The sequence below is a fragment of the Anomaloglossus baeobatrachus genome, chromosome 9 (assembly GCF_048569485.1).
Source record: "Anomaloglossus baeobatrachus isolate aAnoBae1 chromosome 9, aAnoBae1.hap1, whole genome shotgun sequence".
Lineage (NCBI taxonomy): Eukaryota > Metazoa > Chordata > Amphibia > Anura > Aromobatidae > Anomaloglossus > Anomaloglossus baeobatrachus.
The window spans coordinates 111,174,999-111,247,087 of record NC_134361.1 but is presented as its reverse complement, the minus strand read 5'-3'; positions in this window follow the sequence as shown (position 1 = coordinate 111,247,087).

Here is a 72,089-nt window from a genome sequence, read left to right as displayed (position 1 = left end):
TGGTTGGAATTTGTAGTGCAGGTGTTAGTGACACTGTTGATGGGAACCTGGAACCATGGGGGGTAGGCCCTGCACCCTGGGGTACAGGATGCAGTTCCCTCTAGCACCCTGATGTAGTCAGGGGCGCTACAACTCCTCCGACTACTACTCTCAACTCTCCTTACTCCACTACTTCTCTCTTCACTGACTCAAACTTGACTAAACACTTCCTTCCGCCAACTTCCCAACTGACCACTGGCCCTTCCCCCTTGCTGCGTCTCTCCCTACAGATTGGGTGGCGACCACCCAATCAGTCCCCATCCCTTTTACCTGTTACTAGACAGTCTCCCAGTCTAGTGTTGGGCTTGTGTATGTGGCCTGAGGGTGCTGGTGTGTTGACAGGCACGGGGTTTGGGTTTCCACATTCACACTTTGCGGCACCTGGTACCGCAGGGGTGCTACAATTGCAGGCTGTAAGCTTTCTTGAAGAGATGTGTTATGTTACATTTAAAAGTTTTAAATGTTGGAGACAATCGCACATGTTGGGGCACAGAATTCCAGAGGATGGGGGACACACAGAGAAGGCTTAGAGGATATTGAGTGAGGAATGAACAAATTTGAAGCAGAAAATGAGGTCTTAGAAGGACCAGAGATTATGTTTAGGAGGATATTAGGAGATTGTCTTGGAGATATATAGGGGAGACAGATTATGGACATTTTTGTAGGTCAATGTCACTAGTTTGAACTGGATACATTGGTGACTTGGAAGCCAATGAAGGGATTTGCAGATGAGTGAAATAGAAGAGTAGCGAGGAGAGAAGTGGATTAGTCAGGAGAGAAGCCCAGATAGAGCAGACCGGCAGCCCAACGCGGGGGACAGGGTGTCCGCCAAGAACCCATTGAAGTCCCACGGGTCAGCGTCTGCGGGAAACGGCTCCCTCTGCGTCCAAAACTGCAGGGGAGCGGATTTCTCCTGTTTCACGCGTGGTTAATCCATACACCACAAAACACGAGTGCAGGAGGAAGGGCCCCTACACTGCCAACTCGTGTGCGGGACCAGCACACCCCTCCAGAGGCAACCGGCATCCGGCCTTGGTTTACAATACAGACTTGGTGTGATTTCTTCCTCATTGTGAGTACACCGGTGTCATCTGGTCCAACCTGCCGACAGTGCCCCAGCCCTGCTCCTTACCTACCCCTGGGCCCCGGGACCACACCTTTCCCCCACCTGTAGAGGGGATACCACCTTGCTGCCCTCACGTCATCGGTCCCGGACGCCGACCCCGAGAGGCAGCGGCGGTGCCACCATCCCATCACCGCAACTCACGGGTGGCGTCACAGACAATCTCCACTGTAAATACCTCCCTTTTTCACTGTGTGCGAGGACGGGTGGTTGCACGAGCCCCGGGTCCGGCCACCACTCGAGCCCAGGGCATGATCCCGGATCCGAGCGCCACTTGAGCAGCCCCGGTTGCCGCAGCGGAGGCGGCACACGTCCGCGACATTAAAATCATTGTAGTCAGCAGTAGATCATTCCAATGAACGTGCAGGGGACTAAATTCATGCTGTATGGGGACAGGACATTCATATTAATGAGCATTCAGTCTCCATATAGTTTGTACCACCCCTGTGTAAATGAGACATTAAACAAGTACCCATTGACTTATTTATAGCTGATGTGCACTGTTTATGGGCACTAATCCGGGCATTTGAATGAACCTTTGGGACAGATTTCCAGCTTCTAGTTACTGTTAACTAACGGAAAAAAGGAACCAGTAATGTTGCTTAGAGGAAATGTGAAGTCCAGTTTGTTTATTTCAAAAAGGAGGAACTGGTGACAAGCGTGTTTATGTAATTGCTAGCTATGTACCACAAGAGAGTTTATATCAAGTATGTATTTCTAAAGGAAATTACATTTTCTGAAAGTGCACCAATGGAAATACTTTTTGTTCACATCATCTTGTTGTAGCCTGCCCACTACTGGCGAACAAGGTTATTGCAAAAAACGATACATTTCATATCTACCTTAGGTATCCAAATACCTTACACATTTATATTAGATGATGCAAAATCTCTCACAGGGTGAATCCTATGCTTAGTGTTGCATTGGGAGTGTTAAAGGGAACCTGTCCATGTTGTACATACGAATAGAAAAAAGGAGAACAAGAAGGATTGAAACCAAGGATATAGTGAAAAAAGATTAAATTTTATTAAACATTTTAGTAAGCAAAACTTGTGATTGATACAAAATAGAATTAAAACTTGAAAGATCAGGTACAGAGACAATAGTGGCTAATATTTTGTGAAAACCTGCACTGAGTGGACAAAAACGAGAGTAGAGCCCCCTCTCCCAGCCAGCGTGACCTCTGACAAAGTGTGATTATTTATATGTAAATATATATCATAGAATGTAGTATTAAATATCAGAATGCCTTTATGTTATAAAAAAAGGGAGGAAACTTATATCTTCCGTTATGGGTTAACATCCAAGATGGATGGAAAAATATCACAGATATCATATCTCAAATATGGCTGTCTGAATCAGCATGTTAAATATAACTAAGGCTAGGTTCACACTTCCGTTAAATTGTATCAGTCACAATCCACTGCTCTGGTAAACAACGGAATCCGTTTGGCGGATTCCGTTGTTCCCATTGACTTGTATGAGCGGCAGATTGTGATTGATGATGCTGCGTTACACCCTCCGGCCGACTGATCAGTCGTGGAATGACTGACCGCGGGGCGGAAGGAACGCAGCCTGTAACGTTTTTTGAGCAGCGCAATCCGTAGGATTTTGCTGCGCATGCTCTCTCTGGCTCCCTGCACACGTAACCAGGATACACATTGGGTTACTAAGCAATGCGCTTTGGTTAGTTACCCAATATTTACACTGGTTACGTGTGCAGGGAGGCCGACACTTCCCCGCTTGGCTCCGCCCCCTCCCACACTCCGCATGTGTACACACACTCACTCACACACTTACACACTCACCTGTCCCCAGCCCTGCAGTCTCTGCGGCACTGACGTCCTCAGCGCCACGGCCCCGCTCGGCTCCGCCCCCCTCACGCTCCACACCTTCACGCTCCGCCCCCTCACACTCCGCCCCCGCACACAACGGAGTCCGACAATGAATTCTGTTCTTTGTCATCCATTGTACAACGCATCAGTCACATGCGTCAAGCAACGCATGTGACTGATGCAAAACAACGGAAATGTGAACCTAGCCTAAGGCCAAAAAATATTGAATGTATTTTGTTAACTATCAATAAATCAGTATATGTGTGCAGCGGTTAGAAAAACTATCAACATGCCTAATAAATGGCTATGCACTGTATACATAACAGTGGCATGGAGAAAGGCCAATAGTAAAGGATACTGCCCCTGGAAAAAGCAGTTTTGCGAAACGATCGTTAAGGATCCCCCCTCCCATCCACTGTGACCACTCATCACTGCAGGTATCACTATTGTCTAACTTTAACAAGTCTCTTTATTGTTTGCCCTTTCTTCTCACTAAAAGAGAATTGCATTTCCTCCCTTAAGGCCCCTTTCACACGTCAGTGATTCTGGGACGTTTGTGCTTTTTTTTAAACGTACCAGAATCACTGACATACGCAGACCCATTATAATGAATGGGTCTGCTCACACATCAGTGATTTGTCACTGCACGTGTCTCCGTGCAGCGTACCCGCGTGTCCGTGATTGCTGCACGGAGACATGTCAATTTATTTCTGGCATCACTGATGTCCCACGGACCACGCAGTAGTGTGGTCCGTGAAACACGTGCCAGAAAAAAACGTGCATTTAAAATAATAAACATTTTAACTCACCAGGCGTCCAGCGATGTCCTCTGCAGCCCGTTCTCCCTGCTCCTTCTGTGCCGGCTGATTACTGTCGCGCATATTCATTATGCACGACACAGCCGACCCGGAAGCAGCTGCTGCAGGGGTCAGAGCCGGCCGGATGCTGCGTCGCGGGAGCGATCAGCACCATGGACAGCGGGAGCGGGCGCAGGTGAGTTGGTTTCTAAGTGCAATCACAGGCCACGGATAACGGAGCCCGGATTGCACTTAGACAACCCACGTGTGCCGTGATTCACGGCACACGCAGGGACATGTGTGTGTTTTACACGCCAGTGAAAAACGTCACTGTTTTTCACTGACGTGTGAAACGGGCCTAAGGCTGTGTGCGCAAGTTGCGTTTTTTCATGCGTTTCCGCAGCGTTTTCAACTGCAGCATTTTAGTGCAAAAATGCATGCGTTTTAGTTGCAGAAAATTTCTCAATCTCTGCATTTAAAGAAGCAACATGTCAATTGTTTTTGCCATTTTGGCAGCGTTTTGCTAACATTAGAGTCAATGTGAACTTTCAAGATGCCACCTATATCAAAATCCTAGCGCTTTACATGCTTTTTTGACATTATATTGAGGTCATGATATGTCCCTTTACACACACACATAGTCCGACAATTAAATTAATGAAAATCAATAATTTAACGTTATTTGAAACATAACTATTAGATCACAGTTATCATTTTAATAAAATAAGCTATTTTGTGTATGATTTTAAACATGATTTTTGTTATAATTTTTTTCCTTTTTTTTGATAGTGTTTGAATGTTTAATCTTTATTTAATAGTGTATTTGTATTGAAAACGCATCTGACTTTAAGCAATGAAAAAGCATGTAAATCGCGGTAAAAACGCGTCCAAAACGCGGTAAAAACGTAAGCGTATTTTTAGCGTTTTTTTGGTCAAAACCAAATTTGACAAAGACAATTTCTGCCAGAGGATGCGTTTACAGCTGCAAGTAATTCAACGCAAAGTGCGCACATAGCCTTAAAAAAGGGAGGAAACTTATGGGTTAACTGATAGGCGAACATCAAATATGGATAGAAAAATGTCACGGATATCATATCTCAAACATGGCGGTCTGAATCAGCATGTTAAATATAACCAAGGCCAAAAAATATTGAATGTATTTTGTTAACTATCAATAAATCAGTATATGTGTGCAGCGGTTAGAAAAACTATCAACATGCCTAATAAATGGCTATGCACCGTATACATCACAATGGCGTGGAGGAAGGCCAATAGTTAAAGGATACTGCCCATGGAAAAAGCGGTTTTGCGAAACGATCGTTAGGGATCCCCCCTCCCATCCACCGTGACCACTCATCACTGCAGGTATCACTATTGTCTCACTTTAACAAGTCTATTTATTGTTTGCCCTTTCTTCTCACTAAAAGAGAATTGCATTTCCTCCCTAACATGGGTAAATCCTGCACCCAGTGATATCTCTGTATTACACTCTGTGAACTGTCGGTTTTCTTATATACTCTTCCATTCGTTAACTATTGGCCTTCCTCCACGCCATTGTGATGTATACGGTGCATAGCCATTTATTAGGCATGTTGATAGTTTTTCTAACCGTTGCACAAATATACTGATTTATTGATAGTTAACAAAATACATTCAATATTTTTTGGCCTTAAGGCCGCTTTACATACTGCTTTATCGGTACCGATATCGCCAGCGTGCGTACCCGCCCCCATCGGTTGTGCGACACGGGCAAATCTCTGCCCGTGTCGCACAACAAAGCCCAGACCCGTCACACTACTTACCTTCCCTGTGACGTCGCTGTGACCAGCGAACCGCCTCCTTTCTAAGGGGGCGGTTCATTCAGCGTCACAGCAGCGTTACTGAACCGCCGCCCAATAGAAGCGGAGGGGCGGAGATGAGCGAGACGAACATCCCGCCCACCTCCTTCCTTCCGCATTGTGGCCGGGACGCAGGTAAGGAGAGCTTCCTCGTTCCTGCGGTGTCACACGGAGCGATGTGTGCTGCCGCAGGAGCGAGGAACAACTTCGTTACTGCTGCAGTAACGATATTTGAGAATGGACCCCCATGTCACCGATGAGCGATTTTGCACGTTTTTGCAACGATGCAAAATTGTCACACGCAACGGCATCGCTAATGCGGCCGGATGTGCGTCACAAATTCCGTGACCCCAACGAGATCACTTGAGCGATGTCGTAGCGTGTAAAGCCCCCTTTAGTTACATTGACATCCTGATTCAGACAGCCATGTTTGAGATATGATATCCGTGATATTTTTCCATCCATCTTGGATGTTAACCCGTAACGGGAGATATAAGTTTCCTCCCTTTTTTTTTACAACAGAAAGGCATTCTGATATTCAATACTACATTCTATGAGATATATTTACACATAAATAATGTTCACATTTTTTCAGAGGTCACGCTGGCTGGGAGAGGGGGCTCTACTCTCGTTTCTGTCCACTCAGTGCAGGTGTTCACAAAATATTAGCCACCATTGTCTCTGTACCTGATCTTTCAAGTTTTAATTCTATTTTGTATCAATCACAATTTTTGTTTACTAAAATATTTAATAAAAATTAATCTTTTTTCACTATATCCTTGGTTTCCGTTCTTCTTGTTCTCCTTTTTTATATAATGTCTATTGAAGAACATACCCACTCGGGGGCCACTACGTAGCGGTACCCCGGTGTTTATTTCGCAGTATCATGGCCTTCCGTTGTATTTAATATTGTACATACAGTCTGATCTTGGACAGCTCGATATAGAGAAAGGGAAGCTGAGTGGACTGATAAGTGGGATTGTTGAAAAAGATTCAATATAACTTATATTTTCATTGAAATCCAGGTGGTTCACGTATATGAGTCCAGTGGGTGGTCCTACTAATGACTGACCGCTCTCTCTGCATGCATACTCATACTGGAAAGACTGTAAATCACTTATTAAGACCGCCCACTGGACTCATGCATACAAACACAGGGGATTTAATGAATAAAATGCAACATTTTTGCCCAAAATAAAGTATATAAATCAGATCACCTCCTCTGTGATACAATATCCTGCCTACAGATCAGGTGCCTTTCTCAACATGACCAGTTCAATGTAATTGTCTTTTCGGGAGAAATCTGCCGCAGAATTGTCTGTATCGGCTTCTAGCTCCTCCCTCTCCATAGAACCTTATGAGCACCAACTGTCATCTATCTCAATAATAGGAAAATATCTTCACTGATTACAGATCTTACAGCTTTTGCCAATAAATTGAGATTAAGAAATCAATCAAGGAAGAGAAAGAAATATATTTTTCTGATAAGAGAAATTACGAAGTTCTTCATTTTTACAAATACTACTGATATATAAAATATCAATTAATAGGACATTATTCTTTAAAGGGAATTTGTCACCAGGTTTTTTTCACCTATTCTGAGAGCAGCATAATGTAGAGACAGTGACCCTGATTCCAGGATGTGTCACTTACTGGGCTGCTTAGTGTAGTTTTGATATAATCACTAATTAATCAGCAGTAGATTATCATTAGAGGACTACTTGTCCTGCTGCCAGGTAGTCCAGCATATTCATGAGTTCTGTATAACTGCTAGATCTGCAGCAGAGAAAACAGTGATTTTATCAAAATGACAGTAAACAGCTCAGTAAGTGACACATTACTGGAATCATGGTTTCTGTCTCTATATTATGCTGCTCTCAGATGGGGGAGCAAAAACTGGTGACAGATTCCCTTTAAGTAAAATAGATTGCAAATGTAGAAATAACGTTTTACACATTCTGGATTTGAAGTTAGATGAATTTACCCTAATTATTTTTCTATTTTTGGTGGCTTTGCCAGGGTCGAAATCACAAAATGAAATGTACTCACTCTCCCCATCCTCATCGCTCCATTTCCACCGCTTCCCCTGTGCTTGTTGACTTAAGCCCGCTTTACATGCTGCGATCTCGCTACCGAGATCGCTAGCGTGCGTACCTGCCCCATCGTTTGTGCGTCACAGGCATATCGCTGCCCGTGGCGCATAACATCAGGCGAACACGTCACACATACTTACCTGCCTAGCAACATCGCTGTGACCGGCGAACCGCCTCCTTTCTAAGGGGGCGGTTCGTTCGGCGTCACAGCGACGTCACTAAGCTGCCGCCCAATCAAAGCGGAGGGGCTGAGATGAGCAGGACGAACATCCCGCCTACCTCTTTCCTTCCTCATTGCTGGCGGACGCAGGTAAGGAGGGGTTCCTCATTCCTGCGGTGTCACACATAGCGATGTGTGCTGCCGCAGGAACGACGAACAACATCGTACCTGCAGCAGCAACGACAATTGAGATTAGGGAGGCATGTCACCGATTAGCGATTTTGAACGTTTTTGCAACGATTCAAAATCGCTAATAGGTGTCACACGCAACGACATCGCTAACGCGGCCGGATGTGCATCACAAATTCCGTGACCCCAACGAGATCAGTTGAGCAATGTCGTAGCGTGTAAAGCCACCTTTAGTGATTGAACCTGTTCCTACCAGGTCCCCACAAGCTGAAACTCACCAGAGAATGGGCTGAATGACCCAGTCATTGCCTCTAATGAGCAGAGACAGCATTATAATCTATCCTAAAAGTGTCATGTTGAAATGTTATGTATATATGTGTTTTATATCATTGGGTCCATTCTGAATCGTTTTTGTTAGGTCTGATTCTGACTGTGCTTTGATAAAGTATTCATACCCCATGAACTTTTCCACATTTTTTTTCACATTACATTCACAAATTCAATGTATTTTGGGGAATTTTATGTTATATACCAACACAAATTAACAAGTATTTGTGAAGTGTAAAGGAAATGATACACAGTTTTCTAAATATTTACAAAATATAAATCTGAAAGTTGTGATGTGCATTTGTATTCGGCCCCCTTTGTATCACCTCCTTTCACTGCATTTACTACTGCAAGTCTTTTGGAGAATGTCTCTACCATATTTGCACATCCAGAGGATGAATTTATAGAGCATCCATTGTAGCTCTGGCAATGTGTTTAGGGTCGTTCTCCTGCTGGAATGTGGACCTACGCCCCAGTCTCATGTCTATAGCAGCCTCTATCAGGTTTTCCTCCATGATTGCCCTGTATTTAGCTCCATTTTCCTATCAACTCAACTTTCCTGGTCACATCTGGCTACTTCTGGGAACAGCTAATCAGTGGGGATGCCGGGTCCCACACTCCCCCCCCCGATCTAATATTGATGACCAATCCGAAGGATATTCTTCAAAATAAAAGTGGTGGACATCCCTTCTAATAACTCATATGTAAAGAGGTTTTACTCAATTGGATCAGCAGCAGTACTTTTAAAAAACTCTCCACTTTTTTACCAATCTTATTCTTTTTCCGTGCTGTCAGCTCTCCCGATGTCTGTGTCAGTAAATATTTGCATTTCCCATTTAATGAGAACTCTAGAGAACCTTTTCTTAGAATGTTGGCTTGTGCTGTTCTTCTATTATTCCTTCTGAATAAACTGACAACCGAATGTTACCATGTCTGTTGTCACTAGGGCACCCATTCTACATGGCATTCTGACAAAGTATAGGGGTAACGCCAATTATTTTTTATGTATACAATTCCAGATGTATAGCACAGGTTTCAATAAAATATGCTTTAAAAAATGTTCTTCAATGGAGGGTGCAAGTATATATATCGAAAACAGCATGTGTCATTAGCACACTGAGTTTCCTGTTAAGAATGTTCATAAAAAAGAGAGCAGGTATCACAAAACAAATGAATAATATAACAACTCAATATGTGTGTAACGGGGTGCCAGGGGCGCCTCTGGGATTGTAGTCGTGGCCCCTTCTGTCAGGCTTACCCCTGGCTCCGCCGTCACTATCGGGACGGGAGATGTCTTGGTGGGGCAGAGTGTGGTGGTGCAGATGTCGTCCGACGTATAAACACTCTCCAGGCATGGTTCGATGCAAATAAAAGACATTCTTTATTTCACAACTCTTTCCAAAAACCGGCAGTTACAGATGACTTCACGTTCTTTTCTTAGCTGGGGAAAGCCTGCCCTGATGTCTCCTCCAGTGGGGATGTGCCCGGCTACTCTACTTCACCTGGCTCCCACTTATGGCTACCCACAGCCCGGACCCACACCGGGACTGCTTCGCACTATGAGGTTCCGCCCGCTCCTTTTCTCTCCGGCTTCCCTGTTCTTCCAGCTCCCTTCTTTCTTTCTTTCTTTCTGCCCACTCAGCTCCACACTCTGCCCCTGGCTGTTTCTTCTCTCCCGTCCCGGACACAACTGCCTTCCACACACACACACTTCTCTCTCTAAGCTGCCGGCTCCTCCTCCCTCCTCTACAGTTTCTATGGGGACAGCATTAACCACTTCAGAGAAAACCTGTGCTTCCTTGTAAGGGGTCTGCCCACCCCTTACATACCTCCCCTCTTTAAGCCTAAGCCTCCCGGCAAGGCACAAATCTAAAATCACATTTTAAAACTAAACAAAGTCATTTTAATGAAACTGCGAACATGTTCACCTGAGGGCACCCGCAAGGGCACACCAGTCCAGCGCCCGGAGTTCCTCCTGGAAGCTCCCGGTCTTAGTCGTGCCCGGAGGCCGTCGGCAGGCACTCCCGGTCTTAGTGGAGTTTCTGCCTGGAGGCTTTTGCAGCACTCCCGGTCTTAGACGTTAGCTGGCAGGAACACAACTCGGCAAAAATCTTCTTAACGACGCGGAGGGAGCCCCTGGCTCAGTCCAGCATCAGGCTCTCTTCCGGGCTCAGCAACTTGAACGGTTACAAACAACACACCTTCTTCCGGCTCAAAACAACGCCGGTGTTGAACAAAAACAGGCCCGCCATCTTCCGGTCTTGAAAAGTCACTCCGGATGATATGCACGTTGCCATTCGGCTCGTTGGGCCTGCACGTACTCCGACAGGGACTGTCCGGGCAACCGGCGCAGCCTCAGGAAGGGCTCGTAGTTGGCGGGTTGCTCCAACGTCTCGGGTGGGAGAGTTCAGCTAGCACCGGTCTTTGCTGCGACCGCCGCCGGTATTGGCATTCCTCCCACTCGATTTCCTGTTGCCACTGTGCGGCCTCTTGTGTAGTGGGCCGCTCCGGTCCTCCTGGGAGCTCCATCTTGCTCGGAGTCAGCGTTTCTGGTAATGGCGTCGGGGTCAGTGGAGATGCTGGAGGAAGTGGAGGCGGGCTTACTTTTCCCGCTCTTGGGTATACTCCACCCCCAGTCTCACACATCAGGTCGACCCCTACGCGGCGGTTCTTCTTTTTCTCTGGAACACCGCCCACTTCACATATCTTCCTTCGTGCCCTGGGACCGGCACCTCCCCTCTTTGGGCGGAGTACTCCGAACTTCTTTTTCGGCACCGGCCAGCCCCAGGCTCTTCTTTTGGCGCCAATTCTGCGCGCGCTTTCTGTGTCTTCACAGACAACGGCCATCTTGCCGCCATCTTGTGCCCGGTCCAACACCTTAGGCACTTCTTCCTCTTCCCACCATGGGATCGGGACTCTTTTCCAATAATCTGGATCCAATGTCCTCGGCATCACTTGATCTCCTTCTTCTTGGAGCGGGACCCCTTGCATATGATCCGGATCCTGCCGACTACGCCAAATGTAACGAGGTGCCAGGGGCGCCTCTGGGATTGTAGTCGTGGCCCCTTCTGTCAGGCTTACCCCTGGCTCCGCCGTCACTATCGGGACGGGAGATGTCTTGGTGGGGCAGAGTGTGGTGGTGCAGATGTCGTCCGACGTATAAACACTCTCCAGGCATGGTTCGATGCAAATAAAAGACATTCTTTATTTCACAACTCTTTCCAAAAACCGGCAGTTACAGATGACTTCACGTTCTTTTCTTAGCTGGGGAAAGCCTGCCCTGATGTCTCCTCCAGTGGGGATGTGCCCGGCTACTCTACTTCACCTGGCTCCCACTTATGGCTACCCACAGCCCGGACCCACACCGGGACTGCTTCGCACTATGAGGTTCCGCCCGCTCCTTTTCTCTCCGGCTTCCCTGTTCTTCCAGCTCCCTTCTTTCTTTCTTTCTTTCTGCCCACTCAGCTCCACACTCTGCCCCTGGCTGTTTCTTCTCTCCCGTCCCGGACACAACTGCCTTCCACACACACACACTTCTCTCTCTAAGCTGCCGGCTCCTCCTCCCTCCTCTACAGTTTCTATGGGGACAGCATTAACCACTTCAGAGAAAACCTGTGCTTCCTTGTAAGGGGTCTGCCCACCCCTTACATACCTCCCCTCTTTAAGCCTAAGCCTCCCGGCAAGGCACAAATCTAAAATCACATTTTAAAACTAAACAAAGTCATTTTAATGAAACTGCGAACATGTTCACCTGAGGGCACCCGCAAGGGCACACCAGTCCAGCGCCCGGAGTTCCTCCTGGAAGCTCCCGGTCTTAGTCGTGCCCGGAGGCCGTCGGCAGGCACTCCCGGTCTTAGTGGAGTTTCTGCCTGGAGGCTTTTGCAGCACTCCCGGTCTTAGACGTTAGCTGGCAGGAACACAACTCGGCAAAAATCTTCTTAACGACGCGGAGGGAGCCCCTGGCTCAGTCCAGCATCAGGCTCTCTTCCGGGCTCAGCAACTTGAACGGTTACAAACAACACACCTTCTTCCGGCTCAAAACAACGCCGGTGTTGAACAAAAACAGGCCCGCCATCTTCCGGTCTTGAAAAGTCACTCCGGATGATATGCACGTTGCCATTCGGCTCGTTGGGCCTGCACGTACTCCGACAGGGACTGTCCGGGCAACCGGCGCAGCCTCAGGAAGGGCTCGTAGTTGGCGGGTTGCTCCAACGTCTCGGGTGGGAGAGTTCAGCTAGCACCGGTCTTTGCTGCGACCGCCGCCGGTATTGGCATTCCTCCCACTCGATTTCCTGTTGCCACTGTGCGGCCTCTTGTGTAGTGGGCCGCTCCGGTCCTCCTGGGAGCTCCATCTTGCTCGGAGTCAGCGTTTCTGGTAATGGCGTCGGGGTCAGTGGAGATGCTGGAGGAAGTGGAGGCGGGCTTACTTTTCCCGCTCTTGGGTATACTCCACCCCCAGTCTCACACATCAGGTCGACCCCTACGCGGCGGTTCTTCTTTTTCTCTGGAACACCGCCCACTTCACATATCTTCCTTCGTGCCCTGGGACCGGCACCTCCCCTCTTTGGGCGGAGTACTCCGAACTTCTTTTTCGGCACCGGCCAGCCCCAGGCTCTTCTTTTGGCGCCAATTCTGCGCGCGCTTTCTGTGTCTTCACAGACAACGGCCATCTTGCCGCCATCTTGTGCCCGGTCCAACACCTTAGGCACTTCTTCCTCTTCCCACCATGGGATCGGGACTCTTTTCCAATAATCTGGATCCAATGTCCTCGGCATCACTTGATCTCCTTCTTCTTGGAGCGGGACCCCTTGCATATGATCCGGATCCTGCCGACTACGCCAAATGTAACGAGGTGCCAGGGGCGCCTCTGGGATTGTAGTCGTGGCCCCTTCTGTCAGGCTTACCCCTGGCTCCGCCGTCACTATCGGGACGGGAGATGTCTTGGTGGGGCAGAGTGTGGTGGTGCAGATGTCGTCCGACGTATAAACACTCTCCAGGCATGGTTCGATGCAAATAAAAGACATTCTTTATTTCACAACTCTTTCCAAAAACCGGCAGTTACAGATGACTTCACGTTCTTTTCTTAGCTGGGGAAAGCCTGCCCTGATGTCTCCTCCAGTGGGGATGTGCCCGGCTACTCTACTTCACCTGGCTCCCACTTATGGCTACCCACAGCCCGGACCCACACCGGGACTGCTTCGCACTATGAGGTTCCGCCCGCTCCTTTTCTCTCCGGCTTCCCTGTTCTTCCAGCTCCCTTCTTTCTTTCTTTCTTTCTGCCCACTCAGCTCCACACTCTGCCCCTGGCTGTTTCTTCTCTCCCGTCCTGGACACAACTGCCTTCCACACACACACACTTCTCTCTCTAAGCTGCCGGCTCCTCCTCCCTCCTCTACAGTTTCTATGGGGACAGCATTAACCACTTCAGAGAAAACCTGTGCTTCCTTGTAAGGGGTCTGCCCACCCCTTACATGTGAATTGTGGAATAAACTGTAGTGCTGATCCTGCTCTTAAGCTATATATAGTTGATGAAACTACATTTAGCCACTAAGAGGTGCTCTAGATTAACTAAGCGTTTCAAAAATTTTTGTGACACAATTATAGTCTTGATTGTCGTGACCGGTCATTTTCATTTAGCATGCAAATCTCCTATGGCAAACAATAAAAGCTGATTTTTCTGCATCTGCAAATCTTTTGCTGAGAACCAAAAAGTATGCAGATGTGCCACCCCCGTGCCAGCAGCCGCTGCTGCTCGGATCCGGACCTCCTAAGGGGGGTGGCTCGAGGGTCTCCGGACTCGGGGTCTCGCGGACACGCCGAATAAATGGGGGGACGTAGATGTACGGGCTAGGCCGTATTAAGTTCGTGACGCCACCCACGGTGTGTGGTGAGTTGGGACACCACCGCTGCTGTTATGGGGCACCCGGGGGAGATGTAGTGGCAGCTGGATGTTAACCCCCTTCGTGGGTAGGGATGGTTGCCCCGGGACCCAGTGTCTCTGTGCAGGGTATAGCGACGGCAAGGGGATGCTTGATTACTCACAGTCAATAAATCACACAAGTCTCTGGTAAACCAAGGTGCTGGTGGCCCTGCCGCGGCCGGTTGCATTCGGGTCTCCCGCCCGGGCTGGTGGTCTCTATCCTTTTCCTCTGCACTGACTTTGTGTAGGTGGACTTCCTAGTCTCTGAAACTCAGGAGTCCGCTAACGGCTGGATGTGGCCTGAGGAGCCGTGCCCGCAGATGCTGGCCCGTGGGATCTATGGGCCCTGGCGGTGACCTCTTATCCCTATCGGTGGGCTGTTGTCTTCTATGAGGGACTTTGGGTGGGGCAGGACCTATAATCCTGGCCTCAATCGGTTAATTAGCCAGGCCGCTTGTTTCCGGTCCTGGCTTCAGGGTCCGAGTACCCCCCTTTGTGCTCCGGTTTTCGGGTCGGTTCCCCGTGTCGGTACCGGCGGGATACAACCCTGTCCCGGTCCACCTCAATTCTGCCGAGCCGTCTTCCCGTCTCCTGCTGACGGAGAACACCGTCTGCCACCTAGCCAAGGTACCAGGGCTCCTACCCTTGCACCGTTCAACTTGAACTTTCTCTGCTGGAGCTACACTTAGCTCCAGCCCACACTCCTCTCCAAACTGAACTCCAAACTTCACTCTGCCTTAGACTGCTTGTTTTCCCACCCCGGGCTGTCTAGACCCCTGGGTGGGCGTGTCCAACTGCCTGGTCCCGCCCACTGGTGTGTCTCTTTTTCCCTAAGGGGGGTGACTAGGGTTTCAGATCGGCTGTGTGTTTCCTAAGTGGGGGATGGTGTTGTGCAGGGGCCTATCTGTGACTACCTGGTTTTGCCAGGGCGTCACATTCCCCCTTGGTTTAATACAGACCGTCCGCGGGCTGTCCGACCACCAACATTTATTGAACTGAACTGAAAAAGATGAAAAGGGTAAAACAGATTACACGTATACTAACATATTTACATTCAAGCATATGTGGTTTCTTCCCTTACGGGAGGCATTTTTCTTAAAGTTGCACATTAAAACCGGGACGGGACGGACCGGGTCCTTCTCACCTCTCCCCCACCCAAAACAACCTGCCCCCTGGTGCCACCACTAAGCACTGGTGCGCACCCCTTGCCCAAGTCCAGGACAGGTCCGGGTGTTGCCCATACAGGCCGGGTAAAAAGTTCCTTACCCGGCAGTATTTTTCAAGGGCCCCACGTCCAGGGGACCCCTGACCCGGAAGGTAGTCACCACTTTCGCTGGTGACAGGGCCTTGGCTGACTCTACCGCAGGCCCTTCCTCCAATCAGCCTCTCCAGAGACTGCGGCAGGTGAGAAGGTTGGTCAGGGATTATTTACAAGACACAAAAGTTTATTGGTTGGCCTGCAAGTTCATGGCTATTGTCTTTTTAACTGCAAACGGGAACTGTAGACGGTCCCAACTGGGAACTTAAACTGAAGGTAGCCAGGAACCACTACCTAAACATCACAATCTGGTGAAGATGGCGGAGAGGGGCGGGTGTGAAGCTGGGCGCCCATCCTCACCTGCTTTTTCACATCGAGGGCAAACTACCCCCTCTCTCCGCAATGCCGGGTGTACGTCACCAGCTCCTCGGGCTCCAGGTCCCGGTCTGGGTGGCCAACAGGCAGATGATGGGAAAAGTCCCTCCGGGATACAAAGATTTCAGCCTCCAGGCCCGGCTCATATATAAAGCACCACCCCTTTTGGGGGTTAAAGTGCCGGACCTGACCTTGATACGTCGGGCCCCTCGCCCGGAAAGTGGCGTTCCTCAGATGGTCCTTCTCGCTGTAGGTCCGGGACAGGACCTCCACCTTCCTTTTCTCCTGGGCGGCAATCTCCTTGCCCAGCTGGTGCCGCTGCCGCTCCCAGTACAGAGCATCTGCTGGCTGCTCAGTTTCCACCTGCGCAGGGGCCGGGCCCACCCGGAGTCCCTCCGTGCCGGCTACGACCGGCACCTTTTGGCAATGGAGGGCCCCGCTGTGACATGGCCCACTTTGCTACCCCGCAGGTGCATCCCTGTTGCGCTTCAGCCGAGGTCGGTAGTTTGGGAGCGGTCAGTGTCTCTGGCGGTGCTAGCTTCCGGTCGGGTACTGTCTCCGCTGTGGCCGGGCGGATTGCCGGGGCCATTGTCATCGTGGGCGTTTCTTCTTCCAGGACTGGACGGGACATCTTTCGGGCTGTGCGCTGGCGTGGAGCTGGCACGGGTGCCGGGGCGGTGACGGGCTTGCTGTCGGCGGCTTCCGCTGGCAGGTCCTCGGAGGCAGACAGAACGGATACCGCTGCCGGTGTTGGTGGCAGCGGACCGAGCGGGGTGTCAGCAACAGGTGCGAGCAGCGAGGGAGGCAGCGTGGCGGGCAGGGGCATACCGGGCCCCTCAGCCTGGTCGGCCGATCCCTGGGGTCATAGGGGTGTGGGTCGCTTACCCGCTCCTCCGAGGCTGCCTCCACTTCACGGGCCCGAACGGCTGGAGCTAACTCCGCCACCTCGGCCATCCATCGTTTGAGCAGAAAGCTCGCCTGCGCCTGGATCCGGCGGCACATACGCTCCGTCTGGGCTTCTACCCAGTTGGCTATTCCGGGCGCGGGCTCCTTCACTGCGGGCTTTCCAGACGGGTTGGCCATGCTGCACTGCTAGTATCCAGGAACGAGAAGGGTGGCAGGATCCTGGAGTCCCTGCCCTTTATCTGCTCGGTCACATGTTGCAGAATCCTCCCCCGCCCCCCTTGCTCTTTTTCCGGCACTCTCTTTTTCGGCTTGTTAGTTTCGTTTTACGACCTCGGGGTTCACCTTTCGGCCGTGTTACCAGGGGGCGGGGCTTCGGTTTTCGCGCCCTTTTCTCGGGGAAGAAGACGTTGGGCTGCAGTTTTCACGCCCAAAGATGGCGGCAAAAATGGCGACTTCTGAAAATTTCTCAACGGATCACCGCTGACTGTCTAAGGCGCACTTCCACCAGGTAAGTGGATGGGTAAGTAATCTGCTGTGTGTTTCCTAAGTGGGGGATGGTGTTGTGCAAGGGCCTATCTGTGACTACCTGATTTTGCCAGGGTGTCACACAGATACTTCTATTTTCTGGACGCCCCTACGTATATTTAATAGGGTTGAATCATCTATGTCTGACCCACCAGTCTCTCTTCTGGTTAATATGATGAGCTAAGTTGAGTGTCTGTTGGCATCATCTGTGACGCAGAACATTAAGGGGAACCTGTTATCAGATTTGGAGTAAACCTGCAGCCACCACCAGTGCGCTCTTATATACAACATTCCAGAATACTGTATAAAAGAGCCCAGGCCGCGCTGTAAAACATAAAAAACACTTTTACAATACTCACCTGGGGGGGGGGCAGTCCAGTCCGGTCCAATAGTTGTCGCTGCTCTACGGTCTGGCGCCTCCTTTCTCCGTGGCGGCACCTCCTCTCTACTGCGATCTCCGTCCTCCTTCTACCCAGCCCAGTGTGGATGACGCGCCAACGTCATCCACATAGGCTGAGACTGCGGTCCTGCGCAGCAGCAATTTGATCTACCCTGCTGAGGGGAGATTAAAGTACTGCAATGCACAGGCACAAGGAAAGGTTAAAGACCGCCCACGCATGTGCACTAAAATACTTTGATCTGTTCTGAGCAGGACAGATCAAAGTGCACCTGCCAGGACCACAGTGCCGGCTTGTGTGGATGATATAGGATGTGTCATGCACACGGGCCTCAGAAGAAGGAGGACCGTGATCTCCACATAGAGAAGGCGCCGGACCGGAGACAGGAGGCTCTGGACTGGAGAACAGCGACACCCATCGGACCGGACCGCCCCCCGCTAGGTGATCATTATAAAAGTGTTTTTTATGTATTACACAGCGGCCTGGGCTCTTATATGCAGTATTCTGGAATGCTGTATATAAGAGCTCACTGGTGGTGGTGCCGCGGCTTATAGTCGCCAAATCTGGTGACAGGTTCCCTTTAAGTCTGTGCTAAGTTGAGGTCACAAACTGCCTAGTTATCCGATTATTTATTGCTCTTAGAAGCTATGAAAAGAAAACAGCTGGTATACCATTGCATAAGGTAAGAATTTCTGGAAGAGATTAAAAACTATTTTTAAAAAAAAAACAAAACTAATATTAAACAATATTATGTTGAGAAACTATGTTTCTCTCAAATACCTTATGTTGGCAATACTGCCTGTGAGAGGCGCTATTGCAGACCGCTGTTCCCCATCGCTTGATCCCCCGTGACCTCGGGGATCCGGTGATGTCACGTCAACTTCCTGATCACGTGACATTACTGAGGCCGGCCCCAGTCTTTTTGAGTCACTGGGCTGTGGGCGAAGTTTCCCCTCTTGTCACAGCCCAGTGTGTCTCCTGCTTGCAGCACTCTGCTGTGAGGGAGCTGGTGGGCTGTCACGCTAGGCTGTGATAAGCGGTGAAACACCGCACACAGCCAATCGCTCATTGAGATTGGGGCCGGCCGTGGTGATGTCAGGTCAGCAGGAAGTTGACGTAATATCACCGGATCCCCAAGGTCACGGAGCCCAGGGGTCAGGCGATGGGGAACAGCGGTCCGCAATAGCGCCACTCACAGGCACTATTGCCAACATAAGATAATTTGACAAAAACATTGTTTCTCAACATAATATCGATCTAGCAAATAATAATTATGGGTGAACCACCCCTTTAATTACAGTCCTAACTGTCTGACACCGCTCTTCCTCTAGTAAGTAGAGAGAGGACAATTCATACTGATTGACCATGGATCCGTTAGGCTAGCTACACTGGGTGCACAATTATCAGGCAAGAAAGTATTTGACCATTTCATCATTTTTATGCAGATTTTCTCATTTCAAATTGTAAAAACTTGAATGTTGGTTAGATGAAGCAGATCAGGTGATGAGTGTTTGTGTAATGAGGAAAGTGCGGCCCAAGGATACAAAACCCTTTATCAAGGTGTGCAGAATTCTTATTTTTGCACAGGCAGGATGGGCCGTAAAAGAGATTTAATTGACTCTCAAAAGACAAAAAATTATAAGCGTTATACAAATGGAAACAACACTCTTGAAATTGATAAGATATTTGGGCGCGATCACAGAACCATCAAGTTTTGTAGCAAATAGTCAACAAGGTCGCAAAAAAACATGTTGAGAAAAAAATAACACATATTAACTGCTAAAGATTTGAAAAGAATAAAATGTGAAGTGACCAGGAAACCATTGTGATGCCCTGGCGCTGCCAGATGGTCACACAGTAAAGGCCCCGCACAACACCTTCCCTCACAGGGTTACATACAGCCTACCTGAAACCCTAGTCACCTCCCTCAGGGTAGGACAGGCACACCAGTGGGTGGCACCAGGCGATGGAGAACACCCACCTAGGGGTCTAGAGAGCTCGTGGCGGGAAAACGGAGAGAGTAGTTTTGGAGTTCCAGTTGAGAGGAGGAGGAGAGCAGAGGCGCCGGGTTTGGAGCCCCGGTGCATTGGCTAGGTGGAAGACAGTGGTCCGTGTCTGACAGGAGACGGGAAGACAGCAACCGGAGATCCGAGGTGGACCGGGGCAGGGTTGGAGCCCGCCGGTACTGACACCGGAGAACCGGACCGGAAACCGTGCACAGAGGGGGTACTTGGACCCTGAAGCCAGAACCGGAACCAACGACCTAGCTAATTAACCAATTGAGGGCAGGATTATAGGTCCTGTCCCAACCAAAGTCCCAAAAGCAGACAACCACCCACAGAGAGGGATAGGGCATCCGCCAGGGCTCGGTAGATCCCACGGGTCAGCGTCAGTGGGCACGGCTCCCAACAGAAGTATCGGGAGCTGACTCCCGCGTTCCACACTGGGAAGTCCACCACATCACAACACAGTGCAGAGGAAAGTGACACAGACCACCAGCCCGGGTGGGGAACCAGAGTACACCCGGCCGCGGCAGCCGGCCACCACCACCTTTGTTAACCACTGGACTTGTCTGATTTATTTAACCGTGAGTAAGCTGAGACTCCCTGGTCTGACCAGGCGCGTCGGCCCCTGCCATCACCGTCCCCTGCACCGAGTCACCGGGCCCCGGGGCAACCATCCCTACCCATGGAGGGGTTAATAACCAGCTGCCATCCCATCGCCCCCGGGTGCCCCACAGCAGCAGCGGTGGGGCCACACTTCACCACACACCGTGGGTGGCATCACAGACTGATTACAGCAAATCCCGTACAAATACGTCCCCTTTTATTTGGAGTGTCCGCGTGACCCCCGGGTCCGGAGAATCCCTCGAGCCACACTGTGGATCCGGATCCGAGCAGCCCGGCTGCTACTGACGTGCGGGCGGCACACCATTATCCTCCAGTGTTGTCATATTCCAGAACTACAGCCTCTCTGGAGGCCCAGAAGTACAAGGTGTCCAGAGCTCAGAGACATGGCCAACGTGAGGAAGGCAGAAACCAGACCACTGCTGATCAAGACACAGAAGGGGAAACATCAAGACTGGGACAAGAAATATCTGAAGACAAAGGTTTTATAGACTGATGAGATGAGACTGACTCTTTGCGGACCAGATGGATGGGCTGGATCAGGGACAAGCACAGACCTCCACTTTTACTTTCTTAAAAACTCAGGTTTATTAACCTTTTGGATTGACCTACAGAACCGTCACAATGTTACTTTGGGAAAGCAAGGGACAGGGGGCTCCTACGCTCTCCCTTATGCTAGGGGACCCTAGGGTATCCCTCACCTCTGGATTACACCAGATAGTCTGGATCAACAGACCTCCCTAGAGCAACTAAGAAACTATAGCTGGTACTAATGGAAGTGTTTAGCCAGAATATACAGGAGAGCAGATGTGATTGGCTCCCTCACAACATGTTATTAAATATGACTCACAAGCAGACTAGCAGAGACTAACTTTTGCTAGCCTGCCTATGAACTATAAGTCTGTTGGTCGATGCCCGAGTCAGCCTGCTATTGTGACGCCCTGGGCAAGCCAGGGGTCACAGGTAAAGACACCACCACACCCTACACCCCGGATAGGTACACCAAAGCTACACCAGAAATCCTTGTTGCCTTCCTCCAGGGGCTGATGTCCACACCAGGGGGTGGGCCAGGTGGTTGGCTCCACCCACCGAGGAGTACACAGCCCTGGAGGCGGGAAAACCAAAAGCTACACCAGAAATCCTTGTTGCCTTCCTCCAGGGGCTGATGTCCACACCAGGGGGTGGGCCAGGCGGTTGGCTCCACCCACCGAGGAGTACACAGCCCTGGAGGCGGGAAAACCAGGCAGATTAGTGAGAGTTTGAAGTGAGAGGGAAGTGGTAGAGGAGCAAGTGAGAGGAATTGAAGTGAAGGGGAAAGTGACAGTTTGAAAGCCTGAAGTTGGTCCAGGTGTGTGCCCCGGACTGAGACAGCAAGGTTAGCAGACGGTGGTGACCGTCTGCAGGAGAGGCTGATCGGAGGTTGCCGAAAGGACCGTGGACGGGTGGTGGCCCGGCGGTACCGGACCGGTATACAAAGAGAAGCCAGCACCATTTGCAGGGGCCTTTCGGATCCCGGCAAGGCTAGGAGTCGCCGTGAATTTGCCAAATCAGTCAGTGAAGGGGACCTCCAGGTCTCCCAACAACTAAGTCCTGATTGAAGGCAACAGTCCAACCGTAGGAGAGAGACACCGCCACCGCCAAGGCACCAGTTTCTCAGGGCCAGCGCCTGCGGGCAAAGAGGGGCTCCTCCGGCCCATATCCAAGTCGGGGAGCGGGTTACCGGTGGGAACCCATCGCTACCAACATTACACTAGGTGCAGGGACAGAGACCGTCACCGCCAACTTCCGGGGAAAAGCAACAGCAGACGTCCGTGGGAACCGTCTTTCCAGCCGTGTGTTTTACCGAGAACTGTGTCAACGTCTCAGGCTGAGTGAGTACCACCGTGCCGTACGGCACAGCGCTGCCCCCGCGACCCTGCACCTCACCAGGCCCCGCACCCGGCCTGCCATCCATCCCTACCTCATCACCGGGCCCCGGGACAACCAACCCCATACCCACTGAGGGGAGGAATAACAACAAAGCTGTTCCCTGTCACCGCTCCCGGGATCTCTATACAGAGCAGCGGTGGTGTCCACACAATCACCACAACCGTGGGTGGCGTCACGGACAACAATAAATCCCCAAAACCAATCCCCTTTTCACTCACGGGCGAGGAGCACCGCTCGAGTCCCCGGGATCCGGCCCATCGCTCGAGCCACCGAGCAGCAGAGGCCGCAGCAGCAGCGGCAGACGGACCCGAGCAGAGGGAGAGCGCAGCGTCCCCTCCTCCGCCCGCGACACTATGATTACAGACCTCAGAGAAGTTATCAGGCGGAGTGTCAGAATCAGTAGTCTGAACAGATCCCTACGCTGCATGACAGTGGGTGAAGTTTGTGAAAATTGCCAAGCACTGCAGTTGTCCAATTATAAAATTGTCAAAAATTCAAGTTGCGTAATAATTGTGCACACCGTATTGCAGCTAAGCATGCTTTTCACATGATTTATATTGCAATGTACTGTGACATGTCCTTCTTTCTCTTCCCATAAAATATGTACGCAACATCCTTGTCCCTCATGTACATCAAATGATAAGATTGTGAAATACAAGAGATAAACAATAGAGGTCAATCCAGTCATGGGTACATGGTGATTTTCTGGCACAGTGCCCTGCTGGTGATGCTGTACACTTCTCTGTATTATTTTTACTGGCATTATTATTAGTTCCAAGGTATATGTTCCTAGCACCTGAAACACCAAAGCAATGGTTAACAGACACTTGATGCCTTTAAGGGACTTAAATGACTATAATTAACTAATAATATTACTTTCCAGTATGGCAACACCACCCTGGATTGTCTGCATGACACCATGACTAATCAATAGACCATATGAGGGGCTGTGGCACAGAATGCCTACGAGTAACTATCGTCGCCATGTCTCTTGAGTGCCTCAAGGATGTTTGATGAACTTTCCACTAACAGTTTGTGGAGCGTCACACAAGCTAGCAGCTACTTTTCCAACATAGCCTCCATCCTCTTTAGGCTACGCTCTCTAGTTGAGTGGGCTATATACCAGAGGCATCTCCTGAAGTAGCTCACTTGTTCCTCTCATGCCCAGTAAGAAGGGCACTTCAGAAGTGTATAGCACAAAGTGGTCAATGTGTCTTGCTTTCATTTCTCCAGTTTCTGGCTTGTTACCACAACTAACTTTGTGGCTAACAACATAAAAAATGTTGAGGACCCAGGACTCTGTGACCCAGAGATTCAATATACCGTAAATCAAGATCTGTTATTCAAGGAATAAGGGCATTGCATAGAGGAACTCTGAATGGCCTAAAAGTCTCCTTACGCTAGCTTGGAACTCTCCACAAGATGAATCATACTGTATACCCTTAAAGGGGTGGTTCACCCATATTTTTTATTGTCTAGATAGATATTATATTGAGAAACAATGTTTCTCTCAAATACCTTGTGTTGTCAATAGTGCCTGTGAGAGGCACTATTGCAGACCGCTGTTCCCCGTCCAGTGACGTACCCGTCCAATGCTGCCACGTCACATCCGTGCAGCCGGCTAGATTCTTCCAGACTCTGAGCTGTGAGCGGTGTTTCACTGCTGTCACAGCCCATTTGCTCCCTCCTCCCTCCTAGCACAGCACGGCGCGTCTCCTGCTCCCCCCTCCCTCCTCGCAGAACGCTGCAAGCAAGAGACGTGCTGTGAGGGAGGAGGAGCAGGGAGCAGATGGGCTCAGAATGTAGCCGGCTGCACGGATGTGACGAGGCAGCATTGGACGGGTACGTCACTGGACGGGGAGCAGCGGTCTGCAATAGCGCCTCTCACAGGCACTATTGACAACACAAGGTATTTGAGAGAAACATTGTTTCTCAATATAATATCGATCTAGACAATAAAAAATATGGGTGAACCACCCCTTTAAAGCTTTAAAGGAAATCTGTCAGGTGCAATATGCACCCAGAACCACAAGCAGTTCTGGGTGCATAATGCAAATCCCTGCCTAACCGTCCCTGTATACACTAGCATAAAGAGATCTTTAGAAAAAGTATTTCTAAAGATCCTTTATGCTATGCTAATGAACACAAGGACTAGTCACAAGGGCATTAGTTCCTGCGCTCATTCTGCCCTCTTAGCATGTTAGCAGGACTCTATGGCTGTGCTAACATGCTAATCAATGCCCATTGCCTCACGTCATCAGCGGCGACGCGTGTACCTGTGCCCGCTGCACCGCTTCAGAACACCAGGCATAGGGTCAGTGAGCATGATCAGAAGTCCTGGCACTTTGGGTCATGCACCCTAGACCTCTCTGAAGCCGGAACGCGTACACCTGGCTTCATAGTGCGCATGACCAGAAGTGTCGGGCATTCTGATCAACGGTGGCATTGGACACAGGTACGTAGATGACGCAAGGCAATGGGCATTGAATAGTGTTGGCAGCGGATTATCACCAATACTCTCCAACAGGTTATGGTCCCAGATCAGCCCAGGGCAACCCAGAGCAGCACACAGACAAGCCCCAGAGACAACCTAGAGTAACAGAGTAGAACAAGCCCAAAGCAAAGGCAGCTCAGAGCAACAGTGCGGAACAGCAAAGATATCCACTAGCAAACAATCTTGTCAAGTTCACAGTGCCAAGCCTGACTAACCAGAACTACCCATCCTGGAAATTCAAAGTGAAGATGCTGCTCATAAGAGAAGGTACATGGAAATATACTCAGGAACTTGTGCCTCATCCATTACCAGATTATTGGGTGGAGAAGGATCAGAAAGCGCAAAGTACTGTATCCCTCACTATAGACAATAATCAAATTGTGCATTTATGCAAATGTCCAACTGCAAAGGAAATGTGGGATGAATTACAGAAAGTGCATGTGTGGTGCCCCTGAGGCTTCAGTAGGTACTGCATCTCAGCCAGAGATGTGGTGCCCCATTCTGGGTAAGCAAGAGGTCATCCACCGGTATGCACACAAAACACTGACACTAACTCAGCAACACCTCATCAGACCATGGTAAGGGCTTAGTGACAGCCCGAAGCCGGGCTGGGTGGTGGAGTCTAGTTAGTGGGAGCAGCTGGTAGTATACAGTCGGAAGGAGCAGTAGAGGAGTGAAGACGTGTGGTTTGGAGCTGGTGCAGCTCGGCCCAGGCACAAGTGAGAAGGGGGTCCTAGAGCCCACAGGACGTGCGCCATACTCCCGTGGCCTCGTTCCACATACGACATATTGGAGTGGAGGGACTTGGCCACAGATGGGGATGCGGTCCCTAGACTAGAGGAAAAGAACCAATGTGCTCATCTAGTAAAACCGGAGGCTGAGGACACATCTAGTACCAAAGCCAACTCCGCACACGAATCCGCTGGAAGGTAAACACATAGGGCCAAAGGATAGAGCTTCAAGCTACCCGATGGGGTCCACGGACACCGGCTTGGGGCTCTGTGTGCATAGGCACAGGACAGGCAGGCGAGAAGTCAGCGCAGCAACACGACCAGGGATGGAACATTAGAAGGGTGCACTGGTCTTGACCTCCGAACTACCCGGAATCGACTGGAGCCTATCACAGTGGAACCCAGCACTCCAAAGACGTTCACTGACTAGTCGTGTTACCTTGTAACCTGCTACAGTGGGTAAAAAAAACCTTGAGACTGCATCCTTTGTCGCTCCGTTATTCGCCTGTGCTCCGGCCCTGCACAGCCGCCATCACTGACTACTACCCCCATCAGCCCTGGGGCCCAGCTCTACCTGTGGAGAGCTACAACAACCAAGCTGAATCACCATCTGCCCCAAAGGTCCCATCCCGCAGCGTCAGCTATCTCTGGCCAAGTACCACAGGTGGCGTTACGAACTATCATCTCCTGTAAATATCCCCATTTCTATTAAACGACACCGTCAGGGTCACAGAACCGCAGCATCCCAGAAACCGATCCGCAACCTGGTAATGAGTGCCCCACGGCCCCAGTGCGGGCGTGTCATTTTGGCGTCACGAACAGGATTTCGTGCCTGTTACGATGGGTACTGTGCGCCTTAAAGACTGTGGAAATAACGTTCACTGAAAACAACGACCGCCATTAACTGCGCGGCGTGGGAAGAAAGGGGGCATGCTATCGTGGACGGAACCCAGAAAAGGCGCAAAGGGAAGCACCACCGCTAGAGTGGCTAAGAGTTAACCCTCGAGTCCCAGAGAGACGCGGAGCCTGGCTGAGGTTCGCTAGGGAGGCAAAAAGATGTTGAATGCGGAGGAAAACCTGGCTGCTGCCGCAGTCGCAGTCATGGCGCCTGTAATACTGTTCTCAATGCCATATATCCCTAGAGCAGCATGGCTTCCGCAGTACTCGCTAAAGTCGCCCACCTTGGGCGACTTCACGGTGAGGTTGTATAGCTTGTTTAAGGTATACCCCCTGGTCGAGGGCCAAAAAGCGAGCATTCTAATCTCCCAGCTAACGGATGCGGCCCAGCGGGAGGTAAAATCCTGGGCGGAGGCTGACAAAAGGACTATGAGGCAAATCCCGACCAAGCTAAAAGCCACCTTCGACACCCGCATGGCAGCTGAGATAAAGATGAGGTATTTTGGATGCAAACAGAGGGAACAGGACAATGTACGGGATTATGCTCTGAACCTTCAAGAGGCAATGTGGGCCATTAAGCAGGTAGATCCCGATGGTGTGCACGATGAGGACCGACTGCTAACCGAGCAATTTATCGAGGGGCTCCTGTCTGACACCCACTGGACACAGCTGCGCATAATGGCCCTACAAAACCCTGATCTCAACTTTGCACAATTCAAGGATTGGGCCATCCGGGTGTTGCGAGAACCAACTCTAAGGGGCACTTTGCACACAATGACATCGCAAGCCGATGCTTGCGATGCCGAGCATGATAGTCCCCGCCCCGTCGCAGCAGCGATATCTAGTGATAGCTGCCGTAGCGAACATTATCGCTACGGCAGCTTCACATGCACTCACCTGCCCTGCGACGTCGCTCTGGCTGGCGAACCGCCTCCTTATTAAGGGGGCGGGTCATGCGGCGTCACTGCGACGTCACACGGCAGGCGCAAATAGCAGCGGAGGGGCGGAGCAGAGCGGGACTTAAACATCCCGCCCACCTCCTTCCTTCCGCATAGCCGACGGGAGCAGCGGTGATGCAGGTAGGAGATGTTCCTCGCTCCTGCGACTTCACACACAGCGATGTGTGCTGCCACAGGAGCGAGGAACAACATCGTACCGTCGCAGCAGCGGCATTATGGAATTCCGAGACACTACACCGATGATACGATTACAGCGATTTTGCGCTCGTTAATCGTATCATCTAGGATTTACACACTACAATGTTGAGAGCGACGCAGGAAGTGCGTCACTTTCGACATGACCCCACCGACATCGCACCTGCGATGTCGTAGTGTGCAAAGTGCCCCTAAGAAACGCTGCACCCACTCGACAGAGCACGTGGCAAACAGAGCACGGGGCATACAGAGCACGGAGCAAACAGAGCACGGGGCAAACAGAGCACGGGGAAAACATGGAGAGCACGGGGCATACAGAGCTCGGGGCAAACATGGCTGCAAAGATGGAGAGAAACGTGCAAAGATGGAGGAAACGTGCAAAGAGGGAGAGAAACGTGCAAAGATGGGGGAAACATGGCTGCAAGGATGGGGGAAACATGGCTGCAAGGATGGGGGTAAACATGACTGCAAGGATGGGGGAAACATGACTGCAAGGATGGGGGAAACATGCAAGGATGGGGGAAAACATGCCAGGATGGGGTACATTTAGCAGGAAGGGAAAAATGCCAGGAAGGGGTACATTTACCAGTATGGGGGATAAATTTACCAGAATGGGGGGAAACATGAAAGGATGGGGGGGAAACATGCCAGGATGGGGGTACATGAACATGCCAGGATGAGGAAAAATGCCAGGATGGGGAACATTCAGCAGGAAGGGTGACATTTATCAGGATGGGGTACATTTACCAGAAAAGGGGACGTTTACCAGGATAAGGGAACATGCCTGGATGAGGTACATTTACCAGGATGGGGTCATTTAACAGCATGGGGGAACATGCCAGGATGGGATACATTTACAATGATGGGGTACATTTACCAGGATGGGGTACATTTACCAGGAATGGGGTACATTTACCAGGATGGGGAATATGCTGGGATGGGGTACATTTACCAGGATGGGGTACATTTACCAGAGTGGAGGACATTTACCAGGAATGGGGTACATTTACCAGGATGGGGCCATGATGTGGACAAATATACCAGAATGTAGGAAATATATATCAGAATGGGGTACATGTTTACCAGGAAGTGGCCCAGGAAGGGGGACAGATCTACACAATGAAAGGGGAAGGGAGCAACTCGTACGTCTTTATGGGATTTCAGGATGTTCAGACTTTGAAATGTAGATGTGGATTACATTGTGACATCTGATTGCATTCCATGCTAAAATCTCTGTCTAATATGCTGCAATTTTTTCCAGAAAGATCAATCCAACTGCTGTGTCTGGAAAGGGCTCAGCTTCAATGTGTGGTGAGCATGCATGAGCGTGATGCAACCTGCTGAAGAGAAGAGAAGACTGCAAAGGTAAGGTTACAATCAATGATTTACATAATAGTATTGGTTGGCACTTCGGGAAAAAAAAATGGGTTTAGGGCTACAGTTTGGGCACTCGGCCTGTAAAAGGTTCGCCATGACTGCCCTAGAGATTGTGGAGCGTCTCAGGGGTATTGGAGAGGAAATTAAATATTTTCATGTTGCTACACTTCTACTAAGTGGCCTTCCAGAAAGTTATGAAACACTTGTCACTGCCCTAGATGCTTGGACAGATGAGGAGCTCATACTAGATTATGTCAAAGGCAAACTTGTAGATGAGAACAAGAGAAAAACAAACAATATAAGCAGCAGTAATGTATCCAGAGCACAAGCAGCATTAAAGACACAGGATTTCTCTAAAAATAAGAGTAATGTAAGAGAAACTCGTGAATGTTTTGTCTGTAAAAAGCCCGGTCACCTTAAGGGTATGTGCACACGTTGTTTTTTTTTCCGCGCGGAAAAAAACGCACCCTCTGACAGAGGGGAGAATTGTAAACAATGCTTTTTGAGAAACAACGCATCGAAAACGCATGCGTTTTTCATGCATTTTTCATGCGTTTTTCATGCGTTTTTTTAGGTGCGTTTTTTAAGACTTGTCAGTGTTAATAAAGTTGGTTGAACACAGACCTTTGGAAAAAAAAACCTGTGATGTCATTTCCTTCTTCACATTCTCTTTGGATAAATGGGAGGGCTTGGAATGGAAGGAGCACCATTTGAATTTTGGAAAAGTTGAAATAAACTTCGCGCACCAAGCCCCTTAGGTACCTATACGTCAGAAAACCCCCACAAGTGACCCCATTTTGGAATCTGCACCCATCAAGGATTTTATTCAGGAGTATATTAAGCATTTTGAATCCACAGCTACTTCACCCAAAATGTTGCTGTAGCAACAATATTCTCACTTTTAGGCCCGTTTCACACGTCAGTGAAAAACACTGACGTTTTTCACTGGCGTGTAAAACACGCACATGTCCCTCCGTGTGCCGTGAATCACGGCACACATGGGTTGTCTAAGTGCAATCCGGGCTCCGTTCTCCGTGGCCCGTGATTGCACTTAGAGATTAACTCACCTGCACCCACTCCCGCTCTCCATGGTGCTGATCGCTCCCGCGGTGCAGCATCCGGCCGGCGCTGACCCCCGCAGCAGCTGCTTCCGGGTCGGCTGTGTCGTGCATCATGAATATGCGCGACAATAATGAGCCGGCTCAGAAGCAGCAAGCTGCACGGGCTGCAGAGGACATCGCTGGACGCCGGGTGAGTTAAAATGATTTTTATTTTAAAAGCACGTTTTTTTCTGGCACGTGTTTCACGGATCACACCACTGCGTGGTCCGTGGAACATCAGTGATGCCAGAAAAAAATGGACATGTCTCCGTGCGGCAATCACGCACACGCGGGTACGCCGCATGGAGACACGTGCAGTGAAAAATCACTGATATGTGAGCAGACCCATTCATTATAATGGGTCTGCGTATGTCAGTGATCCTGGTACGTTTAAAAAAAAGCACAAACGTACCAGAATCACTGACGGGTGAAAGGGGCCTAAGGCTATGTGGCCATGATCCAGCGACACGGCGTCTAGTACACAGTGTCAGCCTTCCTGCAGCTGCCCATGCCCACGATTTGGGTTCAGGCTGCTGTGGAGCTCTATGCTACCTGCAGAGAACACTCTCGTCTCCGCAGCATAAATTGACATGCTGAGGCTCGGGAAGCCACGCTACCGGTCAGTTTATGCTGCGGAGAAAAGAAGCACAGTGGGCATGGGATCTCCAAAAATCCTTCCACTGTGCTTCTACTGCACAACGCAGCGTTATGGACGCAGGGAAAACACTCAGCGCCCATAACGCTGCAAACCCTGATTGTGGACACACAGCCTAAAAGCGTCAATGGATGAAGGGATGTCAAATATATAGAACGTCCCACCCCCGCCTGCATATTCTAAGCTGGCACCTTTAGTACCTTTCATGTGGCACTAAAGGGTGCCTAGCTTAGTATTTATCCAATAAAAAAAAAAATAAAAAAATGAAAAAAATGGCGTGGGGTCCCCCCTATTTTTGATAGCCAGTCAGGGTAAAGCAGACAGCTGTAGCCTGCAAACCACAGCTGGCAGCTTCATCTTGGCTGGTGATCAATTTGGAGGGCTCCCCAGGATTTTTTTTTTTATTTATAAATAAAGAATAAAAAAAAAATAACGTGGGGTCCCCCCAAATTAGATCACCAGCCAAGGTGAAGCTGACAGCTGGGGTCTGGTATTCTCAGGGTGGGAAGAGCCATGGTTATTGGACTCTTCCCAGCCTAAAAATAGCAGGCCGCAGCCGCCCCAGAAGTGGCGCATCCATTAGATGCGCCAATCCTGGCGCTTCGCCCCAACTCATCCCGCACCCTGGTGCGTTGGCAAACGGGGTAATAAATGGGGTTGATACCAGATGTGTAATGTCACCTGGCATCAAGCCCAGCAATTAGTGATGTCACGGCGTCTATTAGATACCCGACATAACTAATTGACAGTAAACAAAAGCAAAAAAAAGACAAAATTTTTTATTAGAAAAAACACTCCCCAAATCATTCCCTTGTTCTCCAATTTAATCAAAAAATTTGAAAAAAATGGGTCCGCAGAAATCCATATGGATGTCCCACGTCGCCTCTGGACCTTCTAGAATATGGGGGCACGTTCAGGGAACGTATCCCCCATTTTCTAGGAGGGCAGACCCTCCATTTGAGGAGAGTGGGTGCCAAAAATCTGCACCCACTCTCCCCGGGTCACAGCTGCAGAGTGCGAGCAGCCAGCACAGCTCTCTGAACACAGTGCTGGCTGTCAGCTGCTCTGCTCATGTGACCGGCCAGCGTGCACTGTGAAGGAGGAGGGGGCCGCGGGGGATCAGCGCTGCGACCGGACAGGTGAGGGAATACCGGGGGAATAGGGGGTGACCGGGCAGGGCCTGGGGGGCATTTTTCTGTCGCATGTCTCAAGGCACATGCGACAGAAATCATAGGAGCAGGGCGGCCGGTGCGCTACTGTGCGCGCGGCCATGTTGGATTTTCGGGAGGGGGGGGGGGGGGGTCGGGGGTCGGGGCGGGCACTTTGGTGACACCGGGGGCTTTCCTGGACTTTGCCAGGAAGTGAGGTCAACAGGAAGCCTCTTGACCTCACTTCCAGGTAAATGCCTGCGTTCTGGCATGCCGACAAAGGCCGCGGACCGCAACAAAAAAGCAGCTCCATGCGGTGTGGCTGCGTTCTGACCCACATCATTGATTCAATGGGGGAGAGAACGCAGCCACAACGCACAAAAGAAGTGACATGCTGCTTTTCTTTCCGCACCGATTTTTGGCATCCAAAACGCTGCGTTTAGAAACGCAGCATGTGCACTGATTTTTCAGCTTTCCCATACACTTTGCTGGGAAAGCTGAACGCATGCAATTTGCCACTGAAACGCTGCGGTTCTAAACGCAGCGTTTCCGCGGTAAAAAACGCAACGTGTGCACACAGCCTAAGGGTATGTGCACACGTTGCTTTTTTTCCCGCGCGGAAAAAAACGCACCCTCTGGCAGAGGGGAGAATAATAAACAATGCTTTTTGAGAAACAACGCATCGAAAACGCATGCGTTTTTCATGCGTTTTTCATGCGTTTTTCATGCGTTTTTTTAGGTGCGTTTTTTAAGACTTGGGTACCTATACGTCAGAAAACCCCCACAAGTGACCCCATTTTGGAATCTGCACCCCTCAAGGATTTTATTCAGGAGTATATTAATCATTTTGAATCCACAGCTACTTCCCCCAAAATGTAGCTGTAGCAACAATATTCTCACTGTTGGGCTATGTGGCCATGATCCAGCGACACGGCGTCTAGTACCCAGTGTCAGCCTTCCTGCAGAGATGTGAGTGTTTCCCACGGGAGAACGCAGCTGCCCATGCCCACGATTTGGGTTCAGGCTGCTGTGGACTTTAGCTCTATGCTACCTGCAGAGAAAACTCATCTACGCAGCATAAATTGACATGCTGAGGCTCGGGAAGCTGCGCCACCGGTCGGTTTATGCTGCGGAGAAAAGAAGCACAGTGGGCATGAGATTTCTAAAAATCCTTCCACTGTGCTTCTACTGCACAACGCAGCGTCATGGACGCAGGGAAAACAATCTGCGCCCAAAACGCTGCAAACCCCGATTGTGGGCATCCAGCCTAAAAAGCGTCAATGGAGGTCAAATATATATACAACGTCCCACCCCCCCCTGCATATTCTAAGCTGGCACCTTTAGTACCTTTCATGTGGCACTAAAGGGTGCCTAGCCTAGTTTTTATCACAAAAACAAAAAAAAAATGGCGTGGGGTCCCCCCTATTTTTGATAGCCAGTCAGGGTAAAGCAGACAGCTGTAGCCTGCAAACCACAGCTGGCAGCTTCATCTTGTCTGGTGATCAATTTGGAGGGCTCCCCAGGTTTTTTTTTTTTATTTATAAATAAAAATAATAAAAAAAAAATAACATGGGGTCCCCCCAAATTAGATCACCAGCCAAGGTGAAGCTGACAGCTGAGGTCTGGTATTCTCAGGGTGGGAAGAGCCATGGTTATTGGACTCTTCCCAGCCTAAAAATAGCAGGCCACATCCACCCCAGAAGTGGCGCATCCATTAGATGCGCCAATCCTGGCGCTTCGCCCCAACTCATCCCGCGCCCTGGTGCGTTGGCTAACGGGGTAATAAATGGGGTTGATAGCAGATGTGTAATGTCACCTGGCATCAAGCCCAGCAATTAGTGATGTCACGGCGTCTATCAGACACCCGACATAACTAATTGACAGTAAACAAAAGCAAAAAAAGACAACAAAAAATTTTTTATTAGAAAAAACACTCCCCAAATCATTCCCTTGTTCTCCAATTTAATAAAAAAATGGGTCCGCAGAAATCCATTTGGATGTCCCACGTCGGCTCTGGACCTTCTAGAATATGGGGGCACGTTCAGGGAACGTATCCCCCATTTTCTAGGAGGGCAGACCCTCCATTTGAGGAGAGTGGGTGCAAAAATCTGCACCCACTCTCCCCGGGTCACAGCTGCAGAGTGCGAGCAGCCAGCACAGCTCTCTGAACACAGTGCTGGCTGTCAGCTGCTCGGCACATGTGACCGGCCGGCGTCTGCTGTGAAGGAGGAGGGAGCCGCGGGGGATCAGCGCTGCGACCGGACAGGTATGTATGACACCGGGGGGAATTGGGGTGAACGGGCAGGGCCTGGGTGCATTTTTCTGTCGCATGTTTCAAGGCACATGCGACAGATAACATAGGAGCAGGGCGGCCGGTGCGCTACTGTGCGCGCGGCCATGTTGGATTTTCGGGAGGGGGGTCGGGGGTCGGGGCGGGCACTTTGGCGACACCGGGGGCTTTGCCAGGAAGTGAGGTCAACAGGAAACCTCTTGACCTCACTTCCAGGTAAATGCCTGCGTTCTGGCGTGCCGACAAAGCCCGCGGACCGCAACAAAAAAGCAGGTCCATGCGGTGTAGCTGCGTTCTGACCCCACATCATTGATTTCAATGGGGGAGAGAACGCAGCCACAACGCACAAAAGAAGTGACATGCTGCTTTTCTTTCCGCAACGATTTTTGGCATCCAAAACGCTGCGGAAAGAAACGCAGCGTGTGCACTGATTTTTCAGCTTTCCCATACACTTTGCTGGGAAAGCTGAACGCATGCAATTTGCCACTGAAACGCTGCGGTTCAAAACGCAGCGTTTCCGCGGTAAAAAACGCAACGTGTGCACACAGCCTAAAGCAGACTGCAGAGTTTGTAGAGCTAGAATGAGTCAACTGGACAGTCCTCAAAGGGTTAAAACAGCAGTAAATGAAGATTATGCATGAATTGAGGCTGCATTTAATGCCAATACAGGCCCATCTGCAAAACATATATGGTGTATAGATTCTGGTGCAACAAATCATATGACAAACAACAGGAATTTCTTCTTTGACCTTAATGAACGCAAGTCAGAAAAGGTCATCTTAGCTAATGGTCACTATAGGACTTCAGAAGGAGTAGGTGATGGCAACCTCCACTGTCCAGTTTCCTCAGCACTAAGCAGAAAGATCCCAGTGATGGATATTCTCTATGTCCCCAGCCTTGAAAGGTATCTTCTGTCAGTAAAGAAGCTCACACAACAGGGGAATGTAGTTAATTTTAAAGATAACAGCTGCATCATCTCAAAGAAGGGTCACACTCTTGCAGAAGGAGAAATGAAAAATGAACTTTATCAGCTAAAATGCAAAGAAAGTGTATACAGTGCTAGACAAGATCTGCATAAGAACCGTATCCATGTATGGCATAGACGTCTTGGGCTCAGAGACCCAGAAGCAGTAACAAAGCTAGTGTGGCGCCCTGGACAAGCCAGGGGCCACAGAGAACAACACCAACACACCCCACACTCCTGGTCAGGCACACCTAAGTCAGACAAAACCCTTGTTGCCTTCCTCCAGGGGCTGATGTTCACACCAGGGGGGTGGGCCAGGCGGTTGGTCCCGCCCACCGAGGAGTACACAGTCCTCCTGGAGGCGGGAAAAGTAGGGAGTTCAGTTCAGCTAGGGAAGTGAAAGTGGAAGGAAGAAAAGTGGCAGCTGAGCAAACAGAAGTTGGTCCGGGTGTGTGGCCCGGACGGATCAGCAAGGTTGGCAGACGGTGGTGACCGTCTGCAGGAGTGGCCTATCGGAGCTTACCGTAAAGACCGTGGACGGGCGGTGGCCCGGCGGTACCGGACCGGTACGCAAGGAGAAGCCAGCACCATCTGGCAGGGGCTTACGAACCCCGGCAAGGCTAGGAGTCGCCGTGAATTTGCCAAATTCGTTAGCGAAGGGAACCTCCTGGGTTTCCCAGCAGCCAAGTCCCAACAGAAGGCAACAGTCCAACTGAGAGAGGGAAACACAGCCACCGCCAAGGCTACCGTTCCCAGGTCCAGAGCCTGCAGGCAAAAGGGGCTCCTCCGGCCCACATCCAAGCCGGGGAGCAGGTTACCGGTGGGAACCCATTGGAACCGTTACACTACATAGGTGCAGGGAAAGGCAGTCACCATCAACCTGCCGGGAGTAACAACACCGCAGCCGTCTGTGGGACCCGTCCATCCAGCCGTGTGTTTTACCGAGAACTGTGTCCTCATCATTGGCTGAGTGAGTACCACCGTGCCGTGCGGCACAGCGCTGCCCCCGTGACCCTGCACCTCGTCAGGCCCCGCAACCCGCTTGCCACCATCCCTACCCCCATCACCGGGCCCCGGGACAATCAACCCCCTACCCACGGAGGGGAGAACTAACAACAAAGCTGCTCCCTGTCACCGCTCCCGGGATCCCCGTCTAGAGCAGCGGTGGTGTCACCAATATCACCACAACCGTGGGTGGCGTCACGGACAATAACCAAATCCCCACAATCAAATCCCCTTTTCCCTCACGGGCGAGGAGCGCCGCTCGAGTCCCCGGGATCCGGCCCACCGCTCGAGCCACCACCGAGCAGCAGCTGCAGCGGCCGGACCCGAGCAGTGGGAGAGCGCAGCGTCCCCTCCTCCGCCCGCGACAACTTGGCGTCACGAACAGGATCCTACCATTCTACCAACTGGTGGAAGTGCGCCTTGTGTGACCGCTGGAGGTGTCCAGCCGGAAAATTTGAAAAGCCGCCATCTTGGGCGCGAAAAATTCCCGCTCGAGCGTCTCCTCGAGTAGTGGAGGCGCGAAGGCCTAAACCCCGCCCCTGTAGAGGAGGAGCCAGAAAGAAACTAAGGGGGACATGGATGGAAGAATGGCGGCGTCCTCGAATTGGAGCGTGGGAGTACCCGCTACCGGAGCGTTTAAGCTCTGGGGAAACCGAGGAGGAGTAGCCTTTGAAGACTGCGGCCCGGGTGAGCTCCCCGCCGGGACCGCCGCGTGGCTGGAGCGGGAGCTGGGCCGGTTCTGCTTGAAGGTGAGGGCGCAGAGCCTGCAGCAGCTGCTGGATTGGAAGGCGGAGATGCGCAGGATGGTTGCCGTAGTGGGGGCCCGTGAGCAAGGGGCCGCTGCGACCGTGCCGCGTCGCGACCAGTCCACCCAAACCCCAGAACCAGCCCTGATTGCATGGGAGCCGGGGGCCGGCATCGCATCCGGAGGTCCAGAGGGAATGTCGCTGATGGAGGAGGGGGTTCCGACCACGCTGCCCCCGCCACCGTTCTTAACGGCCGTCAGTGGTTCTGGACTGAACTGCCTGTGGAAGGATAACCCGATGTACCGACCGATCCCCGAGTGGGCTGACCCCCTGCGGTGGTAGCCGCTCCGAAGTCAGCGAAGCCCCGCTGCAAGTTGTCCCCGTTGGGACCACCAGAATGCTGTTTAAAGTTAAAAGAATGATAAGTGAATGATTAACCGAAGATTCATCTGATTTGCTGCTTGATTAGAACCGGTCGTTGCCGGCAACTGGTCCCCGTTGGGACCCCTTTTCAACTTATGCGTAGGAACTACTACTGTCAAGGTCAGAATGACGATGATGATGAGACTCAAAGGATCTCTTGATATCCGGCTGCTGCTTCTAATTAAAATGTCATGTGTGCACACGAGAATGAAAAATAACTGCACAGCAAGTCAGTTACATCTATCTCCATGACCGGCTCTTAACCAAGTGTGTTCTTTATTGTTTGAAAGAAACTCTAAACTGAGCAGTAAGGGGGTGTAAACAAAAGTTTTAGTCCAATCAAATATCGCAGGGCAGGGCTTCATGACGTAGAGAGATCTACATATTCTCCGTTGATTGGTCAGTCTAGGATCCAGGAATTTCTTTGTCGATCTGTCTTGGGTGGAGAACAGGAAATGGTGGCCATCTTTACAATTACATATGCTGGTATATACTGTGTCTAAGGAAAATACACTGAATATGCAATATACATATATACATGTTAGTAAGAAACAAAAGCATTCACAAATATGTGTATTAGTTCACATCTACTGAACTATATAACTGAGTCTATGAAATGGCTGAATTAAGTATTTTTGGATACTCAATTCTTTATCCTCAACAGTCCCCCCTAAAGACTTACTTCTGCCATTTCTAAATTCTAAGGGTACTGTGTTCCCTTAGGAAGAGAGGTAGAAAGATCTGTTGAAAAACCTGCCTAACTGAACGTTGAAACATGGGCGGAAAGGGGAAAGGGGTTTTCTTCACCGGTTTGAGACCAAGGACTCCTAGGCGAGTCCTCACCCTTTGTAGTTGGACTTTCCCATGTCTCAAGGTTCTCTAAGTCCTCTCTTCTAACTGTTCTGGCAATGCTGGTCTAAAACTGTACAGGGTTTTCTGAAAAGGATAAGTATGAGCAGAACGCTCAGTGCAGCTCTGGTTGATTAACCCTTCTACAATGCGAGGTGTGGATCCATAGATTTTCTGTGGTTGGATCAGCTCCTCTAGTGTTGACTCATGGCTCTTTCTCGCTTGTCCTTTAGGATCAATCAGTCTCCTGACTGGAGATCATATGCTAATAGCTCTGATCTAAGATCTGGAATTGGAGAATACACCTGTTTAGCACACTATTCAGTCAATTATATAAAAATATACATGCCTATGCTAAACCAAAAAACATCTTACATAAAGACCTGCTTATTGCAAAAAGAAAACAGAACATATACATTTTATACACCATTTACTAGTTTCCACTTTTCTATAAAATATACACTTTTTGTAAACACATTTTTCTTTACATACCACCTTCATGTGCTGCTCAACAATAATGTCGTTTTCTGCACTGGAATGCCTCTGACCAAACCTGGAAAGAAATTTACACAACACGCACAGACTTGCATACAACGTGCTCATGATATACATCTATAATCAGTTTGCAGTCTCTAAGAATGGGTAGAGCAGGTGCAGGGTGTTTCTACGGACTCTTTACAGTTTTTTCTCACTTCGTTCTAGGCACTTGTCTCACAAGACTGGGTGAATCTGCCCACCTGGGTACTGAACCCGGTGTCACCAAAGCACACACGGACAATTGTCTTTCACAGATGTTACCTGGGCCATCATTAAGAAGAGCTCTCATGGCAGAGAAAGCTTACCACCCTTTGTCCACAGACCTTCCTCAGTCAGCTGGCTCCCTGCATGTCACACTCCATTCCTTGTTGTATCGCTTGTTCCTGTAGGGATTTAAGAACACAAGGAGTAACAGAAGTCACTGACGTGACCAATGTCACCAAGGCATGGTCGGTATTGGTGAAAGACTCTCAACTCTAGGCCCGTTCACTGCTTCTTGGTCAGCTGCACCTGTGCGAGGATCTCCATCCGAATCCATCAGCTCAGATCTAGACTTTCTTTTCGGCATACCTAATTCATTTGACAACAGGAAAAAATCTACAACCTACATACACCTCTAAAGACTCTTACCCACTCCTGTTCTACCCATCTAGAGAGGGCATTTAATGCATCACTGTCTCCTGTATCAATAGGATTGGAGGGAGTGGTCGAATTTAGACTACCTCATGTGGTGTAAACAGCAGCATATCCAGTGCAGAATCGACCACCATCTGGTTTCATCTATAAAAACAAAAACTAAAAAATATACATTAGATCATTCTTATAACTTCATCTCTGATCATAATACAGTTAGTGGTCATCTATACTTCACATGACTGAGAATACTAAATAAATAAACAAACAGATAAACAAATAAACATATAAGACAAGATTTTCCTATTTCAGTTAACAGATATACCTCATAGTAATCTAGTAAACATAACCTATGGGAAAAAGGTCAGCTTCAAAACCAAGGTCAACTTCAAAACCTATCTAATATGCCTGCTGCGCCCTCCAAGAAACTGGAGAATATAATTAATACCTTATTCCCCCCTTGTTTAATTGTTTATTTACCAATATGGCAAAATTCAGCATTTTTATACTGGTATTCCCTAAAAGAAAAGATAAAACAGCAGGTAATAAATTAGCCACATACTAAAACCTAAAATGAACAAACACTAAAAGTAACGTACATCTCAGAACACTATACATTACTGGGAAATTTTAAAAACCTTACAATAAACACTGTATCCATAAAGAAAAGAAAAACCTTTCATAGTAGAAACGACTGAGACATGATTAAATGACAGCTGTGACTGGGCGACTAACCTGCAAAAATATATGAATTGTTTAGAAATAATCGTAAAAACAGAAAAGGTGATAGAGTCACAAAATAAAAATATATTGTTCAAATAAATCGCCATTAAACACAAAACAACACAAATTATATCGCACATCCCATGAAATTTAATATTCCCTATTCAGGTATAAACAGCAAACTAAAAATGGGAAATCCTGAACTCTAAGGGTGAAACCAAACTTACGTCACTATTGGAGAGAGACACATTCCATCCCTGTCTCTTAAAAGCGAGACAGGAAGAAGGAAAAAACTCATCCTTTGTTATAACAAAGACGTAGCAGTGAACACATTCATTACCCATGTACATTGAATGCATTATACATTTTTCCTAATTCCTTTTTACAAATGGATTTGATACATTTTGACATCAGTAGGGGTAAGTCGTTTACAATTTTTGTTTTAAAGTAACTAACACAGTACAAAGATATATATATTTACCTTCCTCTATTTTATTTTATGATATAATGCTGCAGGACTTTTAAAATACCAATTAATTTTATGTGAACAGATCTATTTCCACATCATTTCTGTAAAAATTTCACTTACTTATCTTTGACTTGCATTTATGGGATAACTGAGTAAACAAATATACAATTTATACTTATTCAAATGTGTTAGTCATATATACCAGAGAACACCTCCCACCGGGGATGGGTGGAGAGCTTTGAACAAAGAGCCATTGCGAGGGGTGTGGCTTATGAGGTGTACTGCCATCAGTGGGTGTAGCAAGACGGCTGCCACAGGAAGTTCCAGGCACCTGACTTCCGGGTGTAGCATCCATGTTGTGACTCCCTGGGTGTACTGGGAGTGGCTGGAACTACGTAGTAAACCAGGGATACTTTAGTGCCTGTAAATTTGCATTTCAGCATACAAAGGAGAGATATGATTAGCACCAGATATAATGACTTCTAGAGAAGAACAATAAGGCACCGCTAGAGAAAAACATTTAGTGATTCTACAAACAGCAACAGACAGTGAATGAGGTCTTTGTTCCTCATTATAAACTCACTACAGATTAATCTGAACTTCAATACATGGGTTGCAGCCTGCCATCTAGTGGTAGTCCAACGATATTACACAACTTTTTTGCAATCCTTTATATTTTTCCCGTTTTTTGTAACTAGGGCGACAGCGTTCTCAGCTTCTACTAAAAACAACATATTTATCTTTTGAACAGAGTATACAGTGCTTAATTGGATCGGCCGTTCCAATGGAGTCCTTTCTCGTCTCGTCCGCGTTTGTAACACGCTGACAGTGACTCGCGTCTAATACGCATGAGAATCCGCTAACTCCAGCACCCTTACCTCAACTAAAGTGAGTTCCTTTCCTGCCTCGTTATGAAGACCTACCTGCTCATAACAGTGGCTCACGTTTAAAACGCAGAGGAATACGCTAAATCCACTTTAAGTTAACAGAACCCTTCCCGCCTCGTTTATTATCTATCCAACATTCAACATTCAACATTTAATATTTAATATTTAATATCTAATATTCAATATTTAATATCTGATGTTTAATATCTAACAAACAGTGGCTGTGTCCGCAACACAGGGGAATCGCTAGTTCTCATACTTCTGTTCAAAAACAAACAAGTTAAAAAACTGAAAAATGCATGAACCCGTTAATTTCTCTCAAATCCAAACTAAAATAACACTTGTTTTTCTTTCAAATCATTACAACTCTGCTTGCTTTACGATACAAAGGCTGCAGTCACCTCCTGTACATTAGCCCACTGACCAGCCTTTACGCCGTGCAATCAGAAGCCCCCCCCCCCCCGCTCCTCACTCCTCGCTCCAAAGAGCTGCGCTGTTTTGTCTCTGCCTGTTCACTCCTCCACCCCCCTTGTTTGTCAGCTAAAAGGCAGCAGAGACCGAGCTGTGTAATATGATCTCCGCTCTGTCTCAAGCAGCTGGTGGACATATAGCCCCCACCTTTTTGCTTCCTCCGAGTGTAAGAATGTAAGGATGTGCTCCCCCCTCTCGCATTCCTTGTTCTCCATAGAAAGACTGTCATGGATATCCCTGGGCTGTAACAGACCCCCCCCCTGCTTTCTTTGTCTAAGAGGCTGCAGACACAGAACAAAGACAACAGCTCCTTAGCCTCCATTTTCTCTCCCTCCGTGAACAATAACAGACAATTAACTCTCCGAGAACCAAACAGAGAAATCACAAGCTTGATTAACCGTACACTTATATACAAATAAAAACAGCTACTCAAGAAAACACCCCATTTCTAATTACAGACAGGCGGATACTTTACAACCTACCCCTAGCCCCTATGGGAGCTGGGTCCTTCTAGCCCACCGGCGGGTGACAGTCACACCGTTAGGTCTCCGGTGCACTACCATTCTCCGGACTAGTGACCACCCACTTTCGCCAGGTGTCTCTCGAACCACAGGTAAAACAGCACACACAATGTATATGATGCTTACCGCGGAAACGAAAGGGTGATCAAATCCTTGATATCGAGCAACACCTGGATACTTGTGGAGTAGCCCCCAGACGTCCGGAAAATGGAAGCTCTGACTCACCCTTTACGGTAGTCCCATCTGGGGTGCCAGTTGTCAAGGTCAGAATGACGATGATGATGAGACTCAAAGGATCTCTTGATATCCGGCTGCTGCTTCTAATTAAAATGTCATGTGTGCACACGAGAATGAAAAATAACTGCACAGCAAGTCAGTTACATCTATCTCCATGACCGGCTCTTAACCAAGTGTGTTCTTTATTGTTTGAAAGAAACTCTAAACTGAGCAGTAAGGGGGTGTAAACAAAAGTTTTAGTCCAATCAAATATCGCAGGGCAGGGCTTCATGACGTAGAGAGATCTACATATTCTCCGTTGATTGGTCAGTCTAGGATCCAGGAATTTCTTTGTCGATCTGTCTTGGGTGGAGAACAGGAAATGGTGGCCATCTTTACAATTACATATGCTGGTATATACTGTGTCTAAGGAAAATACACTGAATATGCAATATACATATATACATGTTAGTAAGAAACAAAAGCATTCACAAATATGTGTATTAGTTCACATCTACTGAACTATATAACTGAGTCTATGAAATGGCTGAATTAAGTATTTTTGGATACTCAATTCTTTATCCTCAACACTACGAACAGGCCCGAGAACTAGCAGGGCAACCACAAACTTGTGGCATGTAAATAATAATGTTGTTGTGGCTTTAACCGTTACCGCCTCCGGAGAGGCAGATTGGAGCAAGGGCCCGCAGTAGAGCAGGCTGGGGCCCAGCCACCACCGGAACCGGTGGCGATCCTCTGGGGGTTTCAGGGGTTCCCCATGGACGTGGGTCCCCTGAAAAGGACAGAACCCGCTCGGGCAACTTGTGCTGGACTGGGGTCAAGGGGTGCTGCCTGTTTGCTTAGGGGCAGCATCAGGGCCAGGTTGCTTGGGTGGGAGAGAGCGGAAGCCGTAACCGTTTTAGTAACGTTAAATAAGAGTACCTCCCGATGTGGGAAGATGTTATTTTACTTGTAATGTGTTACCGTTTTTCTATCTTTTCAGTTGTGAAAATAAAACCGGTGATAGACGGGCAGCCCGCGGACGGTCTACATTTTACTAAGGGGGAATGTGGCACCCTGGACAAGCCAGGGGCCACAGAGAACAAGACCAACACACCCCACACTCCCGGTCAGGCACACCTAAGTCAGACAAAACCCTTGTTGCCTTCCTCCAGGGGCTGATGTTCACACCAGGGGGGTGGGCCAGGCAGTTGGTCCCGCCCACCGAGGAGTACACAGTCCTGGAGGCGGGAAAAGTAGGGAGTTCAGTTCAGCTAGGGAAGTGAAAGTGGAAGGAAGAAAAGTGGCAGCTGAGCAAACAGAAGTTGGTCCGGGTGTGTGGCCCGGACGGATCAGCAAGGTTGGCAGACTGTGGTGACCGTCTGCAGGAGTGGCCTATCGGAGCTTACCGTAAAGACCGTTGACGGGCGGTGGCCCGGTGGTACCGGACCGGTACGCAAGGAGAAGCCAGCACCATCTGGCAGGGGCTTACGGACCCCGGCAAGGCTAGGAGTCGCCGTGAATTTGCCAAATTCGTTAGCGAAGGGAACCTCCTGGGTTTCCCAGCAGCCAAGTCCCAACAGAAGGCAACAGTCTAACCGAGAGAGGGAAACACAGCCACCGCCAAGGCTACCGTTCCCAGGGCAAAAGGGGCTCCTCCGGCCCACATCCAAGCCGGGGAGCGGGTTACCGGTGGGAACCCATTGGAACTGTTACACTACATAGGTGCAGGGAAAGGCAGTCACCATCAACCTGCCGGGAGAAACAACACCGCAGCCGTCTGTGGGACCCGTCCATCCAGCCGTGTGTTTTACCGAGAACTGTGTCCTCATCATTGGCTGAGTGAGTACCACCGTGCCGTGCGGCACAGCGCTGCCCCCGCGACCCTGCACCTCGTCAGGCCCCGCAACCCGCCTGCCATCCATCCCTACCCTCATCACCGGGCCCCGGGACAACCAACACCCTACCCACGGAGGGGAGAACTAACAACAAAGCTGCTCCCTGTCACCGCTCCCGGGATCCCCGTCTAGAGCAGCGGTGGTGTCACCAAATATCACCACAACCGTGGGTGGCGTCACGGACAATGACCAAATCCCCACAATCAAATCCCCTTTTCACTCACGGGCGAGGAGCGCCGCTCAAGTCCCCGGGATCCGGCCCACCGCTCGAGCCACCACCGAGCAGCAGCTGCAGCAGCGACCGGACCCGAGCAGTGGGAGAGCGCAGCGTCCCCTCCTCCGCCCGCGACACTAGCTCAGCTTGCAAATGGTATTGAAATTAACTAGTGTAGTCAAATGATGAAATGCACTAGCTGTCTTAAAGGGAAAATGTCCAGAAAATCCTTTTCTAAAGTAAGTACCACTAGATCTGCACAACCACTGGATTTGATACATACAGATGTGTGCGGTCCAATGAGTATGAAAACTCCTAGCAAGAAGAGATATTTTCTCACATTCATTGATGACTATTCCAGATACACAATCACTTACCTGCTTCACGGAAATTATGAAGTTCCACAGAAACGTGAAGAATATCTTGCAGTAGTGTTTAACAAATGTGGAAGAATGCCAAAAACCCTGCATGCAGATAATGGAACTGAATATACAAATGGTAAGCTGCAAACCATTTTGAAAAAGACCAGAATTGTGTTCCAGACCACCATTCCATACAATCAGAACAGAGTGGCATTGCAGAGAAAAATAACAATACTCTCTGTGATAGTGGAAGAAGTATGTTGTTTGATGTAAATCTACCTGCAACATATTGGGGAGAAGTCATCATGACAGCTTACTATCTTCAAAACAGACTGCCAGGTAAAGCCTCAAATAAAACTCCATATGAGCTATAGAACTGCGAAAAGCCTAACCTGAAGATCCTCAGGATATTTGGAAGCAAAAAGTTTGTATGTTCCCAAAGAAAAACGTTCCAAATGGGAATCACATGCAAAGCAAGGGGTGTTGGTGGGCAAAACTCAAAATCGATACAGAATCCTGCACCAGGAGACCAACATAGTAACAATCAGCAGAGATGTAGTGATTGATGAGAACTCTGTATCGCTCAAATTCTAAAACTGCCTGTCCGCAAGACGTGGATTAATGCCACTAATGAAGAGATGGAGTCCTTTCACTAACTCCAGACATGGGAGCTTACTGAGCTACCACAAGGAAAGAAAGCTATCGGATGTAAGTGGGTCTTCAAAACCAAATATGACTCCAAAAGGTAAAGTTCACCGGTTTAAGGCAAGATTAGTTGCAAAGGGGTACTCGCAAAAATATGGTGAAGATTATGATGCTACATGTTCTCCAGTTGTAAAGCAGACCACATTCAGAACTTTAATGTCCGTAGCTTCAGTTCAACAGATCACAGTGAGACACTTTGACATCAAAACAGCCTACCTTCATGGTGACACTGAAGAAGAGTTGCATAAGAGCCAACCAGAAGGATATACTAAAAGGAATGAAGAGCAACTTGCCTGCAAAATGCAAAAATCTCTCTATGGTCTTAAGCAATCAGCAAGAGCATGGAAGTCCAAAATGAACAAAGTTTTGATCGATGAAGGATTTAAAAGATCCATGTTTGTACATGAAAAGTTTAGCGGAGAAGTGGATGTATGTTCTTTTATATGTAAACGATGTAATCGTGTCTCATCAAGCTGAAAAGGAAATTGCAAAGCTCGGTGAAATTCTCAACCAACACTTTGAGAAAAAGGACCTTGAAAATGTGACATATTATTTGGGAATCCAAATTCAGAGAGAGGAAGATGGGAGTTTTCTTCTGAACCAAAGTTCTAAAATTTCCGCAGTCTTAAACCAGTTTGGAATGTCAGAAGCAAAAGGTGCGTCAACACCAATGGATCCATCCTACCTAAAGTTGGATGGAGAAGAAGATCTGCTACCCAGCAATGGGAGTTACAGACATGCACTTCTGTACATAGCAACCACAACTTGTCCAGATATCACAGTCGGAATCCTCTTTGACGTGTAAGCAAGGCACGCAAAAGAGACTGGAATGTAAATAAGAGAATTCTTCAATATCTTAAAGAAACTCAAAGGCTAAATCTTAAGATATCAGCATCAGGAGATCTGACTTTCAGAGGTTATGTGGATGTCGATTGGGCTGGAGATTCAAGTGATCGGCAATCAACAAGTGGCTACTTGTTCAAATTAGGAGACACTTCAATTTCTTGGTCCAGTGGAAAGCAAGTGTCAGTCGCATTATCTTCTACAGAAGCAGAATATATGGCTACTGCTCACGCCAGTCAAGAAGTAATTTGGTTGAAAAAACTTTTGGAAGATTTCAGTAAGCCACTAGTTCGGCCAACTGTTATCTACGAGAACAACCAAGGATGCATTAAACTCGCCAGCAGTGAAAAGATCAGTGCAAGGACTAAGCACATTGATGTAAAACATCACCACTTACGCGATTTAGTGGAGCGTGGAATACTCAAGTTTGTTTATTGTGAGATGATAACTGATGGCATGAGAAAGCCATTAGCAAAAGCCAAGTGTGAGGACTTCAGAACAGTGGGTGGAACTAGCAGGATAAGTAATTGTTGAGTGAGGGTGTTGGTGTACCACCCCATGGCCCCGTTACCTTCAGGTCGTCTCAGGGTCTTCAGGGACTGCATGTCCTGGATCCTTCTGGTCACAGGTAGGTTGATTTCTATGGGATTCGTGACGCCACTCTCGGTATTGCGGTCAGGGCGACCGCCACTGCAGTTTAAGGGACACCTGGGGCTGATGGTAGGCGCAGTTAGATGTGATAGCCTCCCGAGAGTGAGGCTAACCCCAGGGCCCAGTGTGGGTGTGTAGTACCACAGGTCACAGAAGAACTCACACGCACAGCAGGAATGTCTTTCAGGGTTTTTACTCACTTCAGGTGGCAGGGGTAAGTAAGCCGGGCGATGCTGTGATGCTCCAAGTGAGAACCAGGCTCCTTCAGGCTGACTTAGGGGGTGGCTACTTACTCGCCTTCCTAGACCTCTTGTTTTTGTGGTGACCCAGACTTGTAGTCCTACGGGGTTACCCAGGGAAGTTGCCTCCACCTGTTCTCCCCTTTTCGGCCCGTTTGCTTGTAGCCTGGACCAGGTAACTTCAGCTGCTTGCCTCTTGTTCCTATGGGCCCTCTCGTTGCTACGTGGCTGCGGACTCTGTGGTGGTTTGGTGAAGGGCATGAAGTGCCCTCACCTGCAGGTTGAGCAGGCCAACTGAATGGGCCCCTGCTCTGGGGACCTGTAACCCCGTACGAGCAGGGTCTACTGGGAGTCCCCGTACTCAGCCACCTCTCTGCACTCCGGCCTCAGGTGGTTTTCGGGCGGCACTACCAGGTAGCCCTTTCTCCCCCATCAGCAACCACTGCACCTGCGGTGTCTGACTAGTGACAGCCTCCAGGTTTACTCCTTGCGACTGCTCTTCCTGAGCTTCACTAACTGACTGACTCACTGCTCCCTCCCTTCTGTGCCTGCCTCTGCAACTTAGCAACCAGCCTCTCTATCACACCCCTTGAGTGGAGATGGAGGCCACGCCCCCTCCTGGATTCCCCAGGGGTCCCTTCAAAGGTAAGTGTGGGAGACCTAGTTACTATGTGCCTGTGTGTCCACACCCCGGTCAGCCTTCTGGATGACCTGTGTTGTACTGCCCCCAGCATGGGTGCAGTACTCAGTGGTGCCTGACCAGGTCAGGGGCGCCACATTGGAATACTGTATGTTTAGTACAACAACTCCAATCCTGTATATTAGTGTTTAGTTACTAGGTTTGTGTGCTGTTAATAAAGTTAGAACACTAAAATGGAGAGTGAGGCAGTAACAGGAAGAGCATGTGACTGTATGCTTAAGGCCCTGTGCGCACTAAAAAAAAGGAATTTTCCTAAGAAAATTCTGGAGGCTCAGTAAGATTTCTGCACCTGCGGGAAAATACTGCACCGAAATCCGCATCCAAATCCTTATGCGGTTTGTTGCGTTTTGCTGTGGATTTGGATGCAGATATGGTGCGGAAATAACGCAGCCAGCGTCGGACTGGCTACTGGAGGAATCTCCAGTAATACCAGGCCTGGCCGCGGTTACCTGCACTGAACTCCGGAGGTCCCACCTGAGCTCCGGAGTGCAGCCTAGACTAAACTGCGAGCGCCGAGTGATTTGATTCCCCGGCGATTGCAGCCTAGACTAAACTGTGAGCACCGAGTGATTGATTCCCCGGTGACTGCCATTTAGTTTAGGCCGGGCTGATCTCTGGAGCTCAGGTGACAGCTCCGGAGTGCAGCCTGACCTCTCTACAGCTGTCACCTGAGCTCCGGAGATCAGCCCAGCCTAAACTAAACTGCAATTGCCGGGGAATCAATCACTCGGCGCTCGCAGTTTAGTCTAGGCTGCAATCCGGAGCTCAGGTGACAGCTCCGGAGTTCAGTGCAGGTAACCACAGCCAGGCCTGGAATTACTGGAGATTCCTCCAGTAGATAGTCCCGCAGCTACCTGCGGAAAAGAATTGACATGCAATTGTTTTTGCTGGGGGAATCCCGCAGCAAAACATGCAGCTGTCAAAATCCGCCTAGTGCGCACAGCATTTTTTTTCCCATAGGATTTGCTGGTGAATCACTGCAGAGATGTCCTTTGGCTAGGAGGCATACGGTGGCCTTAGCCTGCAGGAGCCGGGAAGACGGCTCGGTGGAACCGTGGTGGACCGGGACAGGGTAGTGGCCTGCCGGTACCGACCCGGAGAACCGACTCGGAAACTGGAGCACACAGGGGGGTACTCAGACCCTGAAACGAGGTCCAGAATCCACTGGACTGAGTTAATTAACTGATTGCGGTCTGGACTATAGGTCCTTTCCCACCCAAGTCCCGACTGAAGACAACAGCCCACCGAGGGGGATAGAAAGCCACCGCACAGGCAGAGAGATCCCACGGGCCAGCATCTGCGGGCAAAAGGGCTCTCCCGACATTTACAAAGCCGGGGAGCGGACTCCCGTCACTGACGTGCAGGCAGTCCACAGATACACAACACGGTGCAGGAGAAAGGCCAAGACCACCGAACCGGGTGGGGGACCAGACGCAGCAGGCTGCGGTCACCGACCACCATCAACTTGGTTTACCAGAGACTTGTGTGTGTCAATAATCGTGAGTACAACAGTGCCATCCGGCCGTGCACCACCCTGCACCGCCCAGCTATCCCCAACGGGTCCCGGGGCCGTCATCCCTACCCACGGAGGGGTTAACATCTTGCTGCACTACCATCTCCCCCAGGGTGCCCAGTAATCGCAGTGGTGGTGTTCAACTTCACCACGACCCGTGGGTGGCGTCACGAACTCAAGCGCGGCTCCGGCTGTACACCTACCTACCCCCATCCAAAAGCGCCAGCACACCTTTCAAAGTGAAGTGACGCCGGGTCCGGAGGCGCCCGCGCCAGCCACGAACGAGCCCGGATCCGAGCGGCTCGGCTGCAGCCGAGCGGGGGGGCGGTACACCTGCGCAATAAGATCACTAGTGCTCGCGATTTGAACAGTGCTCAGTCGCGCGATAGTGCCACTGGGCATGCGCAAGACTTCAGGAGCACTGAGTAACGTGAGGGGGGCGACCTCATCTATGTCAATCAACACTGGGGGACAGAGAACAGCGGCAGGAGGGGGAATAACGGACGCAATACAGCCCGCCCCCGTGGCCAGCAAAGCTCATTAGCATACCAAAAGGTAAGATTTTATAAAGTGTTTATTTAGGTCTGAAAGGGGGGGACAGTAGCAAGATGAACCTTTCTAGAATGCAGCCCAGGAGCTGCAGAAGGGGATTCTTTGAGTTTCATGTCGAAAATTCTAGTGACAGGTTCCCTTTAAGGAAGCCTGCAACAGAAATATATGGAAAACAGGTAAGTGGGAAGTTGCACTGAACTCCCTGGGTATGAGCAGGGTGCACAGAGCACTCCATTGGTATATCTGAATAAAGAATTATTTAATAATTAGGGCTATATATTCGTTGTTAGAGAAATTATTACCAAAGATAGAACAATATACAGCAAGTGGCAATAAAGTTAAAATTTAGTTTTTAATTGTATCTATTAAAAACGACTCAAGGTCTAGTGTTCACCCGTGCAAAAAACACAAAATAGACAGACAATGACAAATTGGGTATTCAATTCCAGGAGATATTCAAAACCGCACCGGAGAGAGATATATCAGATATCAATTACTCCTATGGTACCTCATCATCAAAAATGCTCTCATCCAAAGGGTAGTGCAATTACACACAATATCTGAATTTTTACCTCAAATTGCCGTTTTTATATCTGGCACAAATAGGGTATCATATTTCCACCCATCCTCTCTGGCAGAAAAATAAAATAGATATTTCCTTAATTGGGACATGAGGCACAATATTATTTCAGCCCAAAGGTAATAACTAAATTATGCTCAATGCCCTCCTTTTTTTTTCTTCCCAATGCGTTTCCTCTTATCGATTCATCAGGGGAAATATTTTTGGAGGCTATAATGTGGAAAAAGACATAATGAGCTAAAGACCAGTCTAAGTGGTGCTAAGGTAGAGTACAGACAGTGCTATATATGTCCCCAATTCATAAACTGATGTTACCTTATCAGAGGAGCATGGGACCTATATTGCCCTTGGTGTGAGCTTCCATAACACACCGGGTCTGGGGACCACGCTTCTTGTGGAGTCCACATGGGATAATGGAACCACCGGTATTTTTATTTCCAGCCCTGAATAGCCTCATTTTGAAAATCGCGCGATATGTGATAATGGTCACATGATCACCGAGTCAGAATACCGCGTCATACTAGCTTACCACGTGACCACCGCATCATGAGTCCCGGTCACATGTCCAGGTTAGTTCCTGGTCAGATGCATGCTGGACCATTGGGCTCATGATCACAGTGACGCGGTCACGTGGTCACTGTTCAGGCCGCGCCCCCCAGCCTAGTTTCTAGCAAGGAACATATAGACCAATAATATTAGAGGGAGCCGCGGTCATGTGACCTCCGTTCAGACCACGCCCACAGCCCTTCGTTTCACAGGCAATAGTGGACGTTTATATATATATATATAGCTGAACAGATATAATTGTGCAATCAGCGGTCAGGCTTAGTCCACTTAGTTGGGGTATAGCTATTTACTCTACTTAAATTAGGTCCTTTTTAATATCACCTAATTTAAGTAGAGTAAATAGCTATACCCCAATATTAAACATTGTCTTTTATTAACATTCAAATCCTTTCATAAAGATTATGCAGAGGAGGGGACTTCATGGGTGTACATGACTAAAAAATATGGTTATGTTTTTTCACATATGGGGAAAACCGCACTGTATTATAATGCCATTTATTCATAAAATGGTATATAATTCACATATCCCCCCCTTTTTTATGGACTAAGGTGATATAGAAACGCAGAAAATAAAAGCAGAAACAATTGACATGCTGCGTCTTTTTTCAGCAACGAAATATGCAAGAAAAAACAAGCAGCGTGTGCATAGTAAGTCACGATTCTCATAGACTTTGCTGGGATCTTTTTCCTTGCTTTTATTTATTGAAAAAAAGCAAGGAAAAATGCATGAAAAAAGGCTACGTGTGCACGTAGCCTAAGGCTGTAATCACACTTGTCCGTGTAAATTCGGTCCGAGTCTCATGCTTGAAAGTTGCATGAGCTCTGTTCAAGTTGTGATCAGTGTGCAATGCAACTGCAATGCTATCCTGGGATTTTTCTCATGATTGCAGTCCGCGTGCAATGCGTGTTTGATGAATATGGGATCCGTTTTTATTCTCAGCAGCTATGTCATCTGCCATTCAGCTCTGCTACATGGCCGCTGACAGCAGACACAGACAGAGCCATGTAGCAGAGCTGAATGGCCGCTGACAGCAGACACAGACAGAGCCGCACGATCAGAATGAAGTCGGATGAACTTCACCTGACTTCATTGTCATCCCACGGCTCTGTCTGTGTGGCATGGTGTCACGCTCCCCGGGTCCCGACGCCGTCTGTCACTCACCGCTCCGGTTCCCGGCCCTTCTGCCCGCGGCTGCCCTCCTCACTCTCCCTCCTCTGCATCCTCCGTGCCTCCTGCCCGCCGGTCCCGGTGTCCCCCTGCGACCCAGGACACTCTGTCTGGTCCCCATGCATTTCCTGCACCGCTTCCTGCTCTGGTCTCCGGCACACGAGTCTCGCGCATGCGCATTAGGGCGCACACGCACTCATTCACCTCTTCTTAAAGGGCCAGCGTCCCGGAAACAGGATATGGTCAATTACAGGTACAGGGTATATTAGGATTTCCTTTCCATGTGGGCGGTGCCTGATCAATGTGTTCCCATAGCTAGGTGTTCAGGTCCCTTTGTGCCTTGCCCCCGTCTAACTCTGTCTCTTCCGCAGAACCCGTCCTGCCACCTTAACCTGGTCCTGACTGCTGATTCCCCAGGAAGTCTCCGGTGACCGTTGGCTGAGGATCCCGCCATCTACCGTCAGCCTGAACCCGTCACCGATCCCCGACTCCCCCTGGTAACATCAGCCTTCACGTCTCGCTGGACCTGGACTCCGTCTGAGGTTCTTACCCAACACCTGAATTCGGTTCCAGTCATCCATCCGGCCTCCTGTGTTCGTTGGACTCAGAGACATTCCCGTACAAGATCCCTGAAGGACTCTGATCCTGTACCCCTAGTGTTCTGGCTACCGTGCATCTAGGCCCTCTGCTGGGGTGATCGGATGGTCCCTGTATAGGGGTTAGCTCCGGGTTACCTCACTGGAGGAGTCCGGTGCACGGCCCAGTGAATCCACCTCCAGGACATTACAGATTGATCAGGCCATGGATTCCGCCGAAGCACTAGCGTCCCAGCTGGCCGGATTACAGCAATAACTGGTACGACAACACAAGACCCAATCTCGCATGCTGGCCTTTATGTCTTCAGTGGACACCCGCCTGAATACTCTTCAAGCAACAGCCACATCCCTGTCGACTCAGACCACGGCAGCGGCTTCCGTAGGAGCTTCCTCTGCGACCTCAAAACTTCGCTTAGCTTCTCCGCCCCGGTATGCCAGGGACCCCAAGACCTACAGAGGTTTTCTGAATCAATGCTCGCTGCACTTCAAGTTACTTCCGCACCTCTTTGCCTCTGATCAGGCAAAGGTGGCCTTTGTGATGTCCCATCTGGAGGGTGAAGCATTGGCCTGGATAAATCTCTTGTGGGGAAGGGAAGATCCAGTGACTACCGACATCCGGGTATTCCTGGAGGCCTTCCGTAACACCTTTGACGAACCAGGATGTACCTCCACGTCCGTCTCTTCGCTTCTCCGGCTACGCCAAGGGACTTTAGCTGTTGGCCAGTACGCCATCCGGTTCCGTACGCTTGCCTCTGAGCTAGGGTGGAACAACGAGGCACTGACAGCAGCCTTCTGGGAGGGGCTCTCCGGTCGCATCAAGGATGAGTTGGCCGGTCGTGATGTTCCTCCTACCTCGGATGCCCTGGTCTCTCTTGCAACTCGGATCAATCTCCATTTCCAGGAACGGTCCAAGGAGGTATCCCGGGGAGATGACAGACACGGCACACCTCCACTCCGCAGAGGTCCACCGTCTCTCAGTCAGTGCCGTCCTGCACCTCTAATCACGAACCTATGCAAATAGATCGACTGAGGCAAACTGAGCAACGCCGAGCAGAACGGCTCAACAAGGGCCTGTGTTTCTACTGTGGAAGCGGTACCCACCAGCTTCATTCTTGCCCCGAAAAGCCGGGAAACTCCAAATCTTAGGGTTGGTAGGAGAGGCCACCCTAGGTACCAGAACCCTCTGAAACCCAGTTACATGGACCGTCCAAGTGACGACGGAGGAGACACGGTTCACGGCAGAGGGGTATCTTGATTCAGGGGCAGCGGGCAACTTCATCCAACAGGCTACGGTGGACAATTACCGGATACCTGTTATCCCGCTTGCTAAACCCCTTGTGATTGCTTCTGTGAATGGGAAACCCCTATCCGACTCCATGTTGTTTATCACCAAACCCGTGGAACTCCGTATTGGTGCTCTGCACACCAAAAAGATTGCTCTATATGTCCTCCCGAAAATGTCTCACTCGCTCCTGTTGGGCTTGCCCTGGTTACGAATACATGAACCTGTCGTCAGTTGGCGTTCTGGAGAGATTACCCGTTGGGGCCCGTCTTGTCATGAGAACTGTCTGCAGTCCGTACGGCCCGCCCATGAGCCTCCGGTCCCGGAGTCCCTACTGGGACTGCCTTCCACATATTGGTCATTCGTGGACGTTTTTGACAAGAAGGAAGCAGAGGTATTACCGCCACATCGACCCTACAACTGTGCCATCGACTTGTTACCCGGAACTACTCCTCCTCGTGGACAGATCTATCCCTTGTCTCCTGCTGAAACTCAGGCCATGTCGGACTACATTGCAGATAACCTGGCAAGGGGGTTCATCAGGAGGTCCTCGTCTCCTGCTGGAGCAGGCTTCTTCTTCGTCAAGAAGAAAGAAGGTGACTTACGCCCCTGCATCGACTACTGGGGCTTGAACCAGATAACCGTGAAAAACAAATATCCTTTACCTCTGATCCCAGAGCTATTCGATTGGCTCAGGGGGGCCTGTATATTCACCAAGCTAGACCTTTGCGGAGCTTACAACCTGGTCCGTATTCGCTCGGGAGACGAATAGAAGATGGCGTTCAACACCTGTGACGAGCACTATGAGTATTGTGTGATCCCCTTCGGTCTCTGTAACGCCCCGGCTGTCTTCCAGGAACTGGTGAATGACGTGTTCAGGGACCTTCTCTATGTCTGTGTGGTCGTATATCTGGACGATATGCTGTTCTATTCCCCGGACTTGCCGACCCACAGAAGGAATGTACGACTCGTTCTTTAAAGGCTTAGGGAGAACCGCCTGTACGCTAAGTAGGAAAAATGTGTGTTTGAACGGACGTCCCTTCCCTTTCTGGGCTACGTGATCTCCGACACGGGCTTGCAGATGGATTCCGAGAAGGTGTCTTCTATCCTTAAGTGGCCTCCTCCTTCCGGACTGAAAGCCATCCAACGTTTCCTAGGCTTTGCCAACTATTATCGCCACTTCATCCCTCACTTCTCTGCTCTGACGGCGCCTCTCTCCACTTTGACCAAGAAGGGGGCCAACCCGAAGGACTGGTCACCTGAGGTCGACGCCACTTTCTGTTCCCTGAAGTGGGCGTTTGCCTCCTCTCCCGTTCTCCACAGACCGGAGTTAAACCGACAATTCACCTTGGAGGTAGATGCCTCCTCCTCTGGGGCTGGGGCCATGCTCATGCAGAAGACGTCTACCGGAAAGATGGTCACCTGTGGCTTCTTCTCCAAGATCTTCTCGGCACCCGAACGCAACTATACCATTGGCGATTGAGAACTCCTAGCTGTCCTGACAAGCTGGCTCTGGAGGAATGGTGTTACCTGTTGGAGGGTGCGGTATACCCGGTTATTATTTACACTGACCATAAGAACCTGGAGTATCTGCGATCTGCTTGAAGACTGAACCTGCGACAAGCCCGTTGGTCCCTGTTCTTTGCCGGGTTTGACGTCCAACTACATTTCCGGCCCGCGGACAAGAACGTGCGGGCTGATGCCTTGTCCCGATTCTTTATTCCGGTGGAACAAGAAGAAGAGACGAACCAGTCCATCATTTGTCCCAGTAAGGTCATTCCGGTGGCTCCTGTCACTCTGGCACAGATACCCCCTGGGAAGACTTATGTCACGGAGAACGACAGAACTAAAGTCCCTCAATGGGGGCATTCTTCGAAAGTGGCCAGAAATGCCGGTCAGAAGAAAACATGGAGTGCTGTTGTCCATCACTATTGGTGGCCGTCCCTCCGAAAGGATGTCGTCTCCTTTGTCTCCGCTTGTCCATCCTGTGCCCGGAACAAGACGCCCAAGCACTTGACCTATGGCCGTCTCCTGCCTCTGCTGATTTCCCTCTGTTCCATGGCAACACATAGCCATGGATTTTGTCACGGACTTGCCTTTGTCCTCCGGACATACGGTCATCTGGGTTGTGGTGGATCATTTCTCGAAGATGGCTCATTTCGTCCCCATGGTCAAACTGCCCTCTGCACAGGAGCTCGCTGATGCCTTCATTCAGCACATCTTCCGGCTGCACGGCTTTCCTTTACATATAGTGTCCGACAGGGGAACTCAGTTCACCTCGCGCTTCTGGAGGGGGCTCTGCAAACATCTGGGAGTATCTCTGGACTTTTCCTCGGCTTACCTTCCCTAGTCGAATGGCCAAGTGAAACGTGTCAACCAGGTCCTGACTTCCTTCCTTCGACACTACGTCAATGTTCATCATGACGACTGGTCCACGCTTCTCCCTTGGGCTGAGTTCTCCTATGTTGTCTACGGTCTTCAGCCTTCCGTTCCATTACCGGTATCCTCGACCTCGGATGTCCCCGCTGCAGATGCCCTGTCCAGGGACTTCTCTGCTATATGGAGTTCTGTCAAAACCTCCCTTGAACGGGCCTCCGCCCAGATGAAGAAACATGCGGACAAGAGACACCTTGATCCTCCTCACTTCTCTTCTGGGGATTTGGTATGGCTTTCTTCCAAATACATCCGGTTGAAGATTCCATCTTTATAAGTTCGGTCCGCGGTACCTTTCAAGGTCATCAAAAGGATCATTGAGGTCTCCTACAAACTACAGCTCCCAGCCACGATGCGGATCCCGAACTCCTTCCACGTCTCCTTGCTCAAGCCAGTCGTCTTGGGTCCCTTCTCCTCTAATGCCGATACTCCGTCTCCTCCTATTGCTGACGGAGATGTGTACGCGGTAAGAGATATAGTGGCCATGAAGACCGTGCGGGGTAAGCAGTTCTTCCTTGTTGATTGGGACGGCTACGGCCCCGAGGAACGGTCCTGGGAACCCCGGGAGAACGTTGGCACTCTTATACGCAACTTCTTGTCCCGGTTGCGGGGAGGGGGCATTAGGGAGGGGGTACTGTCACGCTCCCCAGGTCCCGGCGCCGTCTGTCACTCACTGCTCCGGTTCCCGGTCCTTCTGCCCCGGCTGCCCTCCTCACTCTCACTCCTCTGCATCCTCCGTGCCTCCTGCCCGCCGGTCCCGGTGTCCCCCTGTGACCCAGGACACTCTGAATTAACCCGATATGTACTGCAGCTACATGTGCAGAGAGCAGGGAGCCGGCACTGGCAGCGAGAGCGGCGGACGCTGGTAACAAAGGTAAATATCGGGTAACCAGGGAAAAGTCTTCCCTTGGTTACCCGATGTTTACCCTGGTTACAGCTTACCGCAGGCTGCCAGATGCCGGATCCTGCTCCCTGCTCGCTTCAATTTGTCGCTCTCTCGCTGTCACACACAGCGATGTGTGCGTCACAGCGGGAGAGCGACGACCAAAAAATGAAGCTGGACATTCAGCAACGAGCGGCGACCTCACAGCAGGGGCCAGGTCGTTGTTGGATGTCACACACAGTGACGGGACGTCGCTGCTACGTCACAGAAAATGGTGATGTAGCAGCGACGTCGTTTTCGCTGTGTGTGACACCACCTTTAGGCCTCTTTCACACGTCCGTGAAAACCGTGCACTTTTTGCACGGACGTGTAAAAGGTCCGTATTGCCCTTCCTGTGCCGTGTTCATGACACACGTGTGTTCTCTGTGTGCTGTGATAACACACAGAGAACAGAAACTTTCTGCTCACCTGTCCCTGGCGTTGCTGTCTGTGGTGCTGATCTACGGTCTCTGGCCCTGCCAACTCGCCGCTGCTGCGGCTTCTGGTCCTCTGTGCCGTGCATATACGATGAGCATAATGAGCAGGGGTTGGAAGCAAGTGATAGCAGCGGCAGAGACAGCAGTGCTGGAGAACACGAGTATAGGAATTCATTTTATTTCAGTCACATGTGTTTTCTCCGGTACATGTCACACTGATGTCACACGGATCACATCCGTGTGGTCTGTGTGACAACCGTGCTGCCGGAGAAAAACGGACATGTCTACGTGTGGAGCACACGGACACACGTATGCTCCACACGGACACACGGTCCATGGCAGAATACGTACGTGTGCGCAAACCCATTGATTTTAATGGGTCTACGTGTGCCCGTGTCTCTGGTAAGTGTGAAAATGGACGTCACACGTACCGGAGACACGGATGTGTGAAGGAAGCCGTTACATGGATACCAGATTCTCTCTGTACTTGCTAGTTTGTGAATGCATTTTGATACGTATTGATTATTTTTAGGATCCAATGGGAAACCATTGCTGTACATCTGTAAATCTCTACTGCTGTGATACATTTGTCATATATTGATGATTATTTATGCAATTTCTGGTTCACAGAGATGTTATATTTAGGTAAGGTTCCATCTCCATAGTAACAGAATGTAAAAAATGCTTGAGCTTGGATTAAGACCATGTCAGTGCAGTTTCTATTTGTAATGGCACAATGAAATATTTTGCCGTCGTTTTATATAGACAATGACTGTAACATTTCTGGAGGCCGTGGAGGAGCGACTTCATGTATTGATGATGTAGTCTTATTATAGAAATTTAGGAATTCAAATTTTGAACAGGGAATATTCCAAGAAATGACATTCCCAGCAGCTTGTCTGCAGATCAGCAGCGGATATTAGAACAGACTGAGCTGCAGACAAAGACAGCCATTTCTAGTTTGTCAATGAACTCTAGGTCTGGCACCATGCCTTACTTTCACATGGCGGTCTTTGCCATTTTTCCTATATGATAGCTCCTTTTGCAACAATTTTGGAAAACAATAATATCCATTTAGCAGTCGTTCACTTGGTCCCAGATCCTTGCAGCTAAAGCAATTCTGTTAGCGTCAGTGTTTTAGGGAATCACACATGCAAATCCCTAATATAAATTCTCATACACAGTACCTGTCAAAAGTTTTGGGACACCTGTTCATGCAAAGGTTTTCCTTGTTCTTATTGGCATTTGCATATTGGGCCCAAATTATTATTACATTTGCCTGGTTTTGTTCACTTTGTAGTGTTTTGCCCCTTTTTATGGTTTTTGTCATGGTCGTCTCCCTGCTGTTTTGCCTCCCATCTCCATCTAGACTCCTCATTTAAACAAATGTGAATGTGAACAAAGCCTAAAGGGTGGAGAAGGCGTTATTTTTTTCCTCCTTTTTTATTTTGCCTAAGGCTAGTTTCACACTTGCGTTGGGTTGAATCCGCTGGGTCCGTTGCTGCGTCGTTTTGACGCATCCATTATTTTTGTGGTGTCAAAGGATGCAACAGATCCGTTATTTCACAGTAATCCGTTAGCTGATTCCTGTGAAATAACGGACCGTTGCATCCGTTTGGCGTCCGTTAGGCGTCCGTCTAACGGAATCCGTCGGCTCTGTTTTTTTTTTCTTTTTTCATTTTTTTCATTCTGGGGATGCTCAGTAGAAATTAGCGGAATCCAGCAGCGGATTCCGTTGTTAAGCACTTAGCAACTGAATCCGCTACCATAGGGAAACATTAAAAATTTTAACGGAAGCAACGGAATCTGCTGGTCGGCGTCATTTTGACGCAAGCATTTAACGTTACATTCAGCGTTGCTTCCGCTCGGCGGAAGCAACGGAGCATTGGCCAACGGAAGCAACGCAGGTACTTTTGGCACAATCCGTCATCAATTCAAGTCTATGGGAAACAGCGGAATCCGTTAACTGTTTCCCAAGGCAGCGGATTGCGGCAAAAAAAAATAATGCAAGTGTGAAAGTACCCTTATATACAAGTCATTATACAGGAAATCAATTTTCTTAACATGTCGTCCTGTAAAATCCGTTTTATCTTCGGTTTTGTAGGTTTTATTGTCAGTCCATAAAAGTGGCATAATATTCCTGGGGGATCTTCCGTAAAAATGCTCATGTTTTCCATTGACTTCCATTACATTCATTACTCGAATTGAGCCTGCCCAAGCGTCTGACCTGCTCGATTCAAGTTTCACGTAGTTAAGTATTTTAGTGCTCGCTCATCACTACTCACTAGCAAAGGTTTTCTATGTAAGTATTTATCTCTACAAATACCCAAAGGGGACACCCTCTTCATTGACAGATAATCTTCAAAGACTTTGTGTTTACTCAGAAAGTTGTATAGAACAAGCCACCCAGTATTGTACTAAGATAATTCAACTGTACAAATAAATTGTTGGTTTACAGAGAACATTGTAGACAAGTAGGAACATGTAGAAAATGTGGAGGTGAAGGTTACACAGCTGTGACTCCAGGTAAGGAAAAGTTACAACAAAGGGAAGAAAATCCAACCATGGGACCCCATAGCAAAACTTGTAAATACGACCCCTCTACCCCATTACACAGCCCACGGGACATGTAAGTACACAGTTAAGCGGGCTTTACACGCTACGACATTGCTCAAGTGATCTCGTTGGGGTCACGGAATTTGTGACGCACATCCAGGCGCTGTAGCGATGCCGTTGCGTGTGACACCTATGAGCGATTTTGCATTGTCGCAAAAACGTGCAAAATCGCTCATCGGTGACATGGGGGTCCATTCTCAAATATCGTTACTGCAGCAGTAACGAAGTTGTTCCTCGTTTCTGCGGCAGCACACATCGCTCCGTGTGACACCGCAGGAACGAGGAACCTCTCCTTACCTGCGTCCCGGCCATAATGCGGAAGGAAGGAGGTGGGCGGGATGTTACGTCCCGCTCATCTCCGCCCCTCCGCTTCTATTGGGCAGCGGTTTAGTGACGCTGCTGTGACGCCGCTGTGACGCTGAACTAACCGCCCCCCTTAGAAAGGAGGCTGTTCACCGGTCACAGCGACGTCGCAGGGAAGGTAAGTCCGTGTGACGGGTCCGGGCGATGTTGTGCGACACGGGTAGAGATTTGCCCGTGTCGCACAACCGATGGAGGCGGGTACGCACGCTGGCGATATTGGTACCGATATCACAGTTTGTAAAACGGCCTTAAGTTCAGAAAAGCTTATGAGTTTTTTGTTCTAGCTTATACAAAAAGATATTGCACACAACTCAGTTACACAATCCCACTGTGGCCGTTTACTGGATTATCCCAATTAACAGTACCAAATTGATGTCCCATTTAATTGGGCCTCAAATCTCATGAAATGAATGGAACAGTGGTCATACATTTGCACTACTCACCAATCATTTAATTGGAATCTGTCTGCAGGTTTTTTCTACAGGATCTAAGAGCAGCATAAGGTACCGTAGGGGCAGAGAGCCTGATTTCAGGGACATATCGCTTACTGGACAATGTATTGTAGTTTTGATAAAATCCTTATTTTCTCTGCTATAAATGTAGCAGTGTCATCAAGGAGCCAATCAGTGGTGGGGGTGGGGTTATACAGGTTAGTTAGCTGGACTGGCTTGCACATGAGAGCAGAATGCACTCCTTCTATACCTTTGGAACTCCAAATCAATAAGATTTGTTTTACGAGTGCTTGGGAAGTCAATACAGCACACACATGCTTTGTGGTGTACTCAAATAATTCTGCTTTATTAGTGCATGTAACCAGTTTATATAAGCTCACAGGGAAAGGCTGTGTCCATCTGAACAATGCACCAATAAGAACAATAGGGGTGTGAACAAAAATGTGAAACTTCCCTGTCCATCAGTGTTAGCTGAACGCTATGACATCATTAGCTATAGGACAAGATGGAAACTATAAGAACAATATGGAATCTATTCTCTCACACGACACCTAGTCCGAAAATGATAATCTCCTGTTGTTAAAACACTGATTGCACTGAAACTACAAGCTGCATAGCAAGTGATACATCCTTGGATGTAGCGTATTTTTGCTGGATCCAAAACGCTGTGGTGTACAGTACAAGCACAGTGGATGCGATTTCTAGAAATCCCGTGCCCACTGTGCTTGTTTTTTCCGCAGCAAACATTGACCTGTGGTGCGGCTTTCCAGACCACAGCATGTCAATTGTTTGCTGAGGATTCGCATGTGTCCTCCGTAGGGAGAACACAAGCGAGAGACCGCAGCGCACTGAACCCTGATCATGGGTACAGTCAGCTGCGGTCTCCTGCGGAGGAAACTCGCGGCCCTGCAGGTCAGGACCCAACCCGTCCAGGACGCAGTGAGTCCTGATCGTGGGCACATACCCTAAGTCCAATTTTGAATAAAGGGTATTGTGCATTGAGGAAATGGTGTGTATCCATGAGAAAATGAAAAGTTATACAATTTGCATTGTATACAATCCTGGTCATGGTAGGGTCACACAGCTCAGTGCAGGTTCAGTACAATCACAGAGCACTGTCATTGAATGAGTAATGCACATGTATATCCATTACATGACAGGGCTGATTTTTCTGCCCCGAAGGCAAGAAATGTTTCCTTACAATAAGAGCATACAGAGGTATTGTAACCCTGAGGAATTGATGCACAGAGATTTTAGAAAGCCTGAATATTTAATACACAAATAATTAATCAGTTAAACATACTATAAGTGGATAATGTTAGAACTATTCCAGTGTGTTCTTTATTGCACCGCTAGACTGGCACTTTACATCTAAGTCCCATGCCCCCTGTCTTATACTCACCCTCCAGTGGCTTCTGTTAGTCTGTCTTCTATCACCACCGCTTCTGTCAGTCTCTGGTGATTTGTGACCTGCCGGCACCTCCTGTGTTTCATGGAGCTGGAGGTCACAACACAATACAAGTCTATGGGAGCCTCGTTCTGGCTCTCAGAGATGCATTAGGAGCTTGTGACATTACTTCTGACTTCCGGCCAGTCAGAAGTTACAGTCTCAAGATGGCGTCACGGGACAGGAGCGGCGCCAAAAATGCATGAAAATGCTAGAGGGTAAGTATAAGACAGTGGGCAGGAGACTAAAGGCCGCACTACATGCTGCGATATCGCTAGCGATGTCGCTAGCGATCGCACCCACCCCCGTCGTTTGTGCGTCACAGGCAAATCGCTGCCCGTGACGAACAATATTGCTAGTACCCGTCACACATACTTACCTTCCTAGCGATGTCGCTGTGGTCGCGAATAACCTCTTTTTTAAGGGGGCAGTTCGTGCGGCGTCACAGCGACGTCACTCAGCAGGCCACCAATAGAAGCGGAGGGGCGGAGAGCAGCTGCATTCACGTCACTCCCACCTCGTTGCCGGAGGACACAGGTACGCTGTTGTTCGTTGTTCCCGGGGTGTCACACATAGCGATGTGTGCTGCCTCAGGAACGACAAACAACCTGCATCCAAAATGAGCAACGATATTTGGGAAATGAATGACGTGTCAACGATCAACGATTTGGTGAGTATTTTGGATCGTTAGCGGTCGCTCGTAAGTGTCACACGCAACGACGTCGCTAACGAGGCCAGATGTGCGTTACGAATTCCATGACCCCAGCGATATCTCGTTAGCGATGTTGTTGCGTGTAAAGTGGCCTTTAGACTTAAAGCACCATTCCAGCACTGAAAAACAAAACCCTGGAGTGGCGCTTTAAAGCTGCATTTACACACAGTAATCATGCTGCGGCTAAAACTACAGCAGCCCTTATACAACTGCAGTCTTTCCACTGCTTCCCTGATCATTTAAAGGGATTCTGTCGGCACAGAATGACTGTTGAAACCAAGCACAGGCACTGGTGCACCGTGTCGTGCCCAAATATGCTGCTTGTTTTTCATCTATCTCCACCCTCCCCTCTTGTTTGATTGACAGCTTTGGCTTCATAGCGTCAGAAAAGGGCAGAGATAGATGGAAAATAAGCAGGTGGGAAGGTGCACTTAAATGTGTGGCCCCGCTATGATGCATTGAGCGCCTGTACTTGGTTTGAACAGTACTTCTGCACAGACTGAGGGTCACATGGAGGTTTACATCACCGACTGTCATGGTGGCATCAGGATCTGTTGAGACTACACATTCTGACACTCCTATAACCAAATATATGCCAAAGCAAAAGGGTGTAGGCAATAATCCCAGGTGACAATAATATGCCACTAAATCCACACAAAATACATGGACAGGCTACTACAAGTTAAATAAACAACCGATAAAGAAAGATAGCCAATAAAGATTAATAGCAAATACATTTTATTAAATAAATAAAATTTTAAAAAAAAATATATATATATATATACAGTATATACCGCAAGGTATAATAAGTGGTAGGAAATAGCCAGAAAGGATCAGCACAGCAGAAGAATGTATTAAATTTGGCAACAAAAATTATACAAAATTGTAGGAGCAACCTGAGGAAATCTGTAAGATTCTGACCATAACAATAAAAATACCATAATGTGCCCACGCTGCGGATTTTGCGCGGATTTTGCCGCGGATTTGCCACGGATTTACCGCGGATTTTCCGAAAATCTGCAGCAGCGGCACTTCCAAGCCATTTCAATGGCATTTTGGAAATGCTGTGTCCATGCTGCGGATTTTTCCGCGGCGGATTTGCCACGGATTTTGATCCGGAAAAATCTGCAGCATGTCAATTATTGTTGCGGATTTTGGTGCGGATTTTGGGTATAGAATGGGGAAAAAAAAAAAAAATCCGCATCAAAATCCGCGGCAAATTCGCAGTAAAAATAAGGTGCGGATTTGCCGCGAAAGTCGCGGATTTTCATGCAGAAAAATCCGCAGGTACATTCTACCGTGGACACATAGCCTAAGGGAGAAATGAATCAAACCAAGAGGAGTTTCAAATATGTGTAAGTGAAAAATATTCCACTTCAAGTTAGTGAGGCCAGAAAAAAGTGACAGTGCATGTAACAGTAGCAGTATGATCTGCTGACAAAGAACAGGCAGTGGCTCTAATTATACCATATGTATATATCATTGTCACAAACCACCGGGGGGGTCACTCAGAAATCCCCCGCGCTGGCTACCAGTACGTCACAATCGGGGGGTAACAAGTGGGTGTCACCCCTCCTTTATACCTCCCGACCGACAGACAGAGCACGTGACACGCTCTCTTGCGCCCCTCTTATAGTCAGGCCAATTATGGAATTGCCCGACAATAAGCAAGGAGGCCGCTATACTACTTATGCCGATTATTGAAGGGTCCCCGGTGAGAGTAGGGTATATATTCCCCCGACCTCCGCGGGCGGAATATATAAAATCTCCCCGAATCTCACTGGCCTCCCCACAATAATCCTTGGCACAAACTCGCTGCCACCAACCGCTTCACGGTAACTATTAGCCGAACACACAGACGTGGGATTCAAGATCGAGATAACAGAACAGCCCAAGATTAATTATATAATTTAATCAGCCTAAAGCACACTAGAAACTACAATATATACAATAGGGAATCTACAGAATATACATATGTCAGAGTACAGTTACAGTCAAAGCATGGGTTACAAACAGGCATACACAGTTCCAGCAGTTACCTTGTTGCGTCTGGCCACAGGGGGGCGCTGTACCCAGGTTTCTAGGATCCTTCCCACAGATGTTTCCTACACGTGCCCCCAGCGAAAAGAACCCTGGAAAATGGCCGAAGTAGGGTTATCAACCTGGCCAAATCCAGGTCCCCTCCTACCTTCGTGACCTCACAGGGAGCACTGCTCCACCCCTGGCTTGAGTTATGGACAATATCCCAACATGGAATATGGGCCATAACTTTGCCTGGGAGCGTCGTAGGCGGACGCCAATGCTCTCATTGTGACAGTTATGAATTTAGCTACAGAACGAGGGGACTCATGACCTGTCTGCCAGTTCCCCATTGGCTGATATCACGCCTGGGGCATTTCCCAATGTCCTGCTCCCATAAAAAGGGTGTGCCGGCATCGTCCGCATGCAGAGACACCATTTTTATGGTTGCCATATTTATCGGAAATATGGCTTGCGAGATATGAACCATTTTTTACTGGAATCGTTCTGTCTGGCTATTTCCATAGCCTTGCTAATGAGATACAACTCTTGTTACAGGGTGACGGCAGGGAGTCATCCTGTGTCCATTGTTCCCACACCACCTCATTTCCATATCACAGGACATGGCCATGGAGGTGTAAGTGGAACACTGAGAACAAGAAGGGAGGGGGCACTGCCAGGGAGTGATGAGGGACTATGACTGGAGTCATAATTCATCTTCATATCCCGGGATTTGCCTCACACCTCCCCCCTTTTGAGGGCGCTAGGGGGCAGCACACTCCGGTGTTCCCCCGTGCGCCCGTCCGCGACCTCTCCTTGTCGGGACAGCCCGTCTGCGTTACCGTGGTCACGGCCCCTTTTGTGGCGAATGGTGAAGTTGTATTGCTGGAGCGCAAGGCTCCATCGCAACAATCGCCCATTCGTCCCAGAGACGGTGTGCAACCAGCTGAGGGGATTGTGGTCCGTCTCCACGATGAAGTGGCGCCCGTATAGATAGGGTTGCAGACGCTGCAGGGCCCACACTATGGCCAGGCACTCCTTCTCCATCGTGGAATAGGCAACTTCCCTTGGTAACAGCTTCCTGCTCAGGTACAAGACTGGGTGCTCTTGGCTCGCAGAGTCCACCTGGCTGAGCACCGCACCGAGGCCGAAGTCACTGGCGTCGGTCTGTACTACAAACGGCCGCGTGAAGTCGGCTGCCTGTAGCACGGGCGGGCTGGACAGGGCGTCCTTTAGGGCCTGGAAGGCTGTCTCGCAGTCCATTGTCCAATCGACTGCAGAGGGCAGCTTCTTCTTGGTGAGGTCCGTCAAGGGCTTTGCCAGGCTACTATAGCGTGGAACAAACCTCCTATAGTACCCGGCGGTCCCCAAGAAGGACATCACCTGCTTCTTGGTCCTGGGGGTGGGCCAGGATGCGATGGCCTCCACTTTCTCAGGCTCGGGCTTCAGTGTTCTCCCGCCTACCCGGTGACCGAGGTACTGGACCTCGCTCATGGCCAGCTGACACTTTCCCGGCTTGATGGTCAAACCTGCCCGGTGGATCCGCCTGAGCACCTGTGCTAGATGCTCTAGGTGGTCCTCCCAGGTGGGACTGAAGACGGCAATGTCATCTAGGTACGCGGCCGCGTACCCTTCAAGTCCCTTGAGCAGGGTGTTGCCCATCCGCTGGAAAGTGGCAGGGGCATTCCTCATCCCGAATGGCATCACCGTGGACTCGTATAGTCCAAATGGGGTAATAAAGGCAGAGCGTTCCCTGGCCTTGCGAGTCAGGGGGATCTGCCAATATCCCCGGCTCAGATCCATGATGGTCAGGTACTGAGCCCCGGCCAACTGATCGAGCAGGTCATCGATGCGTGGCATTGGGTACGCATCGGCGACCGTGACCGCATTGAGCCCCCTGTAGTCCACGCAGAACCGAGTGGTTCGGTCCTTCTTAGGGACGAGGACTACAGGCGAGGCCCAAGCGCTGTTGGATGCCTGGATCACCCCCAGCTTCAGCATCTCGTCAATCTCCTGGCGCATGTGTTGCTGCACCTCCAGGGAGACCCGATATGCTGAACGCCGGATCGGGGGATGATCCCCAGTGTCCACGTGATGGACAGCCAAGTCAGTCCTTCCGGGCTGGTTGGTAAACAACCCCCGGAAGGGGTGTAGGGTGGCCCACAGCTGGGACCGTTGGTCCTCCAAGAGCTGGTGGCCAACCTCCACATCCTCAATGGATCCGCCTGCCCTAACCTGGGCTAGCATATCCAAGAGGGTTTCCGCTTCTCCCTCCTCGGGCAGGTTGCACACGGGGAGCGCACATGCCTCCCGCTCCTGATGTGCCTTCATCATGTTCACATGGAAGGGCTTCCGCCTTCCACGGGCAGGGTCCAGGGTGACCAGGTACGTCACAGGGTTGAGCTGCTGGTACACGAGGTATGGGCCTTCCCAGGCTGCCTGAAGCTTGTCCTGTGGTACGGGGACCAGTACCCACACCTTTTGACCCACTTGGTAGGTCCTCTCACAAGCGTTCTGGTCGTACCAACGCTTCTGATCGGCCTGGGCTTGAGCCATATTGTCGTGTACCAGTTGCGTCAAGGCCTGCATTTTGTCCCGGAAGCGCACGACATACTCGATAACCGACACTCCAGGGGTGGCCAAATCCCCTTCCCAAGCCTCTTTCACCAGAGCCAGGGGGCCCCGCACACGTCGCCCGTACAGGAGCTCAAACGGTGAGAATCCTGTTGAGGCCTGTGGAACCTCCCGGTAAGCAAATAACAGGTGTGGGAGATACCGCTCCCAGTCACGCCCATGGGAGTCGACCAACATCTTAAGCATCTGCTTTAAGGTGCCATTGAACCGCTCGCACAGGCCATTAGTCTGTGGATGGTACGGGCTGGCCACCAGATGTCGCACCTGGACTTGCTTACAGAGGGCCTCCATCAGCTGGGACATGAATTGGGTCCCCCGGTCAGTGAGCATTTCCTGGGGAAAACCCACTCGGGAGAAAATCTCCAGCAATGCGGTGGCCACCTTGTCAGCCCGAATGGACGACAAGGCCACTGCTTCTGGGTACCGGGTGGCATAGTCCACTACCGTCAGTATGAAGCGTTTCCCGGAGCTGCTGGGGATGGCCAGCGGGCCGACCAGATCCACAGCCACCCTCCTGAAAGGCTCATCGATGATTGGCAGAGATACCAGTGGGGCTTTGGGGCGTGGCCCCGCCTTCCCCACTCTCTGACAGGTTTCACACGAACGGCAGTAGGCAGCCACATCGGCCCCCATTTTTGGCCAGTAGAAATGCTGGTTTAACCTGGCCTTGGTCTTAGCGATCCCTAGGTGTCCGGCCATCGGAATCTCATGTGCGATCCGCAACAACTCCGTCCGGAACGGATAGGGTACCACCAACTGTCGGTCCCTGGGCCACGCCTCCGGTGAACCCTGCTGGACCGTGGCCCGGTACAGCCGTCCTTGGTCCCAGACCACTCGCTCCGGGTCCGAGTCCGAGGGAGGCTGTGCCGCCTGCTCCTTAAGAGCTTTCAGGCTGTCGTCAGCTTCTAACGCTGCCTGAAACCCCTGACTAGATGTGGCCAGAATCGACGAGACTGTCACATCTTCAGTCAGTACCCCGGGACCTGTGTCCTGGCCTCCACCTGACTCGGCTGCCACTTGGTCAGAAGGGGAAGAGCTATCGGACCTCCGGGAGGCCCCTTGGCTTCCAGCACTCCCACTGCGGGTGACAGCGGCCACAGCCGCTGCGACCGTGGGTCGTGCCTGCTCCTCCTCCGTTCCTGACCAAGTCGCCGGTTCAGGCAGACCTACCTGGCTTCCTGACACCCCGGTTGTGGGGGAACCATGCACCGAGATCTTACCTGGGAGCACTTCCGCTCCTGGACCGGCCCCAATCTCACCTGCCTGTTCCCCTCCTGCAGCAACAGAACCCCGCTGTGAAATCTCTGGGGACCCCACATTTGCTGTGGTAGCCCCCACCCCACACACTGGTCCTCCCCCTGCAGCACCCTGCTCTCTGCTTATCCCTGCAGAGGGCAACAGATCCCAGCTCACAGGCTGGTTACTTGTAGAGGCATTGTCACACCTTTCTCTGACCCCCTCCCCTGTCACAGCTGCAGCTGCGTGTGTGTCTATGGTGTCTGTGCAAGCAGAAATATCAGAGTTCACTCCCTCCTCCCTTACATCATTCATAGATAACACATTAACATTGTCCGGAGGCATGTCAGTACTGGCTGAAGGTTCAGCCCTTGGTTGGGGCCCAAACTGGGAGGTTATCTGCCCCAAATCTGTCCCAAGTAGCACGTTTGCAGGGATCCGATCAGTTACCCCCACCTCCCTCACCCCTCGCCCTGCGCCCCAGTCCACATAAATGTCAGCAACAGGCAGCGCCGGGTCAGTGCCTCCAATCCCGGAGACAGCGAGGGTTTTTCCAGGGATCAAGTCTTGGGGGGACACCATCTCAGGCCGCACCAGAGTCACCTCCGAGGCGCTGTCTCGCAGTCCTATGGTCACAGACCGGCCGACGGTGACAGGTTGGAAGCTGTCCAGGGACCTACCACCACCCCCACCCACACAATACACCTTGGGCGGCCCTTGGGACGGGGACGGAGCCGGGGCCTTGGGACGCTGAGGGCACATGGCCTTGAAGTGTCCAGGTAGGTTGCACTGGTGGCACCGTCTTGGTTCCGCCACGGGCCTGGAGAGGGGAGTTGAGGGGGACACCCCCTGCAGTCTAGGGGCAGGTGGGGCAGTCGCAGAATTCATCTTACCCCCTCTCCAGGTGCTGCTGGTGGCCGCTCTCCTGGCCTCAGGGGCCCGGTTGTTGGTGTAGTCATCGGCAAGGGCAGCTGTAGCCGTGGACCCCTTTGGCTTCTGGTCTCGGATGAACTGGCGGAGATCCTCAGGGCAGTTCCACAAGAGTTGCTCCGTGATGAACAAGTCCAGGATCTCCGGTCCGGTGGAAAGCTGCAGGCCTTGGGTCCAGTGGTCGGCAGCTCGGGCAAGTGCCCGCCGGTGGTCAGCCCAGGAGTCCTTTGGTCCCTTCTGTAGGCTCCGGAACTTCTTGCGGTAGGACTCTGGAGTGAGGTTGTACTGTTGGATCAGGGCCCGCTTGATGGTGTCGTAGCCCTGATCTGCCTCAGCAGGCAAGTCACCAAGGATATCCAGGGCCTTACCCCTTAAACGGGGGGTCAGGTATTTGGCCCACTGGTCCTTGTCCAGATGGTGCTGCAAGCAAGTCCGTTCAAAAGCAGTCAAGAAAGAGTCCAAGTCTCCATCCTTCTCCAGCACTGGGAAGTCCTCAACACGGACCTTTGGAAGTTTGGTGTCTTGAAGGTCACGTGTGGCTGATGAGGGCCGGAGCTGAGCTAGCTGCAGCTGGTAGTCACGGTCTGCCTGTCGCTCTCGCTCTCGCTCTTCACGCGCTGCCTGCCGCTCTCGCTCCGCAGCCTCACGCTCTGCGTGCCGCTCCGCAGCCTCAGCGTCACGCGCTGCCTGCCGCTCTGCCCTGCGCTCTGCCAGGAGTTCCTTGTAGCCCTTCTGGTCTCCAGCCTGGAGAAGGGCCATAGCCATTTGAAGAAGGCTATCCGAGCCTCCCAGGCTCGGTGGAATGGCACGTGGTGATCTGCGGCACGCTGCAGAGCTAGGCGATTCACTGTCCCTTTCAGAGCGGAGGGCTGGCATCTGGCTCGTTGAGGAACCTTGGGTGAGCTCCTCCTCATCTTGTCCAGCAGTGCCAGGTTGTGCAATGTCCTCGGCAGAACGGTTTTCTGGCGTCGAGCTCCTGGAGGACTCGTGGGCAACCTCCTCATTGCTGTCCACAGCACCGTCCTCCCTCTCTTCGGCTCCTGCCTTAGCATTGGCCAGTTGCATAGCTCTGCTCCTGGTGCCATCAGCCATTCTTGCAGACTTTTGGTCACTGACACAGAACTGACACCTGATGCCTCCACACACCTTACAGTATCTGCACTCTGACACTCTAGTGTTGAGCTAGTCTGAAGACCCCAGCAGCCACAGCTGCTGCAGGCAGTCTTTAGTGTCTGGGAGTATGGGTCTCACACTCACACACACTATTATCTCGATCCCACCGCTATGCCACCAATATGTCACAAACCACCGGGGGGGTCACTCAGAAATCCCCCGCGCTGGCTACCAGTACGTCACAATCGGGGGGTAACAAGTGGGTGTCACCCCTCC